Below are 64,577 nucleotides of genomic sequence, written 5' to 3'. Positions count from 1 at the left end.
CCTTTATTGAAACAGCAGTGGAATTAGTGTGGACCTGTGGCAGTAACGCTGCCATAAAGCTGCTTTAAAACAGGTACAGCTCCCACCCCTTCTAACCGTGCTTGTGCCATCTTGCTTTATTTTGCACTAGAGCAGAATAAGAGGCTTCGGACAGCTGAAGAGCAGTAGCTTCCCTCAGGAAGGGCTGTGACTCTCTGAGCTCTGCAGCTTGGCAAGTCCAGATCAGCTGCCTGAATGTTTGTCTGAGGAGTTCCCAAGAGCTCCTCTGGGAGCTGAGGGCTTGCAAAGTGACAGCAAGTGATGCCCTCCTGATCCAGCTGGGTTGGAGCACCTCACACCAGTATAGTTGTGACCATGATGGAAGGTGCATTAACTATTTCAGTGGAGAGGAAGAGTCCTGCCAGCCCTATGATTAATTGATGAAACCTTGTTTCCTGTGGGTTTCTGTCTCATGCTTGGCTGAGAGCTTGACCTGAATCTTGCCCTACAATTGGGTCGTTCTCTACCCGGCTGGGAGGGAAAAGACATGAGTTCACATCACAGTTTTTCCATTGTATGGTGGGAATACACATCCTGCTGCAATTTCCAAGCTGAACTGGAAAATGGAAAAACCTCCTTCCAAATGTTTGGTTCTTTCATGATTGGCAAAACAGGTGTAGTGCAGCTTCCTACAGATTCACACCTGGTATCCAGCAGAGGGTGGACACCCTCAGTGCAGAGGCTTGTAGGAGCTCTCTGCTTTACCTTGCTGCCAATTTTCATTATTCCTGCAGGGATTTATTCAGCTCTTGGACTTTTATCCCTCTATTTGTTTTATTTGAAACAGACCGGTGAGTTCAGCACTTCCTGAGGTTGAAGGAGGTGAGAGACAGAATCTGGGGAAAGAGGTCCTGTGGGCTTGATGGTGTCAGACTCAATCCTTTGGGAAAGGATTTCTTTCCTAAGGATTTTAAAATTACCCCTATAACCAAGAAGAGTTACACCAGGATGAAATCTGGTGAGGATTTGTCCCTCCACCTCTGTGACAGGAATGATTCTGCACAGGAGCAGCACACCCAGTAACTTCTCTTTGCTCTTTCTCACCCTAAAACACATTCTGCATCGTGGTTTCCAAAGTTCTGGGAGCTGAGGGAGTGCAGGATACTCCTTCCAGAGCAGACATCTGCATAAGTTGCCATAATAATACCATAAAGCAGTAGGAAAAGCAATTTTTCCCTCCTACCTCCTCTCCACCCCTGCTCATTCCCACTGCTGCTGATAGCATAACCACGTACATATTCTTTCAGTTTATCATTTAGGGGCCACAATATGATAAACTCCTCAAGGTTTTCCTGTCCTGCTCTCCCCAGAGCCCCCTTCTTGCCACCAGCCCCCCAGAGACTCCTCCATCCTTTACACGAGTCTGGGCTCTCTCCCTGCTGTGGGAAACTCACCCAAGGCACACGGTGGGAAAGGGGGATGAAGCTGCTTTGAGAAGCAGGATAGGAGCTGGCGTGTTGTGAGGGAAGGATGTGGCTGCTAAGCTGCTGCCAAAAGTGGAGTTTTAAAAAGCTGCTGCACAGTCCTGAGACGACATTTGTTCAGGAGCAGTGCAAGAAACCAGCAAGTGGTTCCCATCACAAGTGAGGACTGGCTGTATCTGCAAGTATGATCAAGCCATCCTAACAGCAAGGTCTGGAAGGACCAGCTAGTGTGGTTTCTGAAGTTCACACAGGAGCAGGAGACAAAATCCATTCTCCTGCTCCATTTGTGGGGTTTGGGGCCACACAAACAATAATAAAGAGCAGGGATGACTAAAATAGAAAGGCTGGTTTTGCAGGCATGACAGGAGCAAAAATAGACATATTTTATAAATAAAGATGTCCTGGAAATTAGAGACTCCTGAGTTTCATGGTCACCAGCTCAGCTGTTCTGGCTGGGGGTCTTCTCCACCATTAGTGCACAGGGGATTTGTGCAGGAATAAATGAGCAGTAATATAAGCACATGCATGAAATTCCCTTCATGTAAATGAGACCCATTAGTTGATCTACTCGTGGTTGTCACGTTGACTCACAGTCTCTAGTTAAATTGGGGCTGGAGGTTTGTCCAGAATAGGTTAAATCCAAGAGCTAGAAGAGAGCTGCATATGTATTTCCATTAAGCCCAAGACTGTATGGGTTTTAGAAGAAATCAAACTACACCAGTGTGACTTGAGGAAAAAAAAGCTTTTCAGCTGACCTTCTTCCAGAAGAACGAATTCATGTCTTCAGGAGCGATCAAGTCTCAGTTCAGTGATCTTATCTCAAAAAAAGGCAATAATAAAATCAGAAGAGACATGGAGGAGGGCAGTAAGGACAGTGGAAGTGACTGGATACATACCATATGAGGAGGAAAGACTAGAAAAACAAGGAGACTCCAATGTGGAAGAACAAAACCTCGGGGCGAACAAAGACAGAGAAGTCTGAAGAGGTCAAGAGAGGTCTGGTATGGACCTGGAATTCTTCTTCCCTTTTCTTCACAATACAAGAGTGAAAAATCATGAAAAGAAATGTTCAGGAGGTGGGTCTAAAGTGAACAAAAGGAAGCACTTTTTCACACAACACATAATTACATTGTGGAACTTATTGCCACAGGATGTCGTGGAGGCCAAAAGTATAAATGAATGAAAAAAAACCACACACAAAAGGGATTACACAAATTCATGCAACCTCCGGCTTAGGAAGTCCCTCCACTGCTGATTACCAGGAGCCAGGAGGATATGCCACAGGAAGGATCACTTTATACTCTCCCTCTTCCGATATCCCTCCCTAAGCATCTGCAGCTGGCCATGGCCAGGCACTGGTTGTTGCCCAAGGTGGACATTTATTCTGAGCCAGCCTGGCAATGCTTATATATCCTCCTGGGAACTCCCTATGGATGGAGCCTCAGGGACCAGAGTTGCCTCCTGGACAGATACAGGACTGCCCCCTAATTTTGTTACCTCCAGCCCGATGCAGTCACAGCCAAGTCCATCGTGGCCACTCTTTGCTGCTTTAGGCTGGTGTAATTGAGGCCAGATTGAGCCCTGGAACCTTCAGAGAGACTCTTCCGCTTTTCCTGCCCTGGGATTAAGCACTGAAATCTCTGCGCTAAAACCCTCTTTGAACAGGGATGGCAGATAATGCACAAACTGATTAAAAAAAAACCCTAGCACTGGGGAAAGTTAAATATTAAAGAGCCAAGGCCCAGTTTTAACTGCTGCTGCCATCCCTCCTTCATCTCGTGCCAACTGCCTCCAGGATACATGTGCTGACACTGAATTTCTACCTCACAAAAGCGGTCGCAGCACGGGCTTAAACTCAGCCCGGTAACACTGCGATAGGAAGCAGCAAAACAGAACAAAGGCAGTGAGGGCTCTTTCAGTTTGCACCCCCTCCAACCATGCCTGATCCACCCCTGCAGCATCACAGGGCACGGTTCCCCCTGCCCCAGTGAGGCACTTTTCCCCTTTGACTTCCCAGCATGAGTAGTGCTGGAATACTTTGCTGCCCGCTTTGCCCTGCTCTAACTAAACTATAGTTTTCACTAACAGAGAAGAGGGATTTGGGAGAAACATCTGGTCTCATTTCATCAGGATAACAGCTCTGTCTCTATTTATACACACGCTGGGATGGTTGTAGCTCTCAGCTGTTCTTCCCCCACAGCCCCTTTCAAGCTGCCGTGTCCTGCTCCGCTGGGGTGGGCCTTGGGTCGAGGCCAGGCTCCTGCCCCATGAAACAGGAACCAGGGCAAGGCCACAGAAAAATGTGGACTTGTGAGAGCTTGTCCTTTCCACACTTGGTCCTTGCTGTCTGCCAGGCTGGTGACAATGTGCCTTGATGGATGGTTGCTCCTGTCCTTCTCTCCTGGTGAAGAGCAAGCAGGGAAAACCAACTAGACAGTTTGCTGGAACTGGATGATCTTTAAGGTCCCTTCCAACCCAAACCATTCTATGATTGGGAAAAATAACAGCAATTTTCTGAGTGATCCCAGAGATTTTGCTGGTCAGGGATCAGGTCTGCAATGAGCCAACCTCATGGGTCTGAATACACTGACCTCAATAGTCTGGATTTTTCTCCAAAATCACAGTGTAGATTTTGTAGGAAAATTCAGCCAGTTTGGATTTTGAAGGAAAATTCAGACTGTGGAGGAAAGACCAGCCGGCCCTGGCTTTTCTCTGCAAGGTGTTAACAAATAAACTGTGACCCCACAGAGACACAGGAAGGTCAGACACTCTGCTTGGGAAGGCAGCGTGTCCTACTTAATTCACCATAGTGGGAAAAATCCACTCTGCTGCCTCCACTCCAGCACTCACAAGACATCACATCTCATCCAGCATGTTTAAAAAAAACCCTCAAGTCAAATGGCCAAGCACCTGGAAAATTACCACACCACACATTCAGCAGTGCAAAGTGAACATTCATCCCCTGGATGGTGAGGGTGAGTAGGTCAGCATTAATCACCTCAAGGAGGTCTGCCCCACTGCCCTGCTTTTCCCTCTCCTCCCATCCTGGTCCACTTCTAGCCCCATGTGCCCCCAAAATACAGTTATTTCACCATCACTCCCCCCTCCTCTTTTCAGCAGATCTGGACTGTTTATTAATAATTTTCTGCCAGAGCTACTAGAGGAGGAACCACTCAGAGACACTGGATTTTGTAATCCAAAGTAGACCAGCATTTTCAGATGCTCCTATTGATTGTACTGGGGTTGCAAACTCCCTGGAGCAGGATTGAATTTCACCTTGTGTTTATACCATCTGATGGGATCCTGCCCCTTCAATATACTCCTTCAGAACACTGTTTTCAGCTGTGACCTGAGGTTGAGCAGATCAATATTTGTTTACTCAGCTCTAATTTTCATATGCACTTGGTAATCCAAGTCCACTCAAATGCAACAGAAAGGGTGACTCCTGCCCATTGTATGACTCAGAGAAATGTGGACCCTTCCTGCAAGACCAGCCTTTCAGAGCAGTTCTTGAGCAGGAAATATGACTCAGTCTGGGAGAACATCATCCAAATATAAACCCTGATGATTCTGTAGACAGCTTGGGATGAGGGGTGACCAACTGAGCCCTTGTGAGCTCTTCACTTCTATGACTCTTCTAGCTGGGAAACGCTGTTTTTCTTTATCTGAGTCAGTTCTTTTACAGCACATTGAGTACCTTTGCAAAATGTGTCAGAAGTTCACCAAACCAGCCAATTTCTGTCTAAATGCTGAGAAACATCCTCTCAACCTGAGAAAAACTACTTAGGGGGACACCAAGGGAGCAGCCTGAGATATCAGCACCTTATCCTGCCAACAGGATGCTCTTAGGGTGAAATCTGTCTTCATCCCAAGCCTTTTATGAAAAGCAAATGTGAAGGCATGCACAGCACTGATTTTTAATTTTTTCCCCTCTCATGGGATTTGAAAAGGAGTAAAAGAAGAAAGTCTGGTGCTGGAATACAAAGCTCAGATTTTGGATCTCATCCTTGGCCAAGAAAGCTTAAGGAATGGCTGGATATGGTCGTGCCAGGGTACCTGAAGCCTGATCAAAGGCACTCACAAGTCAGCACAGGGCCTTTGTTAAAGAAGGTGGAGGTTCCTCTCTGTCTGCTGGAGCTGCTCAAATCCTCAGCTCCTACAACACATCCCCTTGCCTTGCAGGTCAGGAATATCCAGACATAAATCCTTCAGCCTGTCAAAAGCAGTCAGCTGGCTTTAAAGCCAAAATGACTTTTTTTTTAATTTCTCTTTTTAATCGTGGCTGCCTGTCTGCTGCTGCCCCTACTTTAAAACAAAATAACCAGCCTCCAGCAACCTTCAGAACAGATCTGTAAAACTCTCCAGCTGACTCTAACAAGCAAAGGCAAGACTGTGACAAACCTGCCAGCTTTCTCTTCGTGGGTTGGATCATCTGGGAGCCCAGGACAGGCATTTAAAAATGTAGCCTTTGAACCAGTCCTTTTTTTGGGATCAAGCTGGTCCCCAGGACACTGGGGAGGTGACGACAGCAGATGCTGTGATGAGTCAGTGCAAAGAAGGTCGTGGGATGAATGTTGGGTCAGTACAAGGCTGCAGTTACTGAACTGTGCTCAGCCAGAGATGTTTAGGCTTTATCTGTGGGCAAGAAATGAGGTCAACAAGGAAGGAATGATTTATTTGTCCCTGTGTCTCTTATCAGTCTCCCAGTTAGATGACTTGGTTTGAACTTTGGGCAAAGAATAACCACTAGATTTATCTACATCTCCAGAAACATGATCTTCTTTTTTTGGGCTGCCTGTATTATGAATTTCATCAACTTCTCTCTGCTATATTTTTGTCTCCCTTGCCCGAACAGATGGGTCCCCTTCCTTCTCTATTGTGAGTCAAGACAGATGCAAATAAATAGGCACTTGTGCTCTGTTGTTTGGTTACCTAGAGAGGCTGTTGTTTGCAAACAAAGACTCTACCGACAAAAATAGCCTCCTTTGGTGTAGCCTGGACATGGCTCATTAAAAATCCTGCGTGGGGTCCCACATGCTGCTCTTGCAGATTTACCCTCGCAGTCAAGTGTGGAGGCAGTGGGAGCATCCACCAAACACGAGTGATCAAGAACACTGCGAGATCCTGATACACAAGAAAGGAGGAGCAAACTCCTCTTCTCCCCTCCCAAACCTCCAACCTATTGTTCCTTTAGATGTTTGAATAAAGGAAGAACACTGCTCTGGAGCTCACAACTCACATGCACATAAGGACAACATCCAGCCTTCTCCCCTGTCCTGAGAGCGGCCCCTGACAGCTGACACACATTCCCTTGCACCGCAAACAGGAGCTGCTTGTGGTTTTACAGGGGCTGGATGCCAGTTTGGGGAATTTCCTCCTGGACCACACAGAAGCAACTGACTGGAGCTGTCGGCTCTCAAAGCCAAGTCCAGCCCTGCCTCCCACCAGGAGGGCACCTGCAAAGATGCTAGGATGGAGATACATCCCTGTCTGTCACCTGTGAGCCTCCTGGGAGCAGAGCCTGTGCCCCAGGGCTGATGGCTGTGGTGGGTCCTCATCAAGCAGCAGGTCATGGTGATGTGACCAAGATTCTCAGTCCCTGTTCAAAACACAGAGACCATTAAAGCTACACTCCAATGCTTGTACTGGTTCAGGCTGCATGTGGTCACAACACCAAGCCTGTTTGAGTTCAAGAAGGGTTTGGGCAACGCTCTCGGGCACATGGTGGAATTCTTGGCGATGTCCTGCATAGGGCCAGGAGTTGAACTCGATGACCTGAATGGGTCCCTTCCAAGTCAGCAAATTTTAAGATTCTATGTAGGCCATAAGAAAGAAAACTAAATCTCAGAGCAGAAATTGCCTCATGGTGGAAAATGGCTGTGTGGTGCTGGTCACAGCAGCCCTTCAGCCCCAAGAGTGGAACCAAGATCAGGGATTGTGAGGAGGAGATTCAGGGCAGGCTGGCAGTCATAAAAACATCTTGGGCACTTGAGAAGGAACACCTGAGCATCAACGTCTCCACTGAACAACATTATAATCATATGAGAAAACCAGTCAGAATCAGAGCAGTGATGTATTTTTGCATTTCTGAGCAGTATTTTCTCCTGAGAAGGTCTGGGCTTCCTTGGGTACCACATAAACCTCAGGTCTCACTCCTCAGGCCTTTGTTTTGCCTGCCAGGGTCTCTGCAAGGACTTTGGCGTTCTCTTCCTGAGGAATTACAAACCTCCTTGGGTATTTATTTTAAAAGATGGGCAGCAACATCCCTGCAGGGTTTACCTGCTGCTCCTACTGTGTCTACACAGCATTTGAGGCATCAGATGTTCTACCTCGATTAAAAGTGTCCCAGGGTAAAGACACTACCATGCTTTTCCTGGAACAAAGCAAGCATTTGGAGCACAGATGACAGCAGTGCTACCCATACAGGCGGGGAGACAGCCCTGAAGGTGTTGAGCAGACCAGAGCTGCTGCAGCACAGGGACAAGACAATCCACATAGGATGGTACCCTTTTTCCAGTCCCTATCCTGCCCTTAATTACAAGCTTAAGTGATGGCTAATAAAGATGATCCAAAACAAATAAATTGAGCTGCTGCTCTAATTAAGCAGCTTTTGCTTCGTGCAGTGAGCCAGACCCATCTGTGTGACAGTTCAGCAGAGGCCAGGAGGGTTCCTCAAGGGATTCATTTCAATTGCATCTTGCTCCAAGGAGGAGATGGCCATCCTGTTGCCTACACTACTGGCCAAGAAACACCAGTGCATCCCCCAGATGATCATCCTGGAAAGGGGCACAGTCATCCACAGACACTGAGGTTGTTTGCATCTGCCTCTATGGCAAGTACATAAAGGTGAGTCATTCCTTGCTTATGGGAGGGAAGCTGGAAGCTGTTGGGAAGCAGTTTTTGTTTCTCTGCCCAGAAAATACCTCAGCAATGACATTTCATGGCTGTGCCCCTGTTTTTTAAGCAGCCCTGTGCAGCAGAGACAAGAAGCAATTACTACCAGCCTTATGCTTATTTGATGGATGAAATGAGCTGACAGACTCCCTGTGGCCAAGTGCAGCAAAAGGCTTTTCAAGTTGTCCACTTCAGCTCACAGGTAAGGGCTGATGTGTGGCAAGGGCAGATGGGAAGGACAGTGTAGATGGAGAGATCCCACTCTGTGACTGCCCTGCAGATACACAGCTCTAATCTCAGGAGCCTGAACTCCCAAACCACAGCAATGCTCCCACAAGCCTCCACTGTCCAGATGTGCAGTGCCAGATCTCTGCAGGTACAGTCCAAAATGTTTAGGGCTCCCTGTGTGTGAGTGCAGACTTTTGCCTGAGACACACTGAGCATCCAGGAGATGGGTAGGATATTCTTCCTCCTGCCTCTGTATTTTCCATGGGAGTGTAGTGTCAGCCCTGTGCCTTCTGTAACCACAGCTGGTATTTTAATATCCACTTGTCCCAGAGAAGAGCCAGTTCATGATCCTTTGGCAGGATTCTGATCCAAGTTATGCATGTCTAGTAACAACATGGTATGTCTAAAACCAGTCCCAGGGCTCAGCATTGAGCCTACTCTCTCCTCCTTCACATCACAACACACCAGGGCTCATGACCTGCTGGGAAAGGCACTTTTCCTAAGCTATTAAAATAGAAGGAAAAGGGGGATAAACAGAAAATCTCACATCCATTCAGTTGCAGTGGCACATCAGCTGGAGCTCTGATCAGGGCACAGGTCCTGCCTCTCAGTCACGTAGCTGTTGCTTTGGTCTTTATAGCTCTTGCAGGATTTTGTTAGAGGAAATCACCTCTCTTCCTCATCCTGAGTGCCAAACAACAGGATGATCACATGCAAGCACGTGCTTCACTTGCAGATAAAGGCACACAGGTGGTGTGATCACCACACAGGTGGTGTGATCACCTGCCAAGCAGGAGCTGCCTCCAATATAGTCAGCCAGCAAAGTTTACTCTGTGTCAAGGAATAGGAACGACAGGACAGGGGATGGACAGCCATGTTGTCCATATGGCACAGCCCAGGCCTGTGCCTCTGTAGGGTAACTGCTGTGTGGAGCAGGAACTGCTGGATGTACTATGGGCCTTCCTCTTAGGGTCACAACTGCACCAAATAGCCACACAGACGTCTCCAAACCCAAATTTGTCTCCTCATACTCCTTCTCCCACACACATTCCCATCCACCTTCTGGACAGAGTTATTATAAGATGCTTCAGCCCAACAAGCACATTATTTTCTCTGAAAACAGTTTTCTTCAAAAATCATGCACAAATAGCAGCAGTTTGGAGCACGAGATCTCCTGAGGAGAAGGCATGAACTTGTGGTTAAACCATGGGACAGAGAGTCAGCAGATCAGGGATTCTCATCCCCATCTCTCTGTGGCTCTGCGAGCTCTGACTCAACCCATGGCCCCTGCATGTTTGGTTTCCCCATTGGGAAAACCAGTGTGATGACACACTGGGCTGGCAGCACACAGCCTTGATTGCTGCTGGGAACCACCACATGCTTCTGCAAAGGAACACTCTCTCACTGCAAAAATGGAGCCTTTGGAATGCAAAATGCTCCTCTGCAAAGTTTTCCACTGGTGTGGTTCACCAGATCTGCAAAGATCTACTTAGACACTTTATTTACCCAGCATTTTTATATTTACCCAATATTGAAGTGTCAGTCAGTGCTCCATGCCCAGCTCCCTGTAGATGCACAGCCACGTGGGCAGCCTTGCCCTGGGATGCTGTGCCCAGGTCAGGACTGCCAGGAGCCGCAGTGATGCCTCACAGGTCCCTCTGAGGTGGGACTGGGCACCCTTTATTCTTCCCCCATCACCTTTCCCCCATCCATTCCTGTCTCCCCTTCAGCACTCAGTCTCTCCCAGGTGTGCCTGCAGCTCAGCCCCATGGTAGGGCTTTCTTTGCTTCCCCCAAGCTCAGCACTTAGATCCCACAAAGTGCTGGGCCCTTGCTTTTACTCCCACACCACCATGTTGGAGCACACAAAGAAACTCCTCAGCTGCATTTAGAAGGGCTTTATGGAATGGTGACCTGTTTAAAGGATGATCATCCTTCCTCCTGCAGGCTCTTTATTTCAGGGTGGGCATCCTGGGACAAACCTCCTTGGAGAGGAGATGCTCGGGGCTACCAAGCTGGCAAAGTTTCTGGTCATGTGGGATGCCCCATCCCCTCCTCTGCCTCCCCACCAAGCACAGTGATCACTGCAAAGGCTTGTGGCATCTGATGGATCCCTGAGAACACTCTAATGCCCTTATACTGGGGGAGTAAATCAGTTATTTTTTTTTTCTCAGTGGAGCTTGTACCTGCCCTGCCTGGCCTTGTGTCCAGGCTTTGCTGTTTCTCTGTTTCCCACTTTCCTCTCAAATCATCTCCCTTTCCAGAGCCCTCTTTTCTTTGGATCTCTCCTGCTGTTCTTGTCTCTCTGCAAACATTACTGTCAGGGCAGTGCCCACCAGCTTCACCTACCAGAGAAAGCCTTACTCTCAGAACCTGACAGTGCCTCCAGCTCCCTCTCTGAGGCCTCTGCCCTGGGTAATTGCTCTGAAACTCTCCCCAGTACAAGGGGCTTCCTCTTTGAAACCAGCCCTTAAATGCTGCATTAGCAAGAAAAAGTCACCTCCCCTCACCAACCTCCAGGATCTTTACTGAGAAGGGGGTCTTTGTCTCCCTTTTACAAGTGTGGACACTGAACTTACACAGGTGACTTGGCCAAGACCTCCAAGGGCAGAAGCAGCAGCAGAGCTGGAAGATGTTTTAAGTCCCTTCCCAGTGAAGTGGCCTAAGAACAGGACATACAAACAAAGGTTATATGCAGGTTGCAAAAGGTATAGAAGACTGAAGGAAAGAGGAAGGTTAAATCCAGGGTGCAAGGCAGTCTGAAGTTCCATCTCATTCCCCTCCCACATGTCACTTCTAGTGTTTGCCAGCACATCCCAGCACACAGCCCCACCACTGCGGAATTTTCAAGACTTATTTCCCACATCCCTGGAAAGAGCAGAGCTCTGAAAAATGATGGGGTTTCTTTTTCCAAATTATTTGCGCTGGGGAAAGGTTAAAAATCCGAGCTTAATATTCACAGGGCCTCACATACCTCACCCAGGAGTTAAAATCCACACAAGCCTCCTGTAATGATCAAAGACTGAAAGAACAAACATCCCAAAGTGAAGCACAGCACAAAACTGTCCCAGAACCACAGCTGCTCCTCAGTGCATGCTGCCCATTTTCCAGCAGCTCCTGTGGGATAACAGGCCATATAACAGGAAAACCATGCTTAAAATCTGCTGGGCCTCATGGACCTGCATCCACAAGTTAGATCCACAGAAGCCTCCTGTGATGGTCAGCATAGACTGGAAGAACAAACTCCCTGAAAGGATGTTGTAGCCAGGTGGGGATTGGTCTCTTCTCTCAGGCAACCAACAGTAGGACAAAAGGGCACAGGCTCAAGCTCTGCCAGGGGAGGTTTAGGTTGGATAACAGGAAGAAATTCTTTACAGAGAGAGTGCTCAGGCATTGGAATGGCCTGCTCAGAGAGGGGGTGGATTCTCCGACCCTGGAGGTTTTTAAGGTGAGACTGGACATGATCCAGTAATCAAAGTGGGGTTGGATTAAGGATTGGACTTGATGATCTTGGAGGTCTCTTCCAACCCAACAGATTCTGTGATTCTATGAACGTATTTTAAGGAATGGATGAGGCTTACATGGTCCTTTTTGCACCAAGCCCGTCATGCTGAGCCATCGCCTTTGGTTTTCCAGTTCAGGAGCGATTTCTCTTGTGCCTTGATGATAATTCTGAAGTCTGAAGGTGTTAAAATGTCTCCTTTCATCTGCAAAAACACACCGGATTCCCCACGAACAGAAATCGCAGCACAGCAGAGCAGTTGCTGGGCTGTTGCTGCCATCTCCTGCCCATCGGGGGCTTTGCTGCTCACAAATTAGAGTCATAGAATGGATTGGGTTGGAAAAGACCTCCGAGATCATCAAGTCCAACCCTTGGTCCAACTCCAGTCCCTTTACCAGATCATGGCACTCAGTGCCACGGCCAAGTTCAGTTGAAAAACCTCCAGGGATGGGGAATCCACCCCCTGTCTGGGCAGCCCATTCCAATGCCTGAGCACTCTCTCTGTAAAGAAGTTTTTTCTGCTCTCCAACTTCAATTTCCCCTGGCAGAGCTTGAGCCCATCGTGCCCCCTTGTCCTATTGCTGAGTGCCTGGGAGAAGAGACCAACCCCCACTTGGCCAGAACTTCCCCTCAGGTAGTTTTAGACAGTGATCAGGTCAGCTTATACAGATGTGTGCAGAAGAGACAAGTTGCCAGCTTTTTGGACAGTTTTTGGCAGCTGAAATGAACAGTTTTAGGGTTATGCTCCATGTCTAAGCAGTTCCTGTTGCCATTTACCCTGGTTGAATTCATGTCCTGTGGTCAAGAACCAGCAAGATTGTGCCCTAAGTGTTTGCTGTCCTTGTGCAACATCTTCAGGGATCTGCCACAGCATCTGCTTAAAAACCTGTGGCACGAGTAACCCCGAGGCTGGAGCTCTGCTGGGCTGGTAGGTGAAAAGGCTTGGTTTAATAGTTTTTGCATCTTTTAACAGCCCACTATTTGGAAACCAGTCCCCAAGCATTCTACTTTGCCAGTGGTGCCAGGGCAAGAGAAAAATAATCTGAGGGTTGCAAGGCAGCAGTTCAGGCAGAACAAAAACCTTGAAGAAAGAGACGAAAGCCTTTGCAATTTTGGAAAACAAAAACTCTGTATCCTTACCTTCTGATCAACGACATGCTCTGCTGCCACAGCTTTAGTGCCAGTCACACCACCTACTCTGTATCCCTGCCAAAAAACCCTTATTGGATGGGTGTCAGGAGAGAAATCACATAGTCCTGCTGTTCCCTCTGAATTAAACATTTCATTTCCCTGTGTTTTCAGGAAGAACCTTGAACAGCTCATGCTGTGTCCAGTAACAGTCCACTTAGCAATTGCATTAACTGCATATATTTACCTCTTTCATCTTTTCAATGTGGCTCCTCACACAGAGCCTGTTCCTTCTACATCAGCAGATTCTGAGGGATTCTGTCCCTCACCCACATCCACAACAGCAATGCCAAGGCTGGAAGGGGCAACCCCTGTGGCACTCATCTCCATCTCCACCCACAGTGCCCAGCGAGGGACCATGACCCCGCTCCCAAACTCTTGTATTATCACATTTTCTGACCTACTTCACCTCGCCCGTGGGCTACAGGCTGGGAAGAGCAACGAGGCTGGAGAAAGGACTGGAGCACAAGTGCTGTGGGGAGAGGCTGAGGGAGCTGGGGGTGTTTAGCCTGGAGAAGAGGAGGCTCAGAGGTGACCTCAGCACTGTCTAGAACTGCCTGAAGGGAAGTTCCAGCCAGGTGGGGGTTGGTCTCTTCTCCCAGGCACTCAGCAATAGGACAAGGGGGCACGATGGGCTCAAGCTCTGCCAGGGGAAATTGAAGTTGGAGAGCAGAAAAAACTTCTTTGCAGAGAGAGTAATCAGACATTGGAATGGGCTGCCCAGAGAGGGGGTGGATTCCCCATCCCTGGAGGTTTTTCAACTGAGATTGGCCGTGGCCCTGAGTGCCATGATCTGGTAAAGGGACTGGAGCTGGACCAAGGGTTGGACTTGATGATCCCGGAGGTCTTTTCCAGTCCAACTGATTCTATGATTATTGCAAGTTGACACCTTCATTTTGCCTTCCTCTAAACAGCAGGATATGTGCTGATCCCACGGAGCTGAGGATTGCACAGCACCCAGGTGGGATGTAGGGGGAGATTCAGCCAACAGCCCTGACCTGTTGAATTCCAACAGCATGAAGTTGTCAGGGGCTACAGGAAAGGCAATTCCTATAAACTAAACCCACACAGAGCATGAGCTTCAGAACTGTTAAACCACAAACTTTCTATGAATTTTATATTCCTGGTGAACCTGTTCAGAGCTGAGAGCCCAGAGGCCACATGCAGTGGTGAGTTAATTGCCCATTCCCTTCACTGGGAAGCATCCTGTGCAGACACCTCCACAAAGCTGGCACACCAAAGATGAGCTCAGTGTCCCCAATGGACTCTAGGACAGCAGCTCTGGTGTGAGGAGCAGATTCCATGCCACTCTACCTTGTCCAGGGAACTGTAGTGGGAGTGACCAACTCCTGGAATTTTCAGTAGCAGCCACCAGTTGCAATGCCAAGTTCTTGCTCTTGTGAAACACAGAAATGTCCCCAGACAAAGCCACAAAGGTGTATTGTGATATCCACACAGAGACAGCAGCAGAGGAGGGGACAGGCTGCAGAAATCACATCTATGCTTTGATCCATGCCTGCTCCACAGAAGAGGCTGTCTGAGCTGTACAGGAGGGATATTGTCAATACAGCCTGCAATTAATGTGCTCCTGCTTGTAAAGTCAGCATCCAACACAGGTCCTTACTTAGCAGAACAGTTCACTTCACTACATCAAAGCTTTGTGCTGGCGCAGAGGGGAAGGGATGGACCTCATTTCCACAGAGGTTGTCCTTGAACAGCAGAGGTGTCCATCAAATCCCTGAGGGCAGGGGGATTCCCATGGCCTGGAAACATATTGTACCTTTCAGAAACCAATGGCACGTTTTTATGCTGTTCCATGCACACATTTTAAATATATACAGGGAAAGAATTGGGTTACTGGCCTCAACTTCCCACTTGCTACAATTGTGTGTGTGGCTCGGCTTCGCGAACGAAGATTTGGGCAGGGCTGTCCCCACCTGGGTGTGCCCTTCCAGCCTGCACAGTGGATTTTAGGTGAGGCTCAGCGTGCGCAGAACTGGCCCCACCGTTTAAGTCCTGAGGTTCATCTGCCACAGCCGAGCGAACTTGGATGGTGCCAGTGAAGTCCTCAGGACTAGAACCTACAGCACCCGGCATTTCCCAGGAGGTCTCCCATCCAAGTACTAATCCGGGGCTGACCCTGCTGAGCTTCCGAGATCTGACAGGGTCAGATGTGAGGGAGGCATTTAACTGCCATGTCCTTGCTTGCTACAATTAAAAAGAAAGAAAATAAACAGCTCCAGCCTGAGCTGCTTTGTGCTTCTCTGAGCAGAGCAGCTTTTGCATGGGGGTGGGTACCCCTTTGGTCTCAGGTGATAGTGGAAGCTGGGAATGACACCAGGTATGAGCTGGCTCTGAAGAGCAGCACAAGCCACAACATGAACTACAGCTGGAGCAGACAGAGAGGAGGTGAAGATGCTCACAAGCAGCCAAGTAGTTGTCATGGGATAGAGGCCATTGGTGGGGAAATAGAATCACAGAAAGGTTTGGGTTGGAAGGCACCTAAAAGCTCATCTCATTCCACCCCTGCCAGGGGCAGGGGCACCTTCTACTATCCCAGGTCGCTCCAAACCCCATCCAGTGTGGCCTTGGACACTCCCAGGGCTGGGGCAGCCACAGCTTCTCTGGGCAACCTGTGCCAGGGCCTGCCCACTCTCAAGCAAATAATTTCTTCCCAATATTCCATCTAAACATCTTCAAGGCAGCTCCGGAAAGTTGCACTGAAATAAAAGCTCTCCTCAGCATGCAGGTCATGTCTCAAGACAAGGTGCAAGATGCTCCAGTAGATCCATCTTCTTTCCTCCATCTCCCTGCAGGTTCATATGGGAGGGCAGAACTGTGGGGATGGATTTTGCAAGAAGAAAAATCCCCTCTATAACTTCCAATCTGGAATATGCTTTCTTTCTCCTATTTTTTCCTCTATCTTCTTCATTCCCCAGTATTGCCAGGAGGGAAATATCCATCTCCATGTTGGAACACTCTCCAAGCATGGAGCAGATTCCTTAGAATTATTTGAGCACAACTCCTAAGTTTTTTTGGTTTTTTTGTAGGAACAGGGTTTTGTGTGCAGTTAGGCCCCTGGCACAGAAGTCTCCAGAGTCCTGGTTCTCTAAGAAACAAAAATATTAAATCAAGAATTCCCATTTCTCCCTCACCCTTTTTAATCTTCCATTGGGTTGCAGCCAGGGAGTCATTAACTCCCAGCTGGGTACTGCAAGGCCAGAATTGTGACATGCTTAATGGCAATGTCATAAAACCCCACTCATTCCCATACCAAAGGGCTTGTGTTCTTAAAGAAAAATGTGTTGGGATATTACTTGAGGAGCGGATTAGTGGATTCTCATGTCCCCTCATTTGCATTCGCCTCCCCCCAAGAACCTCTGAAGGTGTTCAAGTCATTTTTTAAACTTATTCAATGGTATTTTAATCCTTAAGGAATGGCTTAGCTGCACAGAAATGTTTACATAACCACCATCCAGCACACTCAGGGATGTAGAGCAGAGGAATATTCAGGAGCTGGTCTGGTCCCGAGTTATTTCAGCCGCAGTAGTGGTTCCTAGGAGTGGAAAATCCAGACTCAGACACAGCCTTCTCCCCCTTCCTTCCCTGCAAAGAATCAGAGAACCGATTGGGTTGGAAAAGACCTCAGAGATCATCAAGTCCAACCCTTGGTCCAACTCCAGTCCCTTTACCAGATCATGGCACTCAGTGCCACGGCCAAGCTCACTTGAAAAACCTCCAGGGATGGGGAATCCACCCCCTCTCTGGGCAGCCCATTCCAATGCCTGAGCACTCTCTCTGTAAAGACGTTTTTTCTGCTCTCCAACTTCAATTTCCCCTGGCAGAGCTTGAGCCCATCGTGCCCCCTTGTCCTATTGCTGAGTGCCTGGGAGAAGAGACCAAACTCCACCTGGCCAGAACTTCCCTTCAGGGAGTTGTAGACAGTGCTGAGGTCACCTCTGAGCCTCCTCTTAGAGAAGTTACAGCCCTGCCAGGTACCTGAGCATCTTGACAGAAAGGTCTGATCTGAAATGAGGTCCAAAATGACAAAGGTGCAGGAGTAAAGGTTTGCTATGAACGTTTTGCACAGAGAATAATGTCGCCAGCCCATCCTGCCTCCAGCAGTGACCAGCAAGGAAGGAGAGTGCTCTCCTGCCTTCCCTCCACCGAGCTCACCACAGTGCCAGGAACTTTTGTTTGGGGAGGAGTGTGCTCCTGACCCCGCATCAGTCCAGGTCAGTCTCAGGAGGGTCGATTACAGACAATACAGGAGGCACTGCAAGCCAAAGAAACCTGAAACTCCGTTAACGAGCTGTCTGTAACTCTTTGAAGCTAAACGAGAGAAACTTGAGCTACAATTGACTGCGGAGTCACAAGAGTCAAACCATTTCATCTGACAATGCTGCAATTTGTCTGTGCTATGCCCTGCTGTCCCAGCATCACAGACTGGCTACACAAGCTGCTTCAGAGCTTCCTCTGCTGCAGTCTCCCTCCTTAGCATGCCTTGATTGCAGCAGCAACTCCAGTCCTGCTTGGCAGTGCCTTAGACCCTGGAGGAAGTTATTTAACTCCCATCCATCCCTTAAAAGCTTTGCAGATTCATCACATCACGCACAACGTCTCATTGCAGAAGCAAAGAAATGGGTTTTTAGCTTATTTCACTGGTAATAGCAGAAAATGGCCTATTGCAGCAAGGAATTTGTCCAAATAAGCTGTGAGCCATAGCCATCCTGCAGGTAACATCCAGCTCATTTTAGGGCCCTGGAAGCACTCTACAGGTATCCACTATTGAAGCATCATTGTATTTTAGATAAATATGCTGCTTAAAGACAGCTGTCAGCACAGACTACTGAATAATGCCTTCATTTTACACGTCAAGCTGTCTCCAGGTTATTGGCAACACCTAAAACTGGTAGTCTGACAGTAGGAAAATAGTCAGTGTGATGATGGAAGAGCAGAAGCCTGACCCTGTGGCACCCCCTGAGCTTCCAGCAGCGTTTAAGGGCTTCCATATGCTATACCCAGGTTACTGCCTCTATTAGTCTCCAATCATCCTCCTTCCAACAATTTGCTTTGGTGAAATTGTGGCTTTGGTGTGTTCAGCTCACACCACAGGAGGTTCCACATATTTCTTACAAAATACACACAAAAGGCCTAAATAAGCTAACTTTAAGCCTACCTCATAAATACATATTCTTACATATCATTACAACTACAACAAATATTTATCACTGAATATTCCACCACATTTTGTCTTGATGCTCCTTTGCTTGAGTAAAAGACTCCTTAAGCCCTGAGAGACTACTATGTGTTATAACCTTACCTCACCACAAATAAAAGAATTTTTATAAAGCTCCTAATTTTTCCCATACATTTGTTTAAGGTAAAACAACAAACACCTTTATTATCCCACTATTCTCGAGCACTTTCCAAATTTTATATCACTTATAATTGCAATAACTAATTTACTTTACCTTCCTGTTTAACAACCAACTCTACAACACAGACCCACTTTGTTCTGTTCTGTCTCTCCATAAGCCCTTCCCACCCTTCTGAGTGCTTTATAAGCTTTGGTGGTGCTGACTGGCCTCACCTGAGCATCCCCACCCATGGGCTGGGGCTCTATATAAGTTCCAGCTGGATGTTTTTCTTCCTTTTCTGTGCAGTCTTGTAGTAGTGGTTGTTTCTGCCTTAGTATCGTTGGTCTGCTCTTAAGTTTTGCTGCTCTGTATCAAGTCAGGCATATTTAGCCTGGATGCTTTCTCTGGATCTGATTCCAACCTGTGGACTGTTTTGCCAGCTGGACATAGGAAGCACTTCATTCCTACAGAGCTGATTGATGCTTGGACCTGATGGTTTTCTAGTTCCTGAAGGAGGTAAGACCTCATTTTTATATTCTAGTGTAAGCAATTTATCATAATTTGTTGTTCTTGCTGAGTGTTTTCTACCATCGAGTTGGTTACTGTGTCACATCTTTGCTGGAGCAGAACTGCTTAGTTATCCCGGTGTTTTCTCTGTGCAGCAGGATCTGGTCTGTGTAACTCAAAGTTATGGAGTTACTTACTAAATTCACAGAATCAGAGACAATTCTGAGTTGGGAGGGACCCACAAGGATCATCGAGTCCAACTTTCAAGTCAATGGCCCACAGAGGGGATTGAACCCATGGACCTCAGCATTCTTACAGCCAAGTTTTAACCACCTGGTCCCTACATGGAAGCTCCTGGGTAGTGTGAGGAGATTCTGCTTCCCATTCAGCTGAGTTTGGGAGTGTCAGGCAGCTGGTTGGGTGCAGTGATGGGTGTCTGTTCCTGCTTCCTGAGCACTTTTACTGTCTCCTCTTGAGCAGATGCTCCTCAACCTCGCCCTGGGGTAGCTGAGCAATGTGGAAAAGGAGTTTGTTGCTGGCCAGGTTGTATCACACCCTTGCTAGGTACAGTTAAGCATGAGGGGAAATTTGTGACTACCCACAGGGTGTTGCCTTTCTCAGGAACTGTGAGGGATTTTTTTTTTAGCTCTTTAAAATGTCTGGAGTTTTAGTACTTACAATCAGCAAAAATTGGAGAGGAATATCAACAGAGCACAGCTTTCAGAAACTCATTTTCTTTTGCCTTTCAAGCTGACAATAGGATTTTAAGAAAAACTTTGAATAATGGATACACTTTTGAATAATGGATGTTTCACAGCCAAAGTCCCTTGACTTTTCTCTCCGTGCCTGAATGAGAAGCCTTTTAATTGCACAACTCGTGGTGAGGAGGTACAAAATGCTTTGTGTCTTGTGCTGCTGATTAACTGGTGCATATGCTCCCATTAAACATTCAGAGAGGGCTGAGAGGATCCCAGCCCGAAGCTGTGGGTTGTGCACGGTGGGTTTTTATCAGCTAAGGATCTGGCACGAGATGTTTTCTGCTTTTCATGGTCTCTGTCATGGCTGCTCATCATTTCCCCCTTTTTTTGTGTGTGCTTTGCATCTTTCCTGCTTCTAAGGAGGCATTTTTCCACATGGACAGCTTGTACCTTGTGCTCTGGGCTCGTGTGATGTGAAGGGAAGGAGACTCCTGAGCTTAGACTGTGGAATGAACTTTATTTTCCAAAATAGCAGTGCCTTTTGATGAGAAATACGGAAGAGCTGCCTGGTGCCTGTGCCAGGCTGGATGCTCTGCCATGGTGGAACACAGAAGCTGCAGTGTGGGGAGCAATTGGAGCCCCCTACAAATTGCCACTGTGGGATGCAGAGAGGGGAATGAGCAGGAACAGCAGTGCTCTGGATCTTCTTACTCCTCCATCACACTGCCTGTCCCTGGAGCTGGCTCTTCTCCAAGTTAATTCAGCTTTCATGAAAGTTTAACTCTGCTGCAGAAGGGAGAAGACAAGTCGTTGTGCCCCTGAAAAATGTAAAGGGTGGGTTTGGGGTCAAGGGTTTTTTTTTTTGTCCTCGGTTTTCCCAGTTCTTGGTGCAGTGCCCAGTGCTTTGAGTGAGCCCAGATGGGCTCAGCAAAGCAAAACCCTGCAGTGTTAGTACTTCTCTAACTTCTGTCTGCACAAGAAAACACTCTTAAAACAAGCAGCTACGATCCCATCAGCTCCCCAGTTTCTTTTCCAAGGACAAACCCAGCCCAGGGACCAACCCTCAGTGAATAAATGCTGTTGGAGTTTGGCTTTGTCCTGCTCCCAGCCCTCTGTGTTTTGGCTGGGAGGGACTGGAGCCCAGTTTATAGAGTGAAATACTGTGAGTTTGGGCTATTTAACTCACAGGAGGCTGTGGAGTCAGTCTGGGGTGGCACTGAGGAGCCTGAGGGCTCCCTGCTATCACCTTTTCTCTTTCATGTAGAGGTTTTTGGTAATTCCTGCCTCTGCACACCACAGGAGGCTGCCAGCCAGGATTCTGCCTGTAAACAGAGCTTGTTCTCTCTCAATTTTGCAGCTTCTTGCCTTAGAGGACAACTGCAATTTAGCTTTATTTCACAAAATTTGACATGACTCGAGACTGTGATTTACTGGCCTTGGAGGATACGGTATATGTAACTATGGAGGGCATAAGTGGCTTTTCATGGTAGAGGAGTCATAAATTGAGATAAAAAAAGAATGAGGGCAACGTTAGTGTCCAACTTTACAAGGCAACAGCAGGACCAGGACACAGCCAAGCCATCTGTAACTGTCACGGGTCTTTATTGTCCCTGATTGCGTGCAATAAAGCTCCTGAATGGTCTCAAACGTGAAGGCAACCTGTGCTCAAGTGTCTGAAAAGACACAAGATGGCAATGTTTTCAAAAGGACACCCTTGGAATATCTCGGGGCTAAAGATTTCCAAGAGATCAGCTTTCCATGTTCCAGCACTTGGAGACCTTGGGAAAGGGTCAGTGTCTGACTTGCTCCCTCTGTGGCCACCAGTAAAGGAGGCTGAGGATGGGGTGGGGATCTCCAAGGGGGTTGGCATGAGGAAGGCTGTGGTAGCCTGGCACAGCTCGGGGTCCCTCCCCTGCTTCTTCACAGCACAGACATCTGGAGGTGCAGGAATTGTAACCCTGGTGTTTCTCCTGGGGTGTATTTTGACCTCTGCATCCCCCTCTTTGCCTTGTGTCACCTCCTTACCTTACAAGAGACACAGACCCAGAGAGATGTTTTACCTAGCAAGAAAATTTTGGACAAAGAATAACAACCTCCTCTTCGTTGTTTTTTTTTTTCCCTTGATGCCACAGGAAGAGCTGCAGAATTTGTCTCACTTGGAAATGAATTTTCCCTGGTTGAGCAGGGTGTGGGGTGGGTGGAAGAAATACCTCTGCTTGGTTTTCTGCGTTCACCCAACAAATATTTCCAGGTCCTTTGGTTTTATATGTTAATTTTCAGCTTAAAGGTTGTAAGGCATCTCAATGTGGCAAGGCGACAGGGGTGGTGTGACAGTTTCCAGGCTGCTCGTGCTCGTTTTATCTGCAAATGGTTGAATTTGCAATGTGTAATGATCTCTGTAAGGCAGTTAGGAGCGAGATAAACATCAATTTTATGGCTGGGAAAACATAAGGGGTGTTGCACAGGAAAAGGAGAGGACCTGAATACTGAAAACTCCTACATCCTCAAGGCTGTTTAGCTCTTGAGTCTCCAAGGGTCCCTGTGCATCCCAATCCCTTCCCATGGCAGGTCCAGCAAGGTGAGATGATGCAGAGCTGCCCTGATGGGATGCAGGAGCAGCACAGCCTTTCCTTTAGGGGTCTGGGATGCAAATAGCAAGAACTTGGTATTCACAGCCAAGAGTTTTGGCTGAAGTGGGAATGAAGGCGAAGGCCTGGAGGTGTTTTGGGATTTGCTTTGTAGCAGCAGCTGGTGCAGAAGGCTTGGGGGGTCACTGTTCTGCTGCAGCAAGCTGGGGATATGCTTTGGTTTCTCACAAATAACAGCTTTTTGCAGCTCTGTTTCTTCACTGGATACAATTTGGGGTATAAAATGCTTTTTCTTATTATGCTGAATGCCTCTGGAATGCAATTAATATTCTTGCCCAAGTCTCCAAAAATTAATAGGCGTGTCTGGAAGCTGCCGAACGGAGCTCTGTGTGTGTGTGCAGGGGGTGGTGGGGAGGGACAGCTTAGTCCAGACAAGCTGGAAACGACCTCACGTGGGGAGGAAAGGTGGGAACTTCAGCTCCCAGACTGCCTGCAGGAAGATGTGGAGCGATGCTGTGATGGCTGGATTGCATCCACATGATGGTGCTAATGCAGCGGCTGGCAGGTGGGAGCAGACCCCACTCTGCTGCTTTGGGAGCCACCACCTTCCTCCCCCTGGGATGTCCCTGGCCTGGGAAGCTCCAAATGCCACCCCCAGCTGGAGCAGGAGCTCTTGCTGCTTCTTTCCTGTGAGGGGTGATCAAGCTAATTAGTTAATTAGCTGCTCTTGAGACTGATTGAGGATGAGGGCTCTCCCCATGCTGGTGCAGGTGCTCAGCCTGTCTGGGAACCTGAGTCCTGGGTTTCTTGGGTGGTTTTTTTCCTTGTGATATGTGTCATGTCAAACACCTTGAATGCTGGCAGTGCATTCATGGCTGGTGTTTTTGCTGTATAGAATGTTTAAGATGAGTTTTCACATTTATGTAGTTCATTTGCTGCTTGTGTTTCTGCCCTGCATGATTCTCAAGACATCTCCACCAAAAAAGTGTGCTTTAAAAAAAAATCTATATCCATCTCACATTTCTAGAGGACTAAAGCTCAGAGATGAACAAAGCTTGATTAAAAAAATAATCTTGTCTCAGAACCAATTAGAAACAACATAAGTCACCTCAAAGTAGCTTTGGGTTCTGAAGCCATCTGGATTTCTGCTCTTAGGTTAGAAAGGTTTTGGATGAGATTGGGTTTGGTGTGGGGAGTGACTGACCTGAGAGTCTTGGGGCTGTGATCAGGGCCCCAATGAGCTGCACAAACACCTGGAGGGCATCAAGGAAAATGTTTTCCACCTAATCTTGTTACTGTGACAACACCAGTGAAACCTTTTAAAGCAGAGAAATGTGATGTTTCAGAGTGATAGTGGTGTCCCTTCAGCTCTGTGACAAATGCTATCTGTAGTGTTGCTGCCTGCATTGCACTGACCCTGTGAGCTCTGTGGCAGTCCTAGGGCACAGAGCTTGGATTTCCAGAAAGCTGTGAATCCTTTAAAATAGTAATTTCTTGGCTAGAAGAGATGTCATTAAAGGGTTATCCTTTTCTTTCCCTTTTTCTAACCCATCGCATCCTTTTATCTCTGTTTTTCCTTCTGTTGCTTCTCATTCCCAAGCTCCATCCTCTGGCTTTCCTCTTCCAGCACACTTTCCTGCTTTTGCCTTTAAATGTGTTGCCCTGCTGTCCATTTCAAACTATTTTTGCTCAAATCATCTCCATGTTGCTGGTGGAGTTTCTTCACTTTCTTTTTAGTAGAGACCAGACAGAGTTTCCACCCATCTCAATCACAATCATCACAATTTGCAGCTGCTTTTCAAGTCAAGCTCCCAAGCCTTCCCTGCAATCCAAATTCCCCAGGTTAGACTGGCAACAGCAGCCCAAGGATCATGGAATTGGAGTAGTTTGGGTTGGAATGGATCTTTAAAGGTCCAACTCCCCCTGTGATGAGCAGAGACAACTTGAACCAGACCAGGTTGTTCAGAGCCCTGTCCAACATGACCTTGGACACTTCAGGGATGGGGCAGCCACAGCTTCTCTGGGCACCCTGTGCCAGTGTTTTACCACCCTCATTGTAACAAACTTCCTTATGTCGAATTTAAATTGACTCTCCTTCTCAACATCTTTGTGATGCTCATTCAACCCAGTAAATTCCTGGTATAAGTTTGTGTTGCTGTTAGAAAACAGGTTGGAAACATCCAGCAGCCACATCCTGGCTAGAAACCTAAAATGGTTAGCAAGAAACCGAGTGGAATTATGATATTTATATGTGTGAAATATCATATCTATTTATATGTTTTAAAAGTGGGATTCTCGTGGTCTCTAAGGATACTTTCCAGCTTTCCCACAAGACCTGGCCTGTGTGTAACAGACCTTTTACTTCGTTCAAAACCTCCCAAAGTGCTGAAGGGTAGCTGTGAAGTGGAGAGGAGATGCTTAATTTCATTCTACTGCAGCAGCTCAGCAGCACTACCCTGGTTTGTGTTTCTCCCAGTTGGGTCTCGGTATGGCTGAGTGCTAAGGATATTTTTTTACTTGAAATCTTGAATTCTGCAGAGACCAAGGGCTTATTTCTTGGTATCACCAGGGGAAACTTCTTAGCTCTCCCAGTAGGGTGGAAATTTCAAGGTCTGAAGCTGTAATGTATGTAGTCTTTCAACATCATTAAAAGAGGGATTTTCTCACTGAGCCACGGTGATGCAAAGCAAACCCTCCTGCCTGTGAATCCCAAATCAATCAGTGCTGTGGTGCCACAGTGAAGGTAATTGAGAGGTGCTGGAAAGGGGGGAAAGTGGCACATCACTGAACTGCTGGGTGGCAGGTGATGGATCTTATAAGTAGCTTGTACTGCGGTTTGTGTGGTGCCATTTGCCTTAACTCAGTGCTTTTTTTTTGGTTTTTTGAGGTGCCTGAGTGAGTCTGGGAGAAGGTCTTCAGGCAGGAATCCCCAGCTGCTTAGAGAGCAGGGCCATAATAGTGCTATAATGACTTAGATGAGGCAGGGCTGGGGTGGACCCAGCTCCATCCTGCCCAAATTCTGCTGTTGGCAGTATATGCTGGGATGGATGTTATTTGCTTCAAAAATATAAAAACTAGCATGGCCAACAGGCCCAGGGCAGTGACCCTTCCCCTGGACTCTGCCTTGGGGAGGCCACACCTTGACTGTTGTGTTCAGTTCTGGGGCCCTCAGTTCAGGAAAGAGATTGAGGGACTGGAGAGGGTCCAGAGAAGAGCAACGAGGTTGGTGAAGGGACTTAAGTTGTGCCAGTGGAAATTTAAGTTGGATATCAGAAAAAAAATCTTTGCAGAGAGAGTGCTTAGGCATTGGAATGGGCTGCCCAGAGAGGGGGTGGATTCCCCATCCCTGGAGGTTTTTCAAGTGAGATTGGCCGTGGCACTGAGTGCCATGATCTGGTAAAGGGACTGGAGTTGGACCAAGGACTGGACTTGATGATCTCGGAGGGCTTTTCCAACCCAATCCATTCTATAGTTCTTCTGTGGCTGGGTCTGAATGAACCTAACAAGTAGTTAACAACCAGCAGGTTTTATTTATTATTTAGAAGGTGTGAGCATGTATAGAGGAGGGTACTTCATAGAATGGTTTAAGAGACTTTAAAGCTCATTTCATTCCACCCCAGTGCCATGGGCAGGGACAGCTTCCACTAGATCAGAGTACTCCAAGTCCCATCCAACCTGGCTTTGGACACTTCCATAGATGGGGCTGGTTGAAACTTGGTTGTAATAATGCCAAGGTCATGGGTTCAATCCCCTGTGTGGGCCATTGTCTTAAGAGTTGGACTTGATGATCCTTGTGGGTCCTTTCTAACTCAGAATGGTCTGTGATTTCTGTGATTCTTTGGGCAACCTGTTCCAGGGCTTCCCCACCCTCACAGGGAAGGATTTCCTCTTACCATCTTATCTAAATCTCTGCCCTTTCAGTTTAGAACTGCTTCCCTTTGCCCTGTCACAACCTGCCCATACTTACCTCATTGCATCAAAAAAACTCCATGGGAGAAATATATGGCTGCTTTTTTGTTGAGCTTGGAGGGCTGCACGCTCCTTATCTTGGGTGAGAGGAGATGCAGGGGATGGAGAAGGTGACCCTCAGGATGCAACAGCCGTGGGACATCCCTGGGAGCCGAGCGAGCGGCCACACTTGGGCAGGAGGAGCCGGGGCTGCCCTTTGTCCCCACGGCGGCCGCCGGCCCATGTGGCATTGGACTTTGGAAGTGGCAACAGGGAGTGGAAGGAGGGCCCAGCGGCCTCTGAGCAGGTGTGTGTGTCTGTTGGGGGGTGGGTGGATGGTGGTGGGAATCCCTGGCTGAAAATGGGGGGGCCCTCGGTGGGGCTGAACTGATGAGGGTCTGGATGTTTGTGCTTGGGGGTTATTTAGGGCAGGGATTTGCCCAGGTTTCACCCAGAAAGGCACAGACTGAGCCACTTCTGTTCAGAACCGAGTCTTCCAAGTCCTGGAATTACCACAAAGTGCCTTAAAATTTGAGTGAGAGATGTGAGAAGGGGCTCAGGCAGTATCAGAGCATCTGCCTGATTGGAGGCTTGGAGTGATGGGGGTGGTTTGGGTACCAGTCCAGCAAGAGGAGGTTGGGGTGGCAACCCCCTTGGCAGCTGGGGCTTCACTCCTGTGCTGCCCTGGGCTCTCTTTAGGATTTCCTCTTCTGCATGGGACTATTATAATTAATTCTTGCAATTCTTTCTGGAGCTGAAGGACAGGAGGAAATCTCAGGTTCCACCCCATCCCTCAGCTCACAAGAGCAAATCTCCATCTCTCCTTGCCTCTGTTCTTACTCATTTCTTTGAGCATAACTCCTTGTCCTGCTCAGAGCTTTGCCAATATCCCTTCCCCTGCCACGCATAAACCAGGGTTTCAATGCTGTGTCACAGAGGTGAGGGTGATTTCTCACCTCTCTGGGGGGCCTGTGAGCTGTGGTGCTTTGCAGCTGGGAATGCGGGAGAATCCTACCTGGATGTTACCTATGTAAGGGATATGTATAGATATATACATGTGTGTATGTGTATATAAGTTTGGGGTTTTTTTAAATAAGGAAGATGGGGACACACCTTATAGCAGACCTTGTAATGACAGGATAAGGGATTAAGGCTTTAAACAGAAAAAGGGCAGATTTAGATTAGGTATTAGCAGGAAATTCTCCTCTGTGAGGGTGGGCAGGCCCTGGCACAGGTTGCCCACAGAAGTGGATACCCCATCCCTGAAAGCGTCCAAGGCAGGTTGGATGGGGCTTGGAGCAACCTGGGATAGTGGAAGGTGTCCCTGCCCATGGCAGGGGGTTGGAATGAGATGGTCTTTAAGGTCCCTTCCAACCCAAATCATTGCAGGATTCTTGTTCTGGGATGTCTGTTGCTTTCAAAAATGGACTGTTTCATCCTGGTGTTTTAGGGGGAAGTTCAAGTTTAGGCAATGGTAGAGATGGGTTTTTTCTTGCCTCTGGGCATTTTGGGTCTCCAGCACACTCCCAAAATCAGACAGTAGGTACCAAGAGGCTTCATGGGGGAGGGGGGTTTGAAGAGAGTGAAAAGCTGCTGATCAAACCCACTGTGACTTTTCCCTTGCAGGCCACTAAAGCCATTTGGGACTTCAGCTCCCCAAACCCAGGGAGGATCTTGCTGGAAAGCTTGTGATGGATCCCTGGGCCCCTGCCTGGCAGCCCCAGCCCCAGGAGAGGCCCCAGTCCCGGGGGGCCTGGGGCGAGGGGCACCAGGGCCCCCCAACTCCACTGCGGCGGCAGCTCCTCCGCGCAGGGCACCCGCCTCGCCCTGGCTCCTGGGATGGGAGCCACCTCCCTGGGCACCCCTGGGATGAGGGGCACCACCCCCGGAGGGACACCCACAGACCAGTCTCTGGGTATGAGCACTACGACAGCAGCTACCCCAGCCGGCCCTACTCCAGGTGAGAGCTCCTGCTCACCCCTCTGCTTGGAAACCTTCCTAAAATAAGGATTGTCCGTGTCACCACTCACGGGTCGTGCCCTTGTGGCTGCACAGGGAAACAGCGTGTCAGCAGGTGATACCCAGCTATTAAAGCAGCCCCAGACACTCAGCAATAGGACAGGGGGGGCACGGGCTCCAGCTCTGCCAGGGGAAATTGAAGTTGGAGAGCAGAAAAAATATTCTTTGCAGAGAGAGTGCTCAGGCATTGGAATGGGCTGCCCAGAGAGGGGTGGATTCCCCATCCCTGGAGGTTTCTAAACTGAGACTGGCCGTGGCACTGAGTGCCATGATCTGGTAAAGGGACTGGAGTTGGACCAAGGGTTGGACTTGATGATCTCAGAAGTCTTTTCCAACCCAATCCATTCTATGATTCTATTCTATATTTAAGGCTGTGTAGCAGTTGTAGCTCTGATTGCTTCTCAAAACAGTGACTTCTGTGGTTGTAGTTTCACCCTGTCCCAATCCTGAGGTGCATTTTTCCTTCAGATTTGATTAAACATAGTTCTTTTTTCCTAAGTGCAAGGTGAACAATAAAAATACAAAGGCCAATATAGGATCAAGAGGCAGCCTGCAAGCTCAGCTGCTGGAACAGCAGAGGGTGGATGGATAAAATGTGGGCTGGAGGATGCTTTTCGTGCTGAGGAAGAGCTCCAGTGCTCCAGCGAAGTTGGGTTGATTTGCCTGAGTTACTGCCCTCAGTGGGTTATGGACTGGGCACGTGGGGCTTTGTGCTGAGGTTTTGGGATGCTCATGCTGGGAAGAGGGTGTTGCATGGGGCTGGCCCTGTGTGAATTGGGAAGGGTTAAGGTACCTGAGCACCAGGTGGGTGCCTTGGCTGGGGGAACACCTGCTGAGCTGTGCAATGGACACAGCAGCTCCAGAGCTTGGCAGACAAGGTGCTTTTGGGGGGACTTCTCCTTAAATGTGCGTAAAAGCTGATCCCTATGGGAATTCCTCACCACTGAGCTGAAACTGAAAGGCTGAGAGAATTGGGATTGTTCAGCCTGGTCAAGAGAAGGCTCCAGCAAGGCCTTAGAGTCCTTCCAGTGCCTAAAGGGGCTATGAGAGAGCTGGAGAGGGACTTGTAACAGGACAAGGGGGAATGGATTAGCGATGACAGGGTTTGATGGGGTATTATGAATTTTTCCCTATGAGGGTGGTGGGGCCCTGGCACAGTTGCCCAGAGAAGTTGTGGCTGCCTTATCCCTGAAGTGTCCAAGGCCAGGTTGGACAGGGCTTGGAGCAAGCTGGGCTGGTGGAAATTGTCCCTGCCTATGGCAGGGGGGGAACGAGATGGCCATTAAAGGGCCTTTCTACTCCAAGCCATTCTGTGATTCCCTGAAACTGCAGTGCACACCTTTCCCTTAGGTGAGGATAGGAAGGTATCCAAACCTCTTACTGCTCCTTCCAGGTGTGATGCTGGACCAGTTTCTAACCCTGCCACTGGACAGTTGTGCTGGCTTTATTTCCATCACCATTTCTGCCTTCAGAGATCCCATTCTTCACACAAGTTTAACCCTAGCCGTGGTTCGGAACCCACAGTGGTGCCCTCTCCTCCTCCTCAAATAATGTGTTGTTTTTCAGACAAGGATATGAAGACCCCCACTGGCAGTATCCAGCAGCCAGCTACAGGGATGACTATCCCTACCAAAGCCACCAGAGGCAGCCGATGGCCTGGCAGGGTGACAGAGGTAGGGCCTTGTCCTTTGGATCTGGGGATGGAGGCAGCTTGCTTGCAAAAGAAATGATGCTTTCTTCAGGATGGGCTCTTCTCTTGGGACTTGCACATATCCAGGGCTTTTCCCTGCCCACACTCCTGGCTGTTGCTCTACCTGTGCAGCACAGGCTGCCAGTTTGCCTTTAGGAAATCTGAGTGGGATCTACGTGCACCCAAGCGATGTTTGATCTTCATTTCCATGGCTAAAAACCTGTGTCATTCCTGATTCCAGGCTGAGCTTGATGGAGCTGTGTGATTATGGTGGCCAGGGCCTCTTTTTTGCTCTTCTGGAGTTTCTGGGCTGAAGACAAGGGGAGGGAGAAAAGAGGAAAGGACGTCAGTGCTGTGTTGACAAACATGTCCAGGATGGTATTACGTCTCTAATGTATCCTCCAGGATAATTTGGAAGCAAATGGAGTGTGCATGGCAGACTGCCTGACTTGTAGCTTTTCTTTTGCATCTTCCTTGTTGCCCTGGAGGAGTAATGCTGAATCTTGATTCCTCTCTAGACTTGAGGCAGGGAGAGCCCTCTGGCAAGAGCACCAGTTACCAGGACCAGCACTACTACAGGGGTTACCACCCCAACCTGGCCACGGGCCCCCCGGGGCAGGACAGGTAAGGGTGGGGAGTCTGGGCAGCCTGGTACAACCATCTGCCACACAATTTATGGGCTTGTGGCTGGTTCCAAAACCTCTCACCTTCAGGGTGTCCCCCTTTGCTCCCACCTGCAGGATGCAGTCCTATGACTCCTACACCTCGGCTGCCAGGAGTGAAGGGGCAGGGGGTGAAACCCTCAGCAGCAGCTCAGGGGAGGCTGATGGCCAGCCCCAGGAGGTAACCTCAGCATGGGCAGGGGTGGGGAATGACAGGCTGGGGGATTTCCAAGAGATCTGAGGAGCAATCCATGTGTCTCCACTCCACCTAAGGAGAAAAAGGCCACTTTGCTATGTTGCATTCAGTGCCTGACAGGCCCTGAGGATTATTAGTGTTTATAAACTCCACCATCTGGGCTGTCATTCCCCAAGTGAGGAGCCGGACACTCCTTTCTTCCAGGTAACAAGTGATAGGATAGGAGGAAACAGCCTCAAGTTGTGCCAGGAGAGGTTTAGATTGGATATTAGGAAAAATTTCTTCACCAAAAGGCTCATCCAGCCCTGGCACGGACTGTCCATGGAGGTGGTGGAGGCACCATCCCTTAAGGAATTTAGAAGACTTATAGATGTGGCACTTTGGGATAAGGGTTAGTGGTGATAACGGCTGGGTTAATGGTTGAAATCAGTCATCTTAAGGGTCTTTTCCAACCTAAAAATTTTAATGATCCCATGATTCTCTCCTCCCTGGTAGCTGACAGTTCTGTGTCAGCATCAGCTCTGTCCAGCAAGTCCTGCTCCATCCCACTTGTGTCCTGATTGCTGTGCTTCGCCAAGGGAAATCAAAAAGATCAAATAAAAATATCAGATCAAAACTGCTGTGTTGATTTTGCTTCTGGGTTACGCTTTTTTGGGTTCCCAAGCCCCATCTCCTTGGCTGTGTTGAGGAGCTCATGTTAGGGCCAGGAGAGCTGTCAGACTAGACCAGTGGCTGATGTAAATTATTTTTCCAAGCTGTTGGGTATGACCAGGGTATTTGCCAGGACAAAATCAAGGTGCTGCAGGGCATGAGCTGGGAATTGGCTGTGTTGCTCCTGCTGGGCGCTTTCCTGGAGCAGCAGAGCTGTCCCACTGTCCTAGGAGAGGAAAGCAGAGGTGTCCTTGGTTTCTCACCCATGTTTGTGTTCTCCTTTCCTCCAGCCCAGCCTGCTCCTGCAGTACCATGAGTCAGGGCTCAGCTCCAGCAGCCATGAGCTCAGCCAGTACATCTGTGATGGTGCTGACCAGTATGACCCTGTGCTTCCAGGGACCTGGAATGAGGAACAAACAGGTGAGGTGTGATGAGTGCAGTGACAAGGGGGAGTGTGGGAATAAATGGCTGGTGGTAGATTAGCTGTCTTACAGCTTGGTCTGTTCCTGGAGGAGGCTATAGGGGCATAAGTGGGGGGCTGTGGGGTGGGTACAAGGTCTGGGGGCTCTGCTTGGGTAAGTGCAAGGTTTGTTGTTTGTACCTGTTGTTTTTGAGGACAGTTCCTGCATAGGAGGGCCAGGGAGGGCTGTTTGAGTTGTGGGACACGGTGGGAGCTGGTTATGTCCTCCATAGTGACTGTGGTGTGGGGTCATGTTTTGATCTGACTATTGAGACACACTTCTGGCTGAATTAAAGTGCAAAGGAGATCATATGCTGGAGTCAATAATATGGATTTTATTTAACAGTAAGTGTGAGGTGAAGAGAGAAGGAAATTGCTAGGGGGGTGATGGGGATGAGAGATATCAAGCAAATGAGTCACCACCTGTGGATCCAGTGGTGTCCTGTTGGCCCTTTTTCACCCCGGGCTTCTTGGTGGTGGGGGTCCTGGAGTTGTTCTTCTGGGGGATACCCCCTTTCATAGAATCATAGAATCGATTGGGTTGGGAAAGACCTCTGAGATCATCAAGTCCAACCCTTGGTCCAACTCCAGTCCCTTTACCAGATCATGGCACTCAGGGCCACGGCCAAGCTCAGCTGAAAAACCTCCAGGGATGGGGAATCCACCCCCTCTCTGGGCAGCCCATTCCAATGCCTGAGCACTCTCTCTGCAAAGAAGTTTTTGCTGATCTCCAACTTCAATTTCCCCTGGCAGAGCTGGAGCCTGTGCCCCCTTGTCCTATTGCTGAGTGCCTGGGAGAAGAGACCAACCCCCACCTGGCCAGAACTTCCCTTCAGGGAGTTCTAGACAGTGCTGAGGTCACCTCTAAGCCTCCTTTTCTCCAGGCTAAACACCCCCAGCTCCCTCAGCCTCTCCTCACAGGACTTATGCTCCAGTCCCTTCTCCAGCCTCATTGCAAGTTCTGGGTGTCGACAAGGTGGTCACAGGTGCTGTTCCCATAATTTGGGGTGATATGTATGAGCAATTTCTTCCTTTCTCAGTTTGCCACAGTGGGAATTTTTGTCTGGATTCATTAACCAGGATCACCTAACCAGATCTCACCCTGCCAGGCCTGGAATTAGCACCTTCCTGTTGCAAACTCCTCCCCTGTCCTTATCTCAAGTTCCTGCTGTGGTGGCTTATCTTATGGCAAATTCTTTCTGTGGCCTTGAGAGTGTTTGAGCCAGGCAGCACACTCTTAAGTTCTTACAGGTCAGTGTGAGTGGACTCACAGAGGCTTTTGTGTCATTGCAGGGGGTTCCTTGGTGTCCACCCCAACCCCAGCGGTTCCCCTGAAGTTCCCGCAGCCGCACACGTCGCTGTGCTTCGGAGCTGGAGGCCAGCTGGTGCTGGTGTGTCCCCACCACCCTGCTGAGGGGCAGCTGGCCCATGTTGAGCTGCACAGCCTGGAGGTATGACACAGCCTGGACCCCCAGAACATCCTCAGTCCCCTCACTGGAGTGGCTTTTCTTACCCTGGGCAATGCAAACACTGTTCATCACCCAAACAGCCTCCTTAGCAGCCTTCCTGTCTCCTGCTCCAATATTCTCTCCTTCCCACGTGGACTTTTGAGTCTGTGTCTGGATCTTGCTTCAACGTTCATCTATGTAGCCTTTGGTACCTGTGACCTGCTCACAGTGATCCCTCCTGATGGGGACAGATGTGTTCTGTAACTCTGAGGGACAACTCTACTCACCTTCCTGAGGTGCTCCATCCTCTGAGACTGCTACAGCATTCCAGACTATTCTTCTTCCCAAAGGAGGCAGATGCTGTCATCAGTTGTGGTAGACAAAGGAGCACAGGGTGTCACACACAAAACTAATTTATTAAACTATGTGCAACACACTCAAAATAAAATAAAATAAAATGGAGGGGAAGGAATAGGAAAGTGAAAGAAAGATCTTTCAAACTACTAGTTACTCTTTATATATTCTTAATCCCTCCCATGGCCACCTTCCCATAGGTCTATGACAGTGTCCATAATACTTTGTTACAACTTCTAATTGGATATTATTTGCTCTTCAGATGTAATGTTAGTTTCATGAGAAATCATGAAGACACGTTCCATTCTCACAGTTTGCTCTTCTCGAGTCTTCTCTTATCTCATGCTGTTTAGTTACACTGCCAGTTTTCTCACAGCCTTAATTATCTCATGCTGTTTCCCAGTCCTTCAAGGAGGCACCACTTTGTTTAGGCCAAAAACTGCCTGCAGTTTCAAACCCTTGTAAGATGCCATCTCACAGGCATTTCTTTCCTTGACCTTAGCATTGGGTCCATGTGATGGTTCAGGGTCTTTGCTCTGGGGTTACCTTAAGACAGCACAAAGAATAAGTTCAGTGACACCACTGAGCCCTTGGTAAGGCACTGGCTTTCAGCTCACCCACCTGGGGCTGGCCTGGTTGCTGGAGTCAGCTGCTGAATTTGCTTCTGAATTCTTGCTGAATTTGTTTTTTAGGCACTCCTTCATGGCACGAAAGAGCTGGAGGAGCTACAAACCTTCCCAGGGCCCCTGGCCAGGTATGCTGCACCAGCAGGGCCAGGAGCTGCGTCCTCCTGGCTGTCTCCTTTTGGAGGAGACATGAGCTCAAGGCAGACTCTCGGGTCCCTGTGGTTTTCTGTTATCTGCAAAGGGCACATCCAAGTGCACAGGGTGGCATCCCAGCCCCTTTGATGCAGTGTGGGTTGATTTGCATTATGGGAGATGTTTTTGGGGTTCTTTCTGAATATTCATAGGGTGTGGGTTCAGTGTGGTTTGTATGTCTGACCTTAGCTTGTACTGCTGTCCCAGAAAAATGATTTTTTTTAATCTCTGTATGTCTAAAGCCCTGGGTCAACCTGTGGTTAAGCTTTTCCTAAGGTTGTTGTCCCCTGAGACTGTTGAGCATAGCAGGGTCAGACTCAGTAGGTACCTTCACCCAGTGTGGGCCACGTCATGTTGCATCAAGTTGTGTCTGTATTGCACTGGTTACACCAGCGTGTTTCTGGCCACTCACAGTCAAAGCGGGGAGAAAAAAGGTAAAACTATTTATTGAGTAAAAGACCTGTATAGATACAGAAGCTGGGTAGAAGTCCAGGAGGTCCCCCTCCACTGTGCTGTCAGGAGACCCCACTTGGAATACTGAATACAGTTCTGATGTCCCCAACATAAGAAGGACATGGGAACTGTTGGAGGAAGTCTGGAGAAGGGCCATGAAGTTGGTAAGGAACCTGGAGCAGCTCTCCTATGGAGACAGGCTGAGGAAGTTGGGACTGTTCAACCTGGAGAAGAGAGGGTTGTGTGGAGACCTCACAGCACCTTCCAGTGTCTGAAGGGGCCTACAAGGAAGCCAGAGAGGGACTCTTCCTCAGGAAATGTAGTGACAGGACAAGGGGGAAATGGCTTCATACTGAAAAAGACAAGGTTTAGATTAGCTATTAGGAAGAAAATCTTCTCTGTGAGGGTGGGCAGGCCCTGGCACAAGTTGCCCAGAGAAGCTGTGGCTGCCTCATCCTTGGAACTGTCCAAGGCCACGTTGGACAGGGCTTGGAGCAACCTGGGATAGTGGAAGGTGTCCCTGTCTGTGGCAGGGGGTGCAATGGGATTACCATTAAAGGTGCCTTCCAATCCAAACCATTATGATTCTGCGTTACCACCTGGGCCAAAGGGCACATTGGGAATTTCCATCTAATATGTTGGTTTAGTTGAATCAGGATCAACATCTTCATCCCCAGTCTCTCTCCCCTGTCTCATCCATGCTTTCTTTCCAACTGCCTTGTGATTTTACTGTATGACAGCAGTTTTGCCTGGCTTGCACACAGCTGAAAGGTTTCTGTTTCAATCCCAAAGGGATTCTGTGGTCACTAATGTGACCCTCCACTCTGCCAGTTAAATAACAGACTGTGTCTGCTCCCACAGTGTTGGACATCCATGGATAAAACAGCGACAAGCAAAGCAAAACTGAGGTTCTTTGCAGATGGATGGAGGAAAATATTATCAGGAGGGTAGAGAGAGGGTTGGAAATGCACTGTGCATTCCCAAAGCACAGAAAGCTACAGAGTCATAATAGTGATAAAATTCAAGTGTTTTTGAGCTTAAATATGGTATGTGGTCATTGGCATTGGGGGTCTTCTCTACTCCAGCTCTCACTTGGATTCTTTGGCATTGCCATCAGTGAATCGGGGGATTCTTCAAGCCTGAATGAGATCCTAGATTGCTTTGCCTTGGGTTTCTCTGATGCCTTTCTCTGCTGCAGGGAAGACCTGCACAAGGTGGATGTGATGACATTTTGCCAGCAGAAGATAACCACGGGCTGTGATCTCACAACACAGAGGGGCAGAGATTCATCTCTTCTCTGGAAATTCCTGGTCCTCCTCTGCCGGCAGAATGGGGTGGGTATCCCATGGAAGGGGGTGACTTTTGATCTTGGAAATGAGACAAGTAGTGTGTCCCTTAGGTGCTTTTTGATCCAGTTGCTATTTTCATGGGAGGTGTACCCTAAGAGAATCCCAATCCCATTTCCATAGCAGTATCCATCAGTTTGATGCTGCCTGTATATTTAGAGCAAATCCTTTTCCATGACTAATTTTCATCTTTGGGAACTTCCAACAGCCCAATGAAAGGGACTGGTGCCACCTTCACTGAGGAGCCAGCACTTAGGTGTGAAAAGGGGTGATTATGCCCTTAATCCACAGAAATGCATCCAGTTTTATTCTGTGGTGGATAATGTCTCCAGAAATAGTGCTGGGAAGGTCTTCCTGGTTGTGCTCAATCCTTTTCCCTCCAAACCTGTGTGCTGGTAGCCAAGGCTGACCTTACCGGGGAGATGTGCTGGTTTAAAGGTAAACCTGCAGGAGAAATGAACCCAACTCAAAAGAGATTATAAATCAGAGTTACAATTTAATAACAATATTACAATAACTGCAATGGCACAAAGAGAAATTGGTATAACCCACAAAACCCTGAAGTATAACCCAGCCCCTGGGGCACAAACACAATGGGGTTTGTTGGCCCCTGTGCTGAGCCCCACGTGGTTCCCAAGTCCAAACTGAAAACAAGTGAGAAACCTGTTGGTGCAGATGTTGTCACAGTCTGGTGGAGAGTGGTGGTCTCCTCCTGTCGAGGTTCTGCTCCTCCTCTGGATCCGATGAGTGGTTCCCAAGTCCCCAAACCCCCAAGTTTCCATCCCCTCAGGTGCATGTGGGACCACCCAGAACCTTCCCCAGGGCTGAAAATTACACAATGGGTGATTTCACTCTGTGAGTCGGGGAGTATTGGGAATCATTGATGCCCATGAGCAGACATGACACCTCAGGTGGGTGTGGAGGTGCCAACGACTCCCTGGAGGGGAGTTATCAAAGCTCTTATCTCACAGGTGTCTTTGATAGCCTGAGGGCTCAGGTGTGCCCTGGGCAGCTGCTACAAATGGTCCATTGGTAACAGTTCATAGGAAATGAATAGAGGGTGTAGAATCCACAGTTTGGTCACACCCACACAGTGATAAACTGGTCCCACCTGCTCAACTGGGACAGCTGGGATGAGGACACAGGTGTGAGGGTGTTGACTGGAAGTGCCATTGCCCTGTGCTCATGGGGCAGCCTCCAAGTGCCTCATTGCTTCCCTTTGCCAGTCCACGGTGGGCTCAGACACGGCTGAGCTGCTGATGCAGGACTGCAGGCGCCAGGACAGGTACAAGAGGCAAGAACCTGCAGCCAACCTGATGGGCCTGACGGATGATGAGTGGGCATCACGGCAGCCAGGGACGCTGGACCTCATCACAGGGGACGTCCCTCCTGTGGTGGAGACGCAGGCACAGATTGTGGAGAAGTTCACCAAGCTCCTCTACTATGGCAGGAAGAAAGTAAGTGGTGAGTGGGACCCAGGACATGGATCTGAGGGTTTTCTCTTTGGCCTCTTTAGGTGGGTTTTAAAGGGAAGGGTGGCCAAGTTGTGGGATTCACCCTTCAAGTTGTGTTTGTATAACAGGGATTATGGCAGTGATTTTTCATCGCTGGGATGGGTGATCCAAGTGAAAATGAGATGCAGAGGCTTTTACCAGCACTGCACATTTAGCTTCATAGACTCCTGGAATGGTTTGGGTCAGAAGGGACCCTAAAGATCTTCTAGTTCCAGCCCCATTTCCGGCTGTGTGATCTGGAGGGGATGCCTAAGGCACAAAGAGGAGACAGAAGGGCTGGATGCAGAGAAATTTGAGTGCCCAGGCTGCCATCCCACAGTGGTGGCATTGAGAGCTAGCAGGCAGCACAGACTGCTGGAAAATCAGGACTCCTGGAAATCCATGAGTGACCATATTGCCTTCAAGGTCCAAGTTCTTGTAATTGTTCAAGGTAGAAAGATAAAGGGACTTTTGTGAACCTGGAAGAGATTTTTGAAGGGTACTAATTACAGGCAGAGCAGTGATGGGCTCTTCTCGGAGCTGGGGGAGCAGTGGGTCCCCTGGCAGTGGAGGAGGGCAGGGAAGCAGAGTTAATGCAAACCCTTTTTCTCCTTCCCCTTGGCTGCAGGATGCTCTGGTCTGGGCCATGAGAAACCAGCTGTGGGGCCATGCCCTCTTCCTCTCCAGCAAGATGGACTCTCGGACCTACAGCTGGGTGCTCACTGGGTAAGCTGGAGAACCCAGAGCAGGGTATGGTGGTCCATACCTGGCTTTGCCAAGCCTGTTTTCCCTTCAGTGCCCTCAGCCCCAGCTGAAAACCAGAAAAGGAGCATTGATTTCAGATGGAGCCTTTCAGAGGGGGCAAACAGGGAAGGGGGCATCCATCCAGATGGGTCAGACCCTTTGGCCTTCTCAATGGACAGGAGAAACCAAGAGAGGGCTGGAAAGCAGGAGAAAAGCCATTCCCTGGAGATGTGGGGTTGGTTTATTCTGAGTCTTTTGCTTCACCTTTGCTGCCCTAGCAAAGGCAGCCATGGGGTAGGGGGAGTTGAGCCATCCTCACTGTGATCCAGCCTGGTCCCAGCTGTTCATCCCACTTATATGAGCATTTTCTGGTGGAATTAACATACTTAGTCTGGATTGGGCTGATCCCTTCAGGGAGAGTTAAGTAGAAATTTTCTGTCTTCTGGAACCCAAATCCTTTTAAGGCGGTTTTATCCTGTGTAGTCCTGGAGACCTGCCTGCTTTGGAGGTAATGCAGATCATCATCCCCATGGGCTGATGATCCTTTCTGCCTTCTTTTCACAAGGGCATGGATTGATAGGACAAGGGAGAATGGCTTAAGCTGAAGAAGGGTACATTTAGATTGGGTATTGGGAAGATATTTTTCCCTGTGTGGATGGTGAGACCCTGGCACAGGTTGCCAGAGAAACTGCAGGTGCCCCATCCCTGGAAGTGTCCAAGGCCAGGTTGGATGGGGCTTGGAGCAACCTGGGATAGTGGAAGGTGTCCCTGCCCCAGGCAGAGGGGTGGGACTAGATGGTCTTCAAGGTCTCTTTGAACCCAACCCATTCTAGGATTCCTTGGGAAGTCCCTCAGGACCCTCTTTCTGGGACATTTGGGACATGCCCTTGGAGGTGAATGAGGGCTTGGGGTCCCAGCACTGAAGCCCTTCCCTGATGTCTCCTTGCAGGTTCACCAGCACACTGGCCACCAATGACCCTCTGCAGACACTCTTCCAGCTCATGTCAGGAAGGATCCCTCAGGCAGCACTGGTCTGTGGGCAGGAGGCGTGTGTTCCCCTGTGCTGTCACCTGTCAGTGACACCCACCTTGGGGTGACCATCTCTGCTCACCTTCGCTCTCCTGTTTCCCTCCAGTGCTGTGGCGATGCCACGTGGGGTGACTGGAGGCCCCACCTGGCTGTGATGTTGTCCAACAAGGTTGGGGACATGGAGCTGAACCACAGAGCCATCGTCACCATGGGAGACACTTTGGGTGAGCTGAGACCATTGGGAGCAGCTGTAATGGGGGGGAGGTGGGCACCTGCAGTGTATCAGAGCTGGAGTTGGACCCTTGCTCAGGCTCTCTGAGTTCTACCAGTGAACTGAAACTGAGGTACAGAAAGCAGCAATCAGGGAAAATGGACAAAAACAGGTAGAAGGGGAGGGGAGGGATCAGGGTCTGTGTGGGCAGGGAAGGGAAGTGGGGTGGTTGGGTTATGGTTTTTGTGTGAGCTTGGGGGGCCTCCAAAGCAATGTCGTGATGTCTCAGGACTAAATGTTTGCCTTTTTCCTCCTTTCCAGCCAGCAAGGGAGCAGTTGAAGCAGCTCATTTCTGCTACCTGATGGCAGACATTCCTTTTGGCTACTTCGGGAACAAGGCAGACCGCATGGCTCTGCTGGGCAGCAGCCACCGGTGAGCGAGCCCAGGAGGATGCTGCTCCTGGCAGAGCCACCTGTCCCACCTTCTCTCCATCCCTAGGATCTCATTTGTATGCAAAAGCAATCCCTGTTTGGGATCCTTCTGCTGTTACTGTGAGCTGTGTGGGGCCTTTTGGGCAGGGACCTCTGCTCTTGCTTGCTGACCCTACTCTTCTCTGCAGCCAGGCATTTGCCCAGTTTGCCAGCACAGAGGCCATCCAGAGGATGGAAATCTTCGAGTACTGCCAGCACCTACGACAGCCTGAGTCCTTCCTGCTCCCCTTCCAGGTAGTGGAGATGCTCAAGTACATCTTGAGCAGCAGCTCAGATGTGCCCCAAAACTTGTACACATGCCCCTGAAGCCAGGGGTTCAGATTGCTCCTGGGGCTTGTTCCCTTGTTGGGCTTTGGGAGCGATGGGGACACTGCCTGGGCCGAGGGCCTCGTCCAGGTCAGATTTTGAGGTTCATAGTGTGTGTGATCAGTGCTTGCTCTCAGATCTGGTCTCCTTCCTGCTCTCTGGGTAGCAGATGGTCTTTTCCTATTGCATATCAGCACCTGGCTGTTGCTGCTTGGGCACTGCATGGGTTGGTTGAATATACCTCTGAAAGTGATCGGTCTAGTGGAAGGTGTCCCTGCCCATGGCAGGGGGAGGCTGGAAATAGATGACCTTTAAGATTCCTGCCAACCTAAACCATTCTGTGATCCTATGAAGCTGCTGTGCTCTCCCCACCACTGGATGCCCCAGTGGGAATGGGTGGAAGTGACCCCAAGTTGCAGGTCATGAGCAGGGTGCTTCCAGTCATGCTGGGATGATGTGCCATGGCAGGGGCATCCACAGGCATGTCCCTCTGCCTGCTCACTCATCTGTGGCTGCTCTGCTTCCCTCTCCCAAGGTGTACAAGCTGCTCTATGCCTCCCGCTTGGCTGACCACGGGCTCCCAGCCCAGGCCCTGCAGTACTGTGAGCAGATCTCCACGGTGCTCCTGCACCAGAACCCGGCCACCCATCCTGTCCTGGCTCACCAGGTGGTGAAGGTGAGTCTGGGACATCCTCAGCCCTCATCAGGGTGTGATACCAACCTGGTACAGTGGGAAGCATCCTTGTTTTTCCCATGGCTGGAGGTGCTTGGCAGCTCTGAGCAGCCCCCCAGGGTTTGCTGGCTGGTGTGTGCAGAGTACAGCAAAGCCAAAACCTCTTTGGGGTCTCTAAACCCCATGGATTTAAGGTAGAGAACAAAGGTATTATGTTTACAAGTAGGAGCAGAGTTATTAGGAAACAAAGGATGCTTTTGATTCTGGAGGGCTCTCTGAACTTGTAAATGGCACAGACTTAAGGAGCTGAAGTGGGAGTGCTTCACATTTCCCTTCCAGCACATCACCCATGACTCCATTTACCTGCTGGGGGTATTTTTGAGGTTACAGTGAGTAGAAGCATGTCCCAGCTTGTAGCACCAAGAGCAGCCCCTCTGCTTCATGAGCGGGGAGCTGGGGCAGGGAGGAGTGAAGCCAAGTGTCCCAGGTTTCCTGGGAAGGTTGGGAGCTGTAGGAAGACCAGGTCTCCCGTCTCCCCTCTCCCTGCACATCCCCAGAGCAGTGCTGAGGCTGCTTGAGCCTTTTTCCATCCTTTAAGGCCAGGTTGGATGGGGTTTGAAGCAACCTGGTGTAGTGGAAGGTGTTCCTGCCTGTGGCAGGGGTTTGGTATGAGATGATTGTTAAGGTCCTTTCCAACCCCAAACCATTCTGTGATTCTATGAAAGGGGCAAAAGCCGTGGTGCTGTGAGGTGAGGGGCAGCAAGGATGCTCATCTGAAGCGGGTGCTGCCAAAATCACCCAAAACTTGGCTGGCACAGCCCCTCCATCCCCGTCATCGAAGCCTATTTACTGTCTAACAGCCTCTCAGATCTGCTGTTCTGCTGGGGATAATGCTTCTCCTGGGAGAAAACACTTTCATCTGAAAAACTAGTGCATTCATAGATGCTCTTGTCTTTGATGTTTTAGACTGTGTTACAAATTATGATACACATTAGTGTTTGATTAAGACTTCCCCTCTTTTGAAGCTGGGGACTATATACAACCAGGTGCTGGTTCATTAATATTGGATCAAAGTGCACATTAGCTTTTGGATTAAACATTCCTCCCGTTTAGGAGTAATCATGCTTATAATTTCCTTTTTCCTGCAATTGATTTAGGATGAACAGAGGTGTGTTTGTAAAGAGGTGGGACAGTGGGTCTGTAGGGAGTGCAAACTCCTGGCTGGGTGCTGGGTTACTCTGCTCTCCATGGCCAGTCCCTGTCCCACGCTGGGCTCTGGCTGGGCAGGTTGTGTCTTGCTGTAACACTGGGAAGAGTTGGGAAGTGTGTTTTGTGCTGGTTTGGACTTTGTTTTTCGAAAGTTCAAGAATAGCAGGAAGTATCTAAGGAGGACTGGTGTGGGACCTGAGTGCCTGTGGAGGGTGGCTGACCAGCAAAGTCACCTCTAGATGGCCTTTGGTGGCTCTTGTTGCAGCAAAGTGTAGAAGATAAATGAGCATGAAGGAGATGGAGGATAACTTGAAAAACCTCCAATAAGTGGGTTGATACCAGTAAGAGAAAATTCAGTAAAAATGTGGATGAGGAACACAGGTTTGAGTGTCATCTCCCACCATCCAGCTGGCTTAAAACTGGACTCTTGTCTAAGCAATTTCTCCAGACTGGTATTTAGCTCTGCAAGGAGCTTTCCATCTCACCCTGGACTTCTGGGTTGCCCCAGAAGAGCCTCTTCCTCTGTTGATGGTTCCTGGAGCCCCATGTCACTGACATGGCTGCAGCCAGGGCAGCAGGAGCCCTGTTTTGTAGGAGGAATTAAATGCAGAGCAGCAATACTGCAGAGAGGGACCTGGGGGAGATAGTGGAGCACAGAAAAAATACTGAGCAGCAGCATAACAGGATGCTGATACAAAAGGAAAAAAAACCCAACCAATGTTACAGGACTATTCAGGGTTTTAAGAGCAAAAACTGCATGTCTGAGACAAGGAGGTGATAATCCTCCTGTTCTGGGGTCTCAGGGGTCTTGGCTGGGGCACTCTGTCCTGTTTGGGACGTTGATTTGGAGACAGGGCCAAATTGGAGTGAGTACAGAAGAGGAGAGTTGGGGTGATAAGAGATTGAGGGGAAAATGACCTTTGAAGAAGGCCTCAGGGTTATTTCTTCTAGGTAAGATATGCTGAGGGAGGAAGGGGAATGGGGGACGTGATAACAGCCCTGTGGCACACAGGAGGCTGCTCTTTGGAGATGCTGCCTGGCTGTCCCTGCAGCTGCCACAGGAACAGGGATAGAGAGGCTTAATTTGTAGCAGGGAAGATTTCACTAAGATATTAAGACAAAATTCTTTAGCTCTAAGGATGTTAAGCATCAAGACAGGCCTGGGAGGCTGTGAAATCTTCTCAGAGATTTGTAAGTACAGATCAGACAAACACCAGCTCCCATCCATCCTCATGGGGGTAAGTGAGGAGCTGATACATAGCCCTGGAAGCTGGGCTCCTTTGCAGGGCTTCTGGTGGGGTGTTCTGCAAACCTGGCAGTGCCCTGGGCTGGCTGTTAGGTGGGATTAAAGGTAGTTGTTTTGCTTGAAGAAAAGGATAATGATAGTTACATGCCTTTTTGATGGGAGAAGCATCTTAGCCGCAAGTATTTTGGCATCTCTGTGGATCTGCTGAAACTGTCTGCAGGGCAAGGGGTGGGTCAGCACCTTTGTGGCATTGTGGGAGAGGGAATAAATCCTGCACAAGAGGCTGGTGTTACTTTTACCCCCATATTGTGAAGTGAAGCTATTTTTCCCTGAGCCCGTGAGCCCAGCCATGTGCTATTGATCCCTGTGGATCTGACATGTGATGATTCCTGTTGTCCTCCTCACCCCTCAGCTGGCTGAGCGCCTGAAGCTCTCTGACCCTCTGCTCCTGGAGATGCCAGAGCAGGACCAGACCCTGGAGCCTGACTGGCTGGAGCAGCTCCGAGCCTGCTGCCGGGAGTGGGAGGTAAGGAGGAGTGAGCATGTGGTGGGACAGCTGGTCTGTCTTGTGGTTTGCCTGCAGGAGCATCCTCATCCAAGGGGATGGGGATGGAGGTTCAAAGGCTGTTGTTGCCCTGCTGTCTTTTCTCTTGGTTTGTGAGCTCTGAGTTGTAGTCTCTGCTGTGGGACCTGCAGCTTCAGTGTGAACAGTGCCTGAGGCTAGAGAGCTTCACATAAAGAAAAACACTCCTTGTTTTGGCTCAAGGAGGGCAGGCAGAGGGGGCTGGTGGGTGAGTAAAGATCTCCCCTTCCAGGGTGGATGTTGCAGAGGACACTGGTGGGGCTTCACCTTTTGTGTATACTCTTGGGTTCTTTACCTGTGTCTGAGCCTTTGATTAATGCTCTTTTTTTGTATTTCTTGCTGCTTTTGGTTTGGTGACATTTTCCATATAATGTCCCCTCCTGACTGCTATCAGTAGTGCTGCAGCCCCCCTCATTTGTTGGGCAGAGCTGTGTCCATGCTGGTGTGGGTCTCACCTGCAGCCTGGGCTCCTGCAGTCTGGTGCAGGCCATGAGCCCCAGACCCACAAGCAGTGTGCTTTCCTTTACACTGGCTTTGTGGTTTCCTTAGTTTTTGCTCTGTGCCATCCTTTTCTCTTTGTTTTATCATGTTCTCCCTCTGACTCCTTGGAGGTGGAAGATGACCTTCCTCCAGAGATGGCACTCACTCAACCAGAGGTCTCCTGCACTGTTCCTTCAACAGCAGGTAAAGACAATGAAGCAGGAGGTTGTGGTTCCCAGAGCAGGCTTCTCCATATGTGGCATTGTGCTGTCCTGGGTTGGGAAGCAGCTCTGCACTCCCTGGGGTTTTCTCCAGCAGCTACTTCTTGCTTCCTGCATCCCCCCTGAGCTCCAAGGCTACTCCTGCCTGGATGCATCTCTCAGGCATGGGCTGCAGAGTGAGGGGTTGATACTCATGTCCTCATGTAAAGTCTGAATAATTTGGGCCTAATTAGCACATCTTCAGGAGCCCCTGTGGGTGCCATGGGAGGAGAAGAGGTGCTGGGGGTGGGTACTGTGCCTCCCGGCTGAGCCTTAGCAGAGATTGCCCCATTCCCAGGCAGTCCTGTGAGGGTGCAAACTGGAGCTGAACTAAGGGGACTTCACACTTAGAGAGTGAAGGAATTGGGAAGGAGCTCATCCTGCTGTGTGCAGAGCTGCAGGATGCCTGTTGGTGAAGCCCCAGCATTTCCCCCTCCCTGCTGCCTCTTGGATCCCTTTGCTTTGCCTCTCAGTGACCCCAAGAGTCCCTTTCAGCATCAGTTCACCCAGAGGGCCAAGAGACACCAGGGGATAGGGGACATGACCCCCTCCCCTCCTATCAAAGGAAGAGCAGTAGAGCTTTCCTTTCCTAGCTAGGCAGTGCACCCGTTGGGATGTCCCACTGAGGAGAAGGCAGGGGCTGGTGACCCATCAGCATTGCTTTGCATCCATGTCTATGAGCTGGAAACCCCTGCACACAGCCTACTGCTCCTTGCTGCTGCTTGGCTCTGGCTTTCTGCTGGGAATGCTGGCGCCGAAGGGTGGAGAATAGAGGCTGGTGCAGACAGGATGAAACAAGACTAATTCCTTCAAGACATTGCTTCCTATCAGCTTTCCCTGCTGCCAGACTCCTTTTCAAAGAGCTCTCCCAGGCAGTAAAAAGGATCATCAATCCTGACTGCCTTCTGCTGCTATCAGGGCTGAGGCTATGATCTTCCTTCCCTGGAAGGAAGTCCCAGGTGTGATGATCCCATTGGCTTGGTTTCTCCAAGCAGTCAGGTCTGCTCTGTGTGGTCTCTGCAGCTCCCTTTGCCAATGCTTGGCCCATTTGTTCATTGTGAAGGCTATCCTGAGACACCACCTGAGGGACCTGCATGCAGAGAAAGCTGGTTTGCTGCTGAGTCCATCCATCTTGGGAAGACAAAGCCTAAATCAGGTGCCAAGCTGGGATCCACATGGTCACAGCAAACTCCTTCTCCAACCTTACAGCCTGGGCTGTCCTCCCTGACATTCCAGCTGAGCTTGCCAGGCAGCATCAAGTTGAACATCCATCCTCCTCCCTATGGATCTTGAGCATCTCCAGGCCATGTGGGAGCAGCTCATTGAAACCAACCCTGAGTGAGATGGAGGCAGTGCTGGCAGGGAAGCAAAGGGTTTGGTAGCATTGCATCCAAGAGGTGCCCTGTGGTATCTGGGTCCTGCCTGCCATGTCTCAAGGCAATGGGAGAGAAATTTCCCAGTGCCCAGCATGTTTCTGGCAGGAGACTGTCAAGCTGGAATAAGCAGGACTCCCACCTGGGACCAATGTGTGTGTTAAATAAAACAAACCCCACTTGCTCAACCAGCCTTTGAAACAGAAACCCAACCCTGAATGAATCTGCTTAAAGCAAGAAACTCATCCATGGATGCTGCTGTGGAATTATCTTTCCTGCTCAGGGTGTGTAGCAGGAATGAAGGAACAGGCTGGAGGCCCCAGGCTCCTTTGAACTGCTGGTGTGTGCTGGTCATGGGCTCTTTTCTTCCATGGCATTCCCCTTCTGAGCTCCTTTGCAACCTCAGGCACATTCCCAGGAGATTGCCCCCCCCCCTCCCCCGACCCTGTCTTTCCCAGCCTGCCATCCTTGAAGCCTCTGAAAGATTCCTGCTGTGTCCTGCCTCCTCCCTTGCCTGGTCCCTGGTGTCTTTGCTCATTGCCCCAGCTCCTGCTGATGTGGAAGGGAGAAGGGGAGAATTCCATGCAACAGCCTGATGGAATTATAAACATTATAAAAATTGTAAATTCCTGAGGGATTTTTTTTGCAGATGGAGAGCCTGGCAATGAGCTTTCCCAGAGCGAAAGCTACCAGTATGACCAGTGGTCCCAGCCTGTGCCACCCCAGGGCCCCAGCTCCCAGGAGGATGTGTCCCTCTGGTCCCCAGCACCTGCTCAGGCTACAGCATCACAAATGCTTGGTGTTGGGCAAGAGCTGCAGCCCACCATGGCCCCCCAAGGGATGGCCACCCCTCCAGGAGGGGGTTTTGCTGATTCTCCTCCACAGCCAGTGCCTCCGGCAGGTGAGTTCTGCTGCCTTGTTTCCCTGTAAAATCCCCAGAATCCCAGAATACTGGGAGGCACCTAAAGCTCATCTCATTCCAACCCCTATGCTGGGCAGGGACAACTTCCACTATCCCAGGTTGCTCCAAGCCCTGTCCAACCTGGCTTTGAACACTTCCAGGGATGGGGCAGCCACAGCTTCTCTGGGCAACCTGTGGCAGGACCTCATCACCCTCACAGGGAAGAATTTCTTCCTTAGAAGTTGCCTTTAAGATGCACCAGTTAAGGCTTAATCTCCCTGGTGCTGGCAGGGACAGAGACCAGAATGGCCCTTTGCAGTTGTTAGATATCTTGACCACCACAAGGGTGACTGTGCTCTGGGATGGGATGATAGAGGCACTGGAAATACTCTGATGAATTTGTAAGAGCTCCTTGAGTCAAACCCTGACTCTATGTCCCTTCTCTCTGCTCCACAGGAGAACCTGGGGAGCCCTGGGGTGACCTGCTGTCCCCCAGGAGGGTGCAGCCAGCCCTCCCAGCAGAGCAGGTGAGTCAGAGAGGCTGTCCCATTGTATGTCCTGGGGAGATCTGGGACTTGGTGGCTTGTCATTCCACGCACTGAACTCACGCAGAATCCTCCCATTCATCATGTCAGTTGTCCCTTTGGGGGATCTGAAGGATTAGGGGAGCTCTCTGCAGCCTCCCACCACTGCAGTGCTTGGCTTTACCCTGCTGTGTGTGCTCCTGCTCCCCCTCTGCTGTGTAAGGGATGTTCCCTGGGGATGCTCTCCACTAAGCCTGGCAAGGAGGAGTCCCAGGGGCACTCTGACCATGCTCTGTGCAGCTCCTCTGGGAACAGCACGTGGCAGCTTCACTCTCTGATGCCAGGAGGAGCTACAGACAAGGACTCGGACTGTCTCAGAGACCTCCACTGTCTCGTTGGATGACAGTCGGGCTTCCTCAGAGAGCACAGCCGAGGACTCTGCCAAGGAGGAGGCAGAGAAGCTGCATGAGGACAAGGTGAGCACGCCAGAGCTGGTGTGAGCCTCATGCTCTGAGCTTGCCTGTCCCTGGTGCCAGCCCTGCCCCTGGCAAAACGGTGCCTACACTCCCAGCAGGTGCCTAGGGGGCCATGGCATTCTCACCTTCTCATCCTTTCCCACTCTTTATCTTTGTGACAACTTCTGTTTTCCAGAGCTCTGGATTCAGGTGGTTTGGCTGGTTTCGGTCAAAACCCACCAAGGAAACTTCTTCCAATGCTGTGTCTGAGACAGACTCAGACTCCTCCACGTCAGAATCACAGGTAGGGGATAAAATGCTGTCCTGGCCATGGTGACATCTGCCCATCACCTGCTGCTTCTTCCTCTGTACTCACTCAGAGGCTGTGCCTTTTTCCAGCTCTTCATGGCCATGTCCCTTTCTGTGTGGGGACAGAGCAAGACTGGGAGCTCTTTTAGCCTGGAAGTGAATACTTGAATAATGGTAATTGTAAGTTTATAAAGCCTCTGATGTGGGAGGTCCTCTGAGCCCTTGGCAAGCTCCACAGGGATCACTTGCCCTCCACTGGAGCAGAACACAGCAGCTGTGAGTGGCACCACTCTGGCAGGTCTCAGGAGCTGAAAGGATGGGAAAACCTCTTTAATTGGAAGCATAACAGCGAGGGGGAAGCAGCCATGTATGGTCACCCCAGTCCTGGCCAAGTCCTCAGGGTGTCACATCCCTGAGGGTGGGCTTGGGCAGAGATTCTCCCTTGAAAACTCCCTCCTTGTTGAGGAAGACCTACAGTCCCAGAGCAGGAAAATTTGGGATGTTCTCTCAAAACTATAGCAGGAGATGAAGAACAGAGGGAGACCTGTGGAATTTGTTGGCCTCTCATGCTGTACCCAGGCTCAGTGTCCAGCCTCCTGTATAATTTTGAGCTCTAGAGTCATTTACCTTTGTGGCAGGGTTGCTTGCCCTGACCCTGTAGCCCCTCCTTAAGTGAATTTCATGCACCTCCTGGGGCACATCTCCAGCAGGGTAGGTACAGACCAGGACCCCAAAAGTGTGGTGTGGTATCTGGTGCAGGGGGTTTCTCACCACACAAGAAGCTTCTGCTCTAAACAAGTGGATGTGGTTTCAGGAGATGACATCGCCATCCCCATCCGATACCCCTCTCACAGCTGGGACAACTCCTTTGGCTCAGCCTCTCTCCAGAAATCCTGGTAAATGCTGCATGCATCCCCTCATCCCTCTCCCTGACGGCCTTTTAGAAGCTGCTCTCAATTTTAAGTTTTTGGTTGTTGTTGTTGTTTGTCCCAGGAGGAATGCATGTTCAAAATACCTTTGGTTTCAGTCCAGTGTCCTTGGAGGTGGTAGGCTCACAGGACAGGGATGGAGGGCAGTCAGCAGGACAGCAGGTGAGGACAGGAGGGAGATGTGTCTGTGCACGATGAGGGGTGTCCAGGACACCTCTCTGCTTGCGGTTGCTCCAAAACTCGGGGGTAGCTGTTAAATTTCTTTCTCTTCATCCCTTCCAGACAGGCTATCCTGGACCTCTCCCACCACTGGGGACAATCCCCCTCTACAACCCCACCCAGGTGTCTCAGGTGAGGGGATCTTGCCAAGATGGAAAGCCCTGGATCCTGGGCTTCTTTCCAGGGATGCTGGATGGGACTGGGGTTGGTTCTTGGCTTTGGGGGTCAGGCAGCCACTGGTTTTGGATTGGTGATGGCTTTTGGGGTGATGTCAGATTGCAGGCAATCTGCTGTGGGCAGGGGAATTTAGGGGTTACCAGCCCTGGGGATAAAGCGTTTTGTAAGAAGGTAAAATGGTGGAGGAGAGTGATGGGGGGGGATATTTGTGGCTGCATCCTGATGACAGAAAATCCATGTTTTGGGGTACAACCCACCCTTACACAGTGTCTTTCTCTCTGTTTCCCAGCTCACTGCCGCTGCCAGACCCACACAGCCCAGGCTGCTTTCCCAGCGCCGCTACCCCAACCCGCTGTGAGGTGGTGGGAAGGGGTGGCACATATCAATTGCAGGAATTTTTTTAACAAAAATGGTGTTTGTGGTTATTCTGTGGGGGGGTGGCAGAGGTTGGCAGTGTCTGCCACCTGTTTGGTCAGGGGGATATTGTACAATAAGGAGGAGTTTTGTGACTTTAAAGTCAATACATGGTGGGGAATGTGATGAAGAGTTTGGTGACCCAGGTGGGACCCTACTTGTGAAGCCTCCCTTCCTTCTCCAGTTATCCAGCTGGCACTGGGTGAGTTCACCTGGGGCCTTTGGAGCAGAAAGGAGCTTAAGGGTGAGTGTTCAAATTCCCTGAGCAGATTGTGTGTGAGTTACTAGAATGGATTTGTGCCTCACTGTGCGCAGATTTGGTGGAATTGTTGGCAGTGGGTTGAGAACGGGTGTGCACCTGATCAGAAGAGGTTTGGAGACCCTTGTAAGGCACAAGGTGAGGGGGGCTCAAGTCTCTTCTATGATGCAGAAGGTTTTGGAGATGCACACACAGCAAAAAGAAAAAAAGAACCAACAAAGCTGTCTGGGGGCTGCTATCCATTTGGTGAGGAGTCTTGTAAAATTAGACTGGGGGTTTTAAAGTAAATAAAGTGGGGGAGAGGTTTGGAGTTTTAAGTAAATAACCAGCACAGAATGATGAAGAAAGGTGTCTGGGTGCTGCAGGCCCAGCCTCTGCCACTCATTTGGTGGGGGCTTGTTGTAAAATAAGATTTGGGGGTTTAAAGTCAGTACATGGGTATGGTGTTGGTGTTTCACAGAATGGGTCAGGTTGGAAGGGACCACAGTAGCTTTTCTGGTCCCACCTCCCTGCTCAAGCAGAGGCATCCCAGAGCACATGGTACAGGACTGATTTTGTGCAGACAGCTCTGGAATATCTCCAGTGAAGGAGACTCCACACCCTCTTTGGTCTCTATACCAGTGCTGTGTCACTGCACAGGAAGTTTTTCTCTTGTTCCCATGGAATTTTCTGTGTATCGCTTTCTCCCTGTTGCCTCTTGTCCCATTGCTGGACACTCCAGAGCAGAACCTGGTCCATCCTCTGACACCTCCCTGCAGACACTGAGACAGGCATTGATGAGGTCCCTTCTCAGCCATCTCTTCTGGACGCTGAACAGCCCCAACTCCTGCAGCCTTTCCTTGTAAGGGAGCTACTCCAGTCCCTTAATCCCTACTGGACCCACGGTTTGGGGGTTTAAAGTCTGTAAGTGTGGGGCAGATGAAGAAAACTAAGCATGAAAGAAGAGAGATGGAGGACAAAAAGAATGGGAAAAGGTGTCTGGGGGAAGAGTAGTCTGAATTGGGTTATAAAGTGCATAAGTGAGGGGCAGCTAAAAAACTTAAGCGTGAAGGGGGAGTTATCTGAATGGGTTACAAAGTCCATAAGTGTGGGGCAGATAAAGAAAACTAAGTGTGAAAGAAGAGAGATGCAGGATGAAAACGATGGGAAATAAAACAAAAATCCTTAAGCATGAAAGAAGAGAGATGCAGGACGAAAAGGATGGGAAGAGGTGTCTGGGGGAGAGTAGTCTGAATTGGGTTATAAAGTGCATAAGTGAGGGGCAGCTAAAAAACTTAAGTGTGAAGGGAGAGTAGTCTAAACTGGGTTACAAAGTCCGTAAGTGTGGGGCAGATAAAAAAAAACAAAGCGTGAAAGAAGAGAGATGCAGGACGAAAAGGATGGGAAAAGGTGTCTGGGGGAAGAGTAGTCTGAATTGGATTATAAAGTCTGTAAGCACGGGCCAGCTAAAAAATTTAAACGTTAAAGAACAGAGATATGCAGGACGAAAATGATGGAAAAAACCCAAACTTAAGCATGAAAGAAGAGACGTGGACGAAAAGGATGGTAAAAAGGTGTCCGGGGGAGAGTAGTCTGAATTGGGTTATGGGGCGCTGCCCCACCTCACCCATTGGACTCAGCGCTGCCGGCCGTGAGTCTGTCTCAAAGCACCGCGGGGCCACGAGCATCGGCCGGTGCTCCCTGAGGAGCCGCCGCGGCGTCTCCTGCCCGGGCCGGCCCGCGCGGCGCCCCCCCTTGCTGGTGGCTCACCCGCCCCTCGCGGGCGGGGCCCTGCTGGGGCCGCGGGCGGCCCTTCCCTCAGACCTTCCCCGAGGCGGGGCGAGGGTGACGCGCACCCCGTGCTGGCCTCGGCGGTGAGCTTCCCCCGGACGCGTCAGCATCGCTTCCTTCCGCTATATAAAGCGTCGGCAATTTCGCTTCTTCCAGCTTAGGGCGAGGCGCTCCCACTGCCCAGCGTGCACTGCGGGCTATGTTAATCTGCGCCCGCCCGTTTGTCGGCTGGGGGCGTGTCCCCGCACGCTGTGTCGGTGAAGGGGCAGGGCCTGCCACCATATGAGCGGGGCTCCCTCGGTGCTGGGCTGTGGTGCTGAGGCCCCTCTATGACAGGCTGTGAGGCAACGCCCTGTGGGACCACGGGCTGTGGGGCCATGGCCTGTGGGGCTGGGGCCCCTCTGTGATGGCCTATGGGGCTGTGCTCCTCTGAGCTGGGCTGTGGGACCACAGCCTGTGGGGCTGTGCTCCTCTTAGCTGGGCTGTGGGACCACAGGCTGTGGGCCTGGGGCCCCTCTGTGATGGCCTGTGGGGCTGTGCCCCTCTGAGCTAGGCTGTGGGGCTGGGGCCTCTCTGTGAGGGGCTGTGGGGCCACGGGCTGTGGGGCTGGGCCCCTCTGTGGGGCCATGGCCTGTGGGGCCTGGGGCTCCTTTGTGATGGGCTGTGGGGCTGGGGCCCCTCTGTGAGGGGCTGTGGGGCCACGGGCTGTGGGGCTGGGGCCCCTCTGTGAGGGGCTGTGGGGCCACGGGCTGTGGGGCTGGGGCCCCTCTGTGAGGGGCTGTGGGGCCACGGGCTGTGGGGCTGGGGCCCCTCTGTGAGGGGCTGTGGGGCCACAGGCTGTGGGGCTGGGCCCCTCTGTGACAGGCTCTGGTGCTGCAGTCTGTGGGGCTGGGCCCCTCTGTGACAGGCTCTGGTGCTGCAGTCTGTGGGGCTGTGCCCCTCTGTGGTGCAGTGGGGCCGTGGGCTGTGGGACTGGGCCCTTTTGTGACGGGCTGTGAGCTGTGGGGCTGGGCCCCTCTGTGACAGGCTGTGGGACTGCAGTCTGTGGGGCTGGGCCCCTCTGTGACAGGCTGTGGGACTGCAGTCTGTGGGGCTGGGCCCCTCTGTGACAGGCTGTGGGCCTGTGCTCCTCTGTGATGGCTTGTGGGGCTGGAGACCCTCTGTGATGGCCTGTGGGGCTGGAGACCCTCTGTGATGGCTTGTGGGGCTGGAGACCCTCTGTGATGGCTTGTGGGGCTGGAGACCCTCTGTGATGGCTTGTGGGGCCTGCTTGACTGTGTGTGGAGATGGGACTGAAACCTGTCTGTGATAGGCTGTGTGGTTGAGACCCACTCATGACAGACTGGGGGGAGTCATGACCAGCCTGTGATGGACTGTGAGTCCAAGCCCTGCTTCCAACAGGCTGTGGGGCTGGGGAGCCAAAACCTGCCCACACAGACTATGGGGTTGGTACCCACTCATGACAGCCTGTGGGGCTGGTGCTGCATGGTGCCAGGCTGGCATCCAAGCTCTGTTGGCAGCAGACTGTGGGGCTGGAACCCCCGGTGATGGTCTCTGGGATTGGGTCTGGGCAGCCCCATGGATGGGCTGTCAGGGCAGGGGCAGTGACTGAGCACGCAGGTGGCTTTAAATCCTTCCCTGACCTGCAGCCCGCAGTGCTTTTAATAACAACAGAGTATTGAGGTCTGTGCAAACTCGAGGCACCTGCCTGGGCAGACACAGGTGCCCTCACTTGGCTCTTCCTTCTTTCTTCCAGGGCCACTCATCTCGAGGTTTGGCTCCCAGGACTGCAGAACCTGGGATGCAGTCAGCCTGGCTCACCCCAGCACAGCAGCACGGTGAGTTTCCCGAGAATAGAGCTCTTTGTTCTGGGATGCTTCTGCCTCTATGGGTGCAGGGAGAGGGATCCCCACACTGCTGGGTGTTCTCACAGCCCTGTGTGCTGCAGCTCTGCACCCACACACCTTTATGTCCCTCAATCCCAGGTGCAGGATTCTTTGGGCAGCCTTTTGGGGGGATCAGTGTGTTGCCTTTTGGCCTTGTACAGGCTTTTTGCTGCCCTCCAGTCTTTTGAGCTAGTTTAAAGAGGCTGTGAGTGTGCAAATCTTTTACCTTGGGCCTTAAACATTCTGCTTTTCTTAGACTGAACGTTGTCTGCCCTGTTCCTTAGGCAATCTTTTCTCAGCGGAAAATGATAAATGCAGGGGATTCTTGCTTGTAAAAGTTGCAGATCTGACAAATAATTTTCAAAATAAATCCCATGATTTTAGGATCGTTCCTCAGATCTTTAGCTTCTGACTCTACACTTGATCCCCCTGAGGTTATAAGGAGTCAGAGAGGAAAACTTTTCTGAAGCAGTGTGCTGCAAGTCCCCTTAGGGAGCAGCTCAGTGTGCAGCTGAATGTACAGTGGACTACGGGAGGTTCCTTGCTTCAACATGGCCTGTTGCAATTTCCGTACAGAGGGAGCTGGAGATCAAGAGTCATCAAAGAGCTCAGAGGCTGAATCAGCCTTACCTGGTGCCCCTAAACTGGGGATCAGCATCAATGAAGGAGCTAAAAAAAGTCTGTGGGTGATGGTGGCTTCTTATTTGTGAGAGAGGATCTTCCACTGTCTTCTTTCTGTGGAAGTGTGGAGCGGCTGTCTGCTTGGACTAGGAGGGCTGGAGGAGCTGACTTTATCGGGGGGGCTTTGGTTTATTTCGAGGAATATGCTGGGGAAACCTGGGTGCCTGGGAGGTTTTCTTGTGAGTTGCTTTCTTATGCCCTCCCGGTGAACTCGAGGTAAACTTGGGACCAAGATTCCCTTTTCCTTACCCGTCCTCTCCTGAGAGCGCTGGAAACGCATTAACCCGATGCTAATTGTTACCTTGACTGATAGCAGCAATTAGGGTCTGTAATCCGAGATCCAGTCTGGGCACGTGGAGTGCTGTAGCGCTGCCGGGGGAAGATTTCTGCTAAACACCCTGAACTGCGATGCTTCCAGGAAGCCCTGGGGTGCTCCTCGATGCTACCGCCCTTAGATGGAGGTGTGTGTGCGTTCCCTGGGCTGGGCTAACTGTGCCCAAAGCAGTGATTTAATGTAGGATTACTCACCTGATCTGCTGGACGTTGCTTCCTCCAGCAGCATCCTGGTGTCAGGGTTGCTAAGAGGAGGCACTGCCGTGCCCGGCACTGCAGTTCGGGCATCTTTGACCGTGATGCTTCCAGTCTCACGTGAGTTCCGCTGGGCATGGCAGGGCCACGCTCATTTAGAGCAGTTATTTATTAAAAGAAGTGCTGGGTGATGACCCTGGCTCTGTCCCTTCAGCTCCCGGTGACATCAGTGACGCAGCTGGTCTTACGAGGTCACTCATTTCCCTCCGTTTAATGATCTGTTGTCGAAAACGAGCTTTCCTTGCTCGCTGGAGTGTCACTGGGACATGAATATTAATGAAACTCCGGTGGTCCTGCGGTGCTGTCAGGGCCATGGAGGGCTCATTTGGAGCGACTGGGCAGCTCAGGGAACTCTGTGATGGAGTGATAATAAAGTGTTGGTGAACTCTGCTCCGAGGTGCGGCTCGGGACTCAGAACTTGCAGGCTTCTGGCACAGCAATGTGAGGCAGGGCTGGCGTTTTCCAAAGAAGGGGTGCACAGGACCATGAGCTTTAGCAGGGAAGGGATCCACTCCTCAAACATACACGGGGATGTTTGAGTGCTGCAGGTGCAGGAGACTTTGTTGTTTGTAACTTCAGGTGGCAAATGGTCTGTTTAATGGAATGCAAATTTTCCAAGGTGGAATTTGGGTGAGATTAATAGATGTGATGCAACATCTATTGAAAAGGTCTTTTTAGGCTGCTGGTATGGAAATCACCATAAGGAATGGGATGTGGCTGTTACATATGTACAAGAGAAGAGGAGGATTTTAAATCTGCAGGCTGCATTAATCCAGGCAAGTCCCTTCCAGCTTCTGCTACACTGTGTGGAAATGTTAGGATAACTGAGCATTTGTAAATAAAACAGTTGCTCTTTTAAAAATTGGGCTTTTTACGTGCCAATTTGGAATACATCACACAGTACACTTTTGCCTTTAAAAGGAGTATATGTTAGGGTTAGGGTTGAATTGCAGCAAAATTGCTCCCTAAAACAGGGAGAGAACCCCAGATTTTGCTCTGAACCCTTCTGTGGTTCCTGCAGTGAGAGCTGTGTGAGGAGGGTGGCTGGTGACTCTGATTTTCCTCTCTGTGAAGAAAGATTTACTCCACATCTGGCATAACACAGACCTGACTTGGTCTGCTTTTGCTTAGAGCAGTATCTTCCTTTCCTGCCTCAGGTTTTCCCCTGGCTGTAGAGGTTGCAGGCAGGGATTTCTGCTGCGTTGAGGCCAAAAGATTTTGGAATTTCCTGGTTTTAGTAATGGACACTAAAATATACACATTCTTCCTCAAACCCTTCAAATGCTGGTGCTGGGAGGAGCTGCCCCTTGCTGATGAGATTTTTGCACCATGTAATATTCCTGTGCAACCCCTTGCTATGCTGAGGGACTGTTCTAAACTTCTCTGATCAGAAGGAGCATTGCCTTTCTGGCACATCCTGAGCTCATTTAGGCTTAAAAAAAAAAGGTGGGTGTTGGCTTGTGTGATCTCCAAGCCCATGGCCAGTGCAAACTGTTGTGTTTTAGCAGTCTAAAAAATGTGCTGTTTTAGGAAGACTAATGGGTTGCATTTGGGAGGGGTGCACATGGATACAGATATGGTTGGACTTGATGGTCTTAGAGGTCTTTCTCAACCTTAATGATTTTATGATTCATACTTTTCATCTTTTCTAGGGCACACTAGAGATCCTTAGCCCCTAAGGATTTTTAGGAAAGACTGACCTACCAAATCCTTTCAGAGCTTGTGACCATGCACCAGTGTTTCTGGAGCATAATCCTTATTAGTAAAAAGCAGGAGGAGCAGCTGTACCTATGATCCTGAGGGATTGTGCCACTGCTCTTGGAGATTTAAAGGTGTGAATATTACTTTGAGGGTGTGGATTATATTCATAGAGGGGAGAGAAAAAAGCAAAAAAAAATTAATTAGAAGCCTTTGAAAGCACAGGGTAAAAGTATCACCTTTCCTGACATGTTTGTCTTGAGCAGAGATGGTATCTAGTGGTAGGGTGAAGAGAAGTTGGGTGCTGTCTGGTGTTAATTACAAAGGGAAAACCACATGAAAATCAAATGAAAATGAATCCTACTGCATTTGATATTCCCAGAGTTGAAGGCCTTGGTATGTCTCATTAGTTTAAAACCCCTGATGGAGAGAGCTCAGCTTGGAATGGGAAATTGATATGACATTGAGACCTGGGAGAGGATTAGCTGCCTGCCTCGGAACCTGTCCAGAGGAGTTGAACATGCAAATGTTCCCTGAGAGCAGCTCCCTGCGAGAAGGATGCTGGATAATTAAGGCCCCTGGGACCACACAGTTGCAGTGAGGGAGGGATGAGATCTCTGTGTGTGTGTGTGTGTATAAAGTCCTGCTATTGCATTCCCTCTGTGGGGGAAATACTGCAAGGGCTGTACAGACTAGCTCAAACCTTTGGGTGTGCTTGGTTGCTGGTAAAAGAGATGCTCTGTTACACTTCTCAGTAGGACTTTCAGGTGATGAATTAAGATTGAACTATGCAGGCAGTGGCATTCTGGGACTATTGTGTTGGCTCATCTGGAGGAGGTGTCTATGGAAGGTTTGTGGCTGAGGCATAAGGCTGGTTTTGGCCAACAGGTGACTGGAGCTTTCATAGCAAAGAGTTTGGCTCCATTTTGGAACCTAGCAGAGATGCTGAGGGCCTAGAGCTCAATGCCCTAACACATCTGGTTGCTGCTACCCAGTGTCTTTATTTTAATGGTATGAAAATTGCAACACCGAGGCAATGTGTGTAGAAAGCTGCAACTGCCTTTTTAGTGCTTGAGCCGGTAGGAGGTGTTTGCCAGGGAGTGCAGGCCATGGGATGTGCTGTGCCTGTCAGTGAGCACCTGTGAGCCCCACTGCTTTGGGACCTGCTGTGTTTCCCCTCCTGACAAAATGTTCTGTAACAGCTGCATGTGGAGAGAGGATATTTTCCATTTCCTCCTGCAAGCCCCAGCTGTGCTGTGTGCACTCTCAGGCGAGGTGCTAATGATGAAGAATCCACAACTCAGTGGCACGCTGTGGTTTTCGGCAGTATTTTGCTGCTTTTGAAAACACAATGTGTTCCTGGACTGGCTGTGATCTCTGTGGCAGGTGGAGCTTGTAGACCATCATCTTGCTTCTTGGGTTCTCGGAGGGCAGTGTCTGGCTGGAACACTGCAGTCCCCAGGCAGGATCACTGCAAGGAGGGCAGGCAGGACCCACTGCTCCCAGCAGGGTGATGGAGGCTGTGGAAGCCTGCAGGGATCTGGCCATCAGCATGATGCCTCTGCTTTAGACAGAAACCAAGAAGCTAGGAGGTGACAATTTGTATCCCTCTGGCACAGGCCTCCTGGGAGGGAAATCTTGCCTCTGGTTGAAGCAGTGACCTGGGGCAGGGATCCTCCTCGCCCGTCCTCTGCCTGGGCATGTCCCAAGCCCTGCTTAAAATAAACAGACCTTCAGGTTGTCTGTTGGAAGAGCAGCTCCAGTGAGGAGTGCCAGAGGAGAACACTTGTCCTGGCACAGGGCATCACTCACTGACGTTGCTGCTGGAGACGTTGTTGGCAATTGCGAGGAGCTGTGCCTTATGTAACTTGATGGTGTCTCAGCTCCCATCTGAGGGTGGCCTAGATCAAGACTCACCAGCTCGGAAAAGACATCAACGAGGAGAACTTGGGACACCAATAAAATCACCCAAGAAGGTGATTAGGAAGAAATTGTCTGTTGTTTCCTGCGGGGTAAGAAAATAATGGACTGCAGGTTTAAATCAAGCAGCTCTACATGCTCTGTGTGTGTGTGAACTAATTCAGCCCTGGAAACTTGTCCTGAGATGTTGTGGCCGCCAAAAAATATCATGAGCCTTTAAAAAGGAACTTGGCAATTTCATGGCAGATAACTCTTGATGATGGGCCTAAACACAGCCCTGAAGTGATTTACAGCCTGGGAGTTTGTAAGTGCTGAGCTGCAAGGAGCTGGAGAAATGTCCTGGGAAGACACCTCCATGTTCCACCTTCTGTTCAGTAGTTTCCATCAGCACCAGCTCGGTTGCTGTGGGAGACAGGAGGCTGAGTTAGAGGGACCTACAGTCTCTTGGCTGGCAGCTGTCATGAGTGGACAAGGCTGGGTAGGTGACCCTACCATACATCCTCTGAAGTGAGACCCTCCTTTTTGGGAGGGTGTGATCAAAAGAGCCATTTTGGGTCTAACACTGGTGCCATGTGTTTCTCAGTACAGGCGGATGCTCGAGTGACTCTTCCAGTGCCCACGCCTGCCTGTGCAGAAGTTGAGGCTGTGTGCAGAGAGTTGCTTGGTGACAGTTCTTCTGGGCAGGTTTAGAGACTTAAACAGTAAGTAGGATTAATAAAAATGTATCAAAATATGTAAACATATGTATCACATCTCTTTGATAATGAAGGAGCACTTAATAAGTATTTGCAATCAATGTTCCTACCTGGAAGCTTTCTCTGAAAGCATTTCTGAGGCTGCTCAAACAACCTATTCATTTCCATCATTTTAACAACCTGTTTTCCTAAGGCAATTGAAATTACTTGCTCAAAGAGCTGTCTCGCCCCCTCCCCACCCACGACACACTCCATTTTACAAAGCCTTTTCTTGGTCACTGGCTTCTGGCTGTGTCTTGAATGGCTGGGGCAAATCCTGAACCTGGTGCTGGCTGGGATCCTGCTCTGCTGGAGGCATTGGCAGGGCAGGTGGGCAGCCTTGAGTGACAGTGATTAGCTGCGTTATAATCACTCATGTGGAGATCCCTACCTAAAAACCAGCTTGTGTGGGGAGTCAGGAGCTGCCTTGATGCCTGGCCTAGGTGTAGGTGTGCACTGGAAACAGTTGTACTGGCTGGAGGAGCACTGGTTTGGCAGTTTTGGGAGCAGGGCACTTCTTTTGCTGTCTTTCTGAAACCACACCTCCCACTGATGTTGTCCTGAGGACTTGTAGTACACTTCTTAGTCATCCAACCTCTGTGCCTGGTGCTTTCAGTGCCTGGATGGGATGTTGTATACATCCTGGTTCTCCTCTGGTGTAGAGAGAGATCCAGGTCCCTGCTGCTTCCAGGGTGTGTGGGCATCATGTGGGTGTGGATGACTACTTTGGGCTGTTGGATCGATATTTCTTCCTCACAGCAGTGTGTGTGTGGGCAGCTGGTTCCCAGAACAATGATGTGCCTTCTTGAAGACGGTAGAGTTAGTTGGGGGTGGTATAGGGATAGTCTGGGTCTCGCAGCACATCCTGACCTGGGCACATCCCAGGGCAGGGCTTGAAAAGGTCAGTGTCAAAAGTGTGGGATGATTCCTACCTATTAACAGAAGCAACTTACTCTTGGCCAAGGAAAGATGACAAGTTAAAAGCTGCAGCTTTCAGGATTCTTCCCCATGTACTTCTTGCAAGGTTTTCAGTTCTTAGGCTGTATTGCTGCTTTGCCTTTCCCTGGGGAGCTGAGAGCCATGTGGCTTTGGCGTTCTGTTCCCTGGGGTTATGCCCTGTCCCAGTCTCTGTGTTTGGGCTCTGCTTTGTGAGATAACTAATAGGGCTGTCAGACCCCTTGTCCCAACAACCTGAGAAGACAAATAGTCCAACATGTGCAGCCCCCTTCCTGGGTCCTGAGGCCCCGCCAGGAGCCAGCATGGTGACAGATGGGCTGAGAAGAGGGGCTGACACAAGTGGGTCGGTGTGAGTGTCGGAGGGGTGGAAGCTATACCTCCTTCTCCCCTCTGCTTGGCACCCCAGTGCCTCTGGGCCAGACAGTGGCCACTTATCACCCCTTCCTTCAGTGACTGCTCTAAGCTGGCAGCACCAGAGGCTTGTCTAGAAGAAAGACACTAGTCATGGTCCTAATGCTCTGCTGTGGAGCTACCATCTGTCCTCTCCTTGGATGTCGCTGCCAGGGCAGCCTGGGAACATAACCCAGTGCTGGTGCTCTGTCAGGTAAACATCTGCTTAGACTGTGCCTTATGCCTCTGCCTTTCCAGCGCACTGTGGTGCTGCCTTCCCTCCAAAAAGGTGAGCTTTGCATACATGCATGTGTATATAAATATATATATATATATGTTTTTCAGAGGGCTCTAACTTTGTGCTTTGCATCTTAATGCTGTTTCCTTGCCTAGCCTCCTACAGCCTCTTGTCTCTTGTATGCTGTGGGAAGGTTTGCTTCTTTGGAGAGGACCGTGCAAATAATCTCATGAGTTTCTCCCTTTGTGGATGGGTGAGGAAAATTTGGCAAAGCATCTGCGAATGAGTCTTGTGAGCGTCCTGGAGCGATGAGCTGAGAGCCCTGAGCCAGTCTCGCTGTGCAAAATCCATTAGCCACGAGCAGAGCTGCTTCAGGGCTCAGCATTCAGTACCTGTTATGGCCTGAATTAGTCCCTAATTTCTGTCCCTTACAGTTAAAATGACTCAGACATTCTTTTTGAGATGGGGTATTGCTTCTGACTAAGTACCCTACAGTCATGGCTCTTCTGACTGTTAAATTGTTCTCAGGAATGCAGTGATCGTCTCCTCTCAGGGTCAGCGTAGGCTGGTGCCATCACCTGCCTGTTGCTGTGGGGCTGGAAGAGGCACTTTGCTTTGCTGTAGGAGAGCAAATGCTGAGATACATCTGAGGACTCAAAGGCTGCAGGTTTAATAAGATCAATACCACCTCTGCAAAAGATTACATGGTATACTAGGCAGCAAATAGACCACTTCTGCTGGATTTGGAAACCATTTATGGAGTCTATTAGGGATGGTGAGGTAGAAGGGATGTATCCAGAGTGAATTGCACAGTTGCAGTAGTTGAGGCTAAGGATTCTGCAGTCTGTTTAATAATGGAATTAAAATTAAAATAAATGAGAGTTTTGTCCAGGAAACCATAGTTGCAGCCACATCATCAGCCAAAGAACAGAGGAGAAAAGTGCTGCCCAAAACATGAGTGCTTGCTCCCATATCCATTGGCCCATGCTGCCCACCCTTCTGTTGGGACAGCAAGCCAGTCAAGGGGGAAGCTTGGAGATCCTTGCAGCTCCCACCCAGCAGGTTTTTGGGTCTTCCACCTCACAGCTGGCAGGTTAGAAGGTGACCTTGTGCTGTTGAACATCTCCTTTTCCCTGACTTGTGCCACACCATGTGCCCTGCATCCAAGGGTTAATGCTGCTGCCTATTGTCCAGAGTGGGCTGGCTTGAGCTGAGGAGCAACTTTTGGGAACAGCCACTCTGTTGGCCTTGTTTGTGCTGCCATCACCTCCTGTGGTGTGCCCTCAGAATAATTAACTCCAATAACACATGAGCAATAGCCTGCCTGGTTGCCCTCCCTGCTCCTGGGAGCACAGCAGGGCGCTCGGTCCTGTCACTCCTCCGGTGCTCTGTCCGGTCTCATTTGAAATGCCTTGCAGGATGAATTACAGTGCTCAAAGGGAATCTGCAAAATAGGATCACAGGCCAATTGAATCCATACACAAAATGCAAGAGGATGATGTATCACTCCCCTCCTTTTTTCATTTTATTTTAAAACTCTTGATAGTAAGAACAACACATACTTAAGGAATGAGCTCTGTGGTGTAAAGAGGAGCTGGATCAGGCCTTGCTGACTACTGAGGGGGTGTGATGTAGAAGGGAAGTAAGGAAGCAAGGAGGAATTCTTTTGCCCATTCTGGTCCCTCCAAAAGCAGAATAATGTTTGTGAGTGTTCCACGGGGTAAAGTGTGCTGGGAGAGGCTGGAATTACCAGCCATGGGGAGCTTTAGGGGCAAATAACAACATGCCTGAGTCAGTCAAAGCAGCCTTAGTAGGAGCCATGCAGGTGCTGTGACCCGTGTGGAGATCTGGGATACCCCAGACCACCTCAGGGCACAAGGGCAGCTCAACACAGCCCTCAGGGACTGATTTAGCAATTCCTGGCTGCCTGGCCTGGCCATGCTCCCCAGGGAGGAAGTCCAAGGTCACCCACCCTGACCCTTGGCCCTGCTGTGGTTGGGCTGCCAAGGAAGAAGTTTAACCCCCTTGCACTTTGGGTGGGTTGAGGTTGGGCTGGTGTTACCAAACTTCCCTTCTCCTCCAGCTGGGATGCTCCAGCCATGGCCCGAGGGGGAAGGGAAATGAATTAAACCCATCTTCAGACACGTTTGTATTGATTCTGTCACTTTCCTGCTGCCTGCTGACAGGTGATGGATGGCTCATAATGCGACCGGCACAGTACATTACGTTTCCTATCCAGGGACTCCTAAATCATTTCAAATTTTCAAATTCCCTAATCAATATTTTATCAGTAGCAGAAGAAAGCGGAACAGACCCATTTCTCAAGAGGTAGAAGAATGAGCGTGTGTGGACGCGTGCCTGCACATACACAGGCATGGGAGTTTGGGTATTTATAATCACAACTCAGGCACCGTTAGTACAACAATTATATCTGCAACCAGCAAAATAAATACAGAAGTAGGACCTGGAGTGATGCTTACATTTAAGTGGCTTCAGGATGAAGTAAATTAGAGATTTAGGGTTCTGATTTGAACGTGGAGGATTAATGCTAAGTGGTGTTCAAGCTCATCTCTCAGCCAGTCTCTCCATCCTTATACAGGGTGAAAGGTGGTGGAAGCAGGTGGAAACATTCCTGGGTTTGGGGGGAAGGAAATTGGATTTGCAGCCACCTGTAAAGCAGTGGGGTTCAGATCTGTCACTTGGCAGTAATGGGAAAATGTCCTTGGCAAGCCTATCTGAAGCTGAATTATGTGGCCCAGGTGGTTGTTTGCATGGAAGTTTAACTGAGTATGGTGTTGCTTTCTTAGGACTGGAGCGCAGTGGGCAGGGAAGGATCCTGTTGCTGCCGTGATGTGTTGGCTCGTGGTGGATGTTGGGATACTGGAAGATTAGCTGTGAATGTGCTTGCAATCATGTGCTACTCCTCTGCTGACACTTGCTGTTGAAATGGGATCTTG

The 64,577-nt window shown here is 49.9% G+C and overlaps 1 protein-coding gene across 1 annotated transcript; it reads left to right on the top strand.

Moving 5' to 3' along the window:
- Positions 1-26,643: 26,643 nt before the first annotated feature.
- SEC16B (SEC16 homolog B, endoplasmic reticulum export factor) lies at positions 26,644-50,470 on the top strand. Its single transcript, XM_071565097.1, has 26 exons — positions 26,644-26,682; positions 28,002-28,335; positions 29,961-30,067; positions 30,603-30,708; positions 30,825-30,927; positions 31,884-32,013; positions 33,347-33,504; positions 34,548-34,609; positions 36,325-36,460; positions 37,699-37,929; positions 38,594-38,691; positions 39,659-39,740; positions 39,845-39,962; positions 40,271-40,382; positions 40,570-40,675; positions 41,283-41,423; positions 44,288-44,401; positions 45,070-45,142; positions 47,221-47,472; positions 47,929-47,999; positions 48,341-48,472; positions 48,648-48,755; positions 49,575-49,656; positions 49,754-49,851; positions 49,972-50,040; positions 50,375-50,470. The coding sequence occupies exons 2-26, from the start codon at positions 28,067-28,069 to the stop codon at positions 50,441-50,443; spliced, it is 3,027 nt and encodes a 1,008-aa protein (XP_071421198.1). The 5' UTR covers positions 26,644-26,682; positions 28,002-28,066; the 3' UTR covers positions 50,444-50,470.
- The last annotated feature ends 14,107 nt before the right edge of the window (positions 50,471-64,577 follow it).

The sequence above is a fragment of the Pithys albifrons genome, chromosome 10 (genome assembly GCF_047495875.1).
Source record: "Pithys albifrons albifrons isolate INPA30051 chromosome 10, PitAlb_v1, whole genome shotgun sequence".
NCBI classification, from domain to species: Eukaryota; Metazoa; Chordata; class Aves; order Passeriformes; family Thamnophilidae; genus Pithys; species Pithys albifrons.
Note: the sequence above shows the minus strand (reverse complement) of the source record. Positions and strands in the feature narration are given on the sequence as shown.

Bases quoted from the DNA above. Each gene is read 5' to 3' on its own strand.
- SEC16B (XM_071565097.1), top strand. From the start codon at position 28,067: ATGGATCCCTGGGCCCCTGCCTGGCAGCCCCAGCCCCAGGAGAGGCCC. The intron at 48,756-49,574 runs GTAGGGGATAAA...ATGTGGTTTCAG, and splicing joins CCTCCACGTCAGAATCACAG to GAGATGACATCGCCATCCCC. The intron at 49,657-49,753 runs GTAAATGCTGCA...TGTTTGTCCCAG, and splicing joins GCCTCTCTCCAGAAATCCTG to GAGGAATGCATGTTCAAAAT.